Source organism: Rhineura floridana, chromosome 11 (genome assembly GCF_030035675.1).
Source record: "Rhineura floridana isolate rRhiFlo1 chromosome 11, rRhiFlo1.hap2, whole genome shotgun sequence".
Taxonomy (NCBI): Eukaryota; Metazoa; Chordata; class Lepidosauria; order Squamata; family Rhineuridae; genus Rhineura; species Rhineura floridana.
Window position 1 is genome coordinate 32,696,532 of NC_084490.1, and position 72,089 is coordinate 32,768,620.

General features: G+C 41.7%; 5 protein-coding genes across 5 annotated transcripts; all 5 read right to left on the reverse strand.

Annotated features, from left to right (window-relative positions):
* Positions 1 to 14,271: 14,271 nt before the first annotated feature.
* Positions 14,272 to 15,207, reverse strand: LOC133367810 (olfactory receptor 14A16-like). The gene has a single exon (XM_061591913.1). It carries the CDS (start codon positions 15,205 to 15,207, stop codon positions 14,272 to 14,274), a length of 936 nt encoding a protein of 311 aa, XP_061447897.1.
* An 18,845-nt stretch (positions 15,208 to 34,052) lies between these two features.
* Positions 34,053 to 34,988, reverse strand: LOC133367811 (olfactory receptor 14A16-like). The gene has a single exon (XM_061591915.1). The coding sequence runs from the start codon at positions 34,986 to 34,988 to the stop codon at positions 34,053 to 34,055; it is 936 nt and encodes a 311-aa protein (XP_061447899.1).
* A 5,702-nt stretch (positions 34,989 to 40,690) lies between these two features.
* LOC133367812 (olfactory receptor 14C36-like) lies at positions 40,691 to 41,626 on the reverse strand. Its single transcript, XM_061591916.1, has one exon. The coding sequence runs from the start codon at positions 41,624 to 41,626 to the stop codon at positions 40,691 to 40,693; it is 936 nt and encodes a 311-aa protein (XP_061447900.1).
* A 9,536-nt stretch (positions 41,627 to 51,162) lies between these two features.
* LOC133367813 (olfactory receptor 14I1-like) lies at positions 51,163 to 52,098 on the reverse strand. The gene has a single exon (XM_061591917.1). It carries the CDS (start codon positions 52,096 to 52,098, stop codon positions 51,163 to 51,165), a length of 936 nt encoding a protein of 311 aa, XP_061447901.1.
* An 8,386-nt stretch (positions 52,099 to 60,484) lies between these two features.
* Positions 60,485 to 62,429, reverse strand: LOC133367814 (olfactory receptor 14A16-like). The gene is made up of 2 exons (XM_061591918.1): positions 62,350 to 62,429; positions 60,485 to 61,439 (listed from the first exon to the last, which is right to left on the reverse strand). The coding sequence occupies exons 1-2, from the start codon at positions 62,427 to 62,429 to the stop codon at positions 60,485 to 60,487; spliced, it is 1,035 nt and encodes a 344-aa protein (XP_061447902.1).
* Between the last annotated feature and the right edge of the window lie 9,660 nt (positions 62,430 to 72,089).

A 72,089-nucleotide genomic window follows, 5' to 3' on the forward strand; every position in this document is an offset into this window, starting at 1 on the left:
AAAATATACATTTTGAATACGTTTTGGTATGCTGTTTGAGACATGAATTGTATCACATAATTCAAAGAAGTTAGAAATCCCAAGGATATGTTCAGATCTCTCTATTAGTCTGGGTGGTGCAAATTAGGTCAGTGCTTAAAAATGTGCCCCAAATGAAAATCTCCACCCCTACCAGAACCAATGGCTAGTGGCCAATGCTTTTATTGTAAAAAATGAGGTGTTGGTACTCAGTTATTACATGTATGGACAAGGGAGGGCTTTTGATTTATTTATTTTATTTATTAATTAAATTTATATCCTGCCCTTCCTCCCAGAAAATCTATTATATACAGCATAGAAGAAAGGGACAGTTACATTTGCTCACAACACTTTATTGGGGAATAACAAAATAAAATATTAAAAAAAAGATAGACTGACAAAAGACACAACCATAACACTCTACACAATGTCTCAGAGCCAGAAAAAAAATTACCTTCAAGCTAAATCCAAGCAGATGGCCAATAGCTCAAAAGGGATATATCTAAATTAGGTGAATGGGCAAAATGGACAATAAGATCCAATGTGAGCAAATGTAAAATCATTCAAAATCTAAAAAAACTAGCATACATAATAAAGGGAATCTCACAATGGTGCCTAATTAGTCTTGCAGCCATGATAGAAAGAACAATGAATGTGTCCACAAAGCACAAGAGCATAACATATTCCATCTTAGAGATTGCTAGGCAAAAAAGCATTATCTTAATCGTTTCATAAATCTAGGGTATTGCTCCATTTAGAACACATGTTTGGTAAACCTTTCCTTAAGATCAACAATAAATATGAAGAGTTTGGTGCCTCTTAAGACAGAAAATAATAAAAAATACATCTAATGCGGAGGCAGTAATGTTTTTTATGCTTCTTTTTATAATACTAACACTCAGGGTAAAAGTGATTGGCACTTTGATAGTCAGTGGCTTAGATGACTTTAACAGGGGATTAGACCAATTGCTATCAGTCATAATGATTAAATGGAACCTCTATACCACTGAACAGCAGCTGGTGGGGAGCACATTGATGGGGGAGGGAGGTTGCCTTCATGCTCTGCCTGTTGCCTTACAATTTTTTTAAAATGAAAGTTAGATGCCATGTCAACCATTAATATTTCTGCACTCACCCCAGCATCCCCCTCTCTCCAGCCTCTCTGTATCCAAATCCCCCCATCTGCTGCTCTTGATATTTCCAAGGACACACTCCTTGTTTCCCGCTAGCTGATGCATGCAAATCACACTACTCTCCTAACTCCATGGGGCACCAGGGCCCTCATGTGCCTTATTGGGTCTCTGCACGATCACTTCCCACCAACCTGACAATCCTCTACTCACCATCACAAGCCATTTGTGCCCCTGCTAATCGCCTCCTTTCCTGCACCGCAGCTTTGCAACCTACACTGCTTTCTACACACACACACACACACACAGAGAGAGAGAGAGAGAGAGAGAGAGAGATTGCATTCTGCCTCAGTTCTCCTCCTCTATCTTTTTGCCTTGGTCCAGCCTTGCTTCATTACTATTCTGGCAGAGCCCCACACTGCCTGGGGTCTTAGGTTAGGGGGGGCACTGGACATCCTAGAAATGAGGAAGTGATAGGGGGAGGAACAGCAGGGGGAACCCTGTGGGGGGACCTGTCATGGCACTGTTCTCGTGGCAGCAGTGCTGCTGCTGTTGTTGCTGCCACCGCTCCTTACTCTTTGCCTACTTCTCACCTGGCATTTCTCAGAAACCACTGCTACCAGGTGCAGAAGCAGAAGGGCCACCTCCACTTCAGCCCACAGCACTGACATATTATCTAAGAGCAACGAAGCATCAGTTTGCTTGCATCATGTTCCAGGGCTGAAGACCAATTACCTAAATTCTGAAACACAACTCAACAACCTACAGAAGATTTTTGGGGAAATGAACATTGGCTCCCCCCCCCTTTACAAACACAACCCAGGGAAATACCTAAGAAAGTCTATACTTCTTCATATGGAGAGAAAATCAGTATTAGCACCTGCTCTGTTGTTTTAAGCAAATTATGCCAGACTCCCTTTAAATTATATTGGATAGCATGAATAGATTCTATTCTAGTGACTGTATTACCACATATTATTATTTATTCCATTTTATGTTCAAAATAACCTAGACAAATCCCTCCTAAATTACTTTGTACCATATGCAAACTGAAGACTCAAACATGAAAACTTCCATTATCTGAAAAGATGTGACTATTGAAGAATGCCAGAGTCTCTCCCTACCATCATTGTTACTGTGAACAAGAGGGAGTTGCTTTCAACTATCAAAGAACAAACTGTCTTGGAAAGTGAATGTGGATTGCTCATATTCTTGCATGGAAGTATATATCTGCACAGTATTTTTAGCATTGTATTGCTTTCTCCTATTTAAAAAGTAAATAGATTTTTAAAAAGCAAAAAGGGTCCATTTTTATCATAGTTTTCTAACTTCCACATTAAACCTATTCCTGCATTATACATTTCACAGTCATTTCAGAACTGGAATCCTGAGCATCTTCGGATTCCTGGGCTTTCTTGAAGATGAATTAGGAGGATTCTACTCACCTCAGTCTCTCTCAGAAGATGAGAGTGCCATTGTGCTTGAGTGTGATCTTTATTGGAAGGTACATGTGCTTCAAGGAGGAAGAGTAGGTTGAGTCATCCTTGTTTTCTGCACTATTTCAGGGAGTCACTCCCTAGAGAACATTGCAGTCCCAAGATATTATTCAAAACAAATGACAGCTTTGCCCACTTTCACCACCAGTTCATTTCCTTATAACTCAGAAACCTAGGAAGCTGCCTTTTAATGAGTCAGACCATTGCTCCAGCCTGGCCAGTATTGTTGAGGAGTGATTTCCAACCTAGCCAGACTAATTCTTCCCCAATTGCTCCTCAATGATTGTGGAAAGGGAGACCAGCAGGAAAAAGGTGAGTTTCCATCAAAGGTCTCTCCCCATCACCACCACCAAATACTCACAGAAAAAAAAATGAGTCCAACTCTGAATTTGTGGGCTTGTTGTTGCAGAGTAGCAAAAAACACCTGAGTGATCTTTGTGAGTTTGAATCCTTGCTAAATATTACACCTTTCCTGGAATTAGTCACACTGAGATTTCAAATTTCAAAATAAGAAAGAACTACTTTATTCTGGAAGTACATACTTGATAGGAAGGAGTTCTACATCTAGCTAACTAGCTAAATTGGAGATGCAAACACTAAGCCTAGTGTTCGCCCTCATGTAGTGAGGAGAAATATGTCCTCTCTCTCTGAAGAGAATGAAGAAGGAGCAGGAAGATGTGATCAGCATCCTAAAAATAAGAATTTACACAGGAAGGAGGAGTTAGCAAGGGAGCAACGGATAGGTATAGCCTAGGAATCAGGAGATCTTTTCTCTATCTATCCTTCTTAACCCCATGAAGACCCAACTCACCAGTTTGAGATAAACCACCTATTCCAACAATTATATGGTGTGAATATTTTGTTTGGTTTTGGACTTTTAATAAGCTAAGGTAGTCTCTTCCATTCACTTTTACACCAAACATTACACCTTGTTTCCAGAAAAAAAAGTGGTACTATGTAATAAATCAACAATAAAAATTCAAAACACACACACCAAGAAAATATCAGCACCATACTTTTTTAAATTTAGGGATTTGATTTTTCTTAGATACAAAATCAAAGAGCCTATTGCAAGGTCTCCTGAAAATCTTTGCTATAGGGAAGCTTGTGTTATTTCCCATGGGTTTTGTGATGAAATCACAAACAATAGATATGCCATTTGAATTTAATTAATGCTTAATCGAGGGTGCCTAGTGCAATACAATGTCTTACACCAGGAATTCATTGGCTCTTTTCAGTGGATTTTGTAAACTACAGCTAATAAAGCAGCTGGAGCTAAAATAATTGATTTGTGATCCAAACCTAAATTGGCTTCTACTGTCTTGTATGCAGTTTTTTTCTTTTGTTTTCTTGTAGTGCATATCTAAATATTCTATCACATCTATTTTTACTTTTTCTTTCCCAATCACTTGCTTGCATCACAGCAAGTTCTCTCTGATCATGGATTTCTATGTTCAGCTATAATAAGCCTTCACTGTATTCTTTTTGACACTTGCTAAAAACTTTCTTTGTTTAGGCAAGCCTATCCAGTCTGGGAATGGAGTAGTGTATTTGGTCATTATGACTGTAATTGTTTATGTTTTTAATATATTGTTCTGCCAGTGATTATTTAGGACTGCTTGGAAAACACATTGAGGCATGCCCGTTGTGGGTTCTTCTTCTTCCTGTTCTTTCTTCTTGTTCTAGAATATTCCGTAAAGAAAAAGCTGACAGCAGAAAACTCTACTCTGACTCCTGTGTCTTTTTGGGTAAAGGACAGCAGGAGGACTTAACAGTGACAACTAGGATTAAAAAAAAATTAAAGCTCTAGGCCTAACTTCATCTCTGGAGAGAGGGCGAGAATGAGACTTGGTCACAGTGAGTAAAGAAAAAAAAGCAAGGGCACAATGGGATGGCTAGCTGTATTAGAAAAATTGATTTCTTTGATTGTACAATGGATTATTGGACACTATACACAGAGAGGACTGAACAGTATTTTGAAACAAATGAGATTGCTGCTGGGAAAAAAATGCCAGTTTTACTGAGTGTCATGGGAGGCAAAGCATACAGTTTACCGAGAAGTTTGACTGCTCCACAAAAATGTTCATTGTTCAGATTTGCAGAATTAGTGAAAATAATGCAGGAGCATTTGGCACCAAAACCATTACTGATTGCAGAGCATTTCAGATTCCACAAATAAAACCAGAAAGTGGGAGAGTCCATTGTAATATATTCTTATGAGTTTGTGGGGTTGAGATGGATAATTCCTATGAGTCCCCTTCCAGCCTCTGATTTGGAGACTTGCACCTGGGAGGAGAGAAACTCACTCTGCTGGTCAGATGAGTTTCTTTTGTTAATCTAATAGGGTGGCCATGTGGGTTAATGGGTCTATCAGGTGCCCAGCAACTGGTGAATGGGCCAGGGAGATCCTTTCGTCATTGATACTCTTCAGGAGAGCCTCCCTCCTACTCCTGACACCTAGGAGAGGCTTGTGTTTTAAGTTGTGTCAGAGTATGACTGGGAACTGGAGGCAGGCAGACAGACTGGCTCTCTGTACCATGGCTTTGGGGTGCCTCCTATACCCTGATGGAAAAGCTGGATATTGGACTGCTGGTGCCTTGAACCCCTCCATCCTAAGCTCAGGTTGGAATGTGTGTAAATAAACAAACCATATTTCATAAAGACACCACAGTCTCTGCTGACCTTCTTCCCAAGGAAACCAAACCCAGGGCAAGCACAGGGACCCCTGGAAATCTCACAGCACTGAGATTGGAGTGGTGCGCAACAATATGTAGCTGAACTTAAAAGATTATCTGAGTATTGCCAATTTGGTGAGGGGCTAAATGATGCATCGAGAGACCAGCTGGTCTGTGGAATTCTGAAAGAAAACATTCAGAAAAAGACTCTTAACAGAGACATAATTAACATTTAAGAGAACAATTGAAATTGCTATATCTCTGGAAACTGCTGCCAAAGATACAATACAGTTGAAGTCAGGAGTGAAAGCAAACGTGAACAAACTTGCACTAATGTGTAAACAAAGGACAGCAGGTTCAAATGAACTGTGCTGTTGTTGTGGCAAGGGTTCATACATACCAGCTCAATGCAGATTTAGAAGTGAAATGTGCAGAAAATGCAATAAAATGGGACATATTCACAGAGTTTGTCACTCAGGTAAAAGGCAACCATTTGCTAATGACAGAGACAAAGATAATAATCGATTGAGCCACCACTTTAAAAAAGGTGCAGAAGTGCATGTTGTAGAGAAAGAACCTGATAATGGAGGTGAAACAGGACTAGCAACCCTACTTTACTGTCACCTTGGCCCAACACCAGGTGAGGGCCCTCACAGCCAGCTCCAAGACAGAGTGGACAGCAGTCTGTTGGGAATGCTTTGATTTGGATTCCTGCATTGAGCAGGGGGTTGGACTCCATGGCCTTATAGGCCCCTTTCAACTCTACTCTACTATTCTATGATTCTATGGTTTCCTGGTGACAGAGATGGAAATTCAGACCACATCAACCCCTCCCCCTTTCCTGCAGCCTGTGCTGGTGTTTCACTGTGCATCCAGGTGGGCCAAGCTGGGTCAGATCATCTCCTCCCAGCTCACTCACCCAGGTCTCGGTAATGCACACCAAACTGGCACCTTCATCCACAATCAAATCATGGATGAGTGCGGTCTTATTGTGTACTGATCTGGTGTTGAACAACAGCATACACAGGCCAGTGAGCATAGCAGATGACCAATGAAGAACCCATCCATGAGAGGAGTGGGAGTGAGGAACAAGGTATAGACAGTAATTCTATCGTAATTCACTACCTCCCCATGGCTATACCTCCCTCTACCCATGATCACTGAAACTGGGATGGTATTACTCAAGTTCCTCCTTACTAAGGCTCCTCCTAAACATCTGATTAGACTTCAAACTGGGCTAAATAAAATAAATACATAAAATTAACTTGAATGGATGGAATTTATGTGCCTTCAAGTCAACCTCGACTTATGGCAACCCTATGAAACAGCAACCTCCAAGAGGATCTGTCGAGAACCACCCTGTTCAGATCTTGTAAGTTCAGGTCTGTGGCTTCCTTATGGAATCAATCCATCTCTTGTTTGGCCTTCCTCTTTTTCTACTCCCTTCTGTTTTCCCCAGCATTATTGCCTTTTCTAATGAATCATGTCTTCTCATTATGTGTCCAAAGTATAACCTCAGTTTCATCATTTTAGCTTCTAATGACTGTTCTGGTTTAATTTGTTCTAACACCCAACTATTGGACTTTTTCGCAGTCCATGGTATGCACAAAGCTCTCCTCCAACACCACATTTCAAATGTTGATTTTTCTCTTATCTGCTTTTTTCACTGTCTAACTTTCACATCCATACATAGAGATCGGGAATACTATGGTCTGAATGATCCTGACTTTAGTGTTCAGTGATACAACTTTGCATTTGAGGACCTTTTCTAATTCTCTCATAGCTGCCCTCCCCAGGCCTAGCCTTCTTCTGATTTCTTGACTATTGTCTCCATTTTGGTTAATGACTGTGCCAAGGTATTGATATTCCTTGACAAGTTCAACGTCCTCATTGTCAACTGTAAAGTTACATAAATCTTCTGTTGTCATTAGTCTCCTTGACATTCAGCTGTACTCCTGCTTTTGTGCTTTCCTCTTTAATTTTCATCAGCATTTGTTTCAAATCATTAGTGGTTTCTGCTAGTAGTATGGTATTGTCTGCATATCTTAAATTATTGATATTTCTCCCTCCAGTTTTCACACCTCCTTCATGTTGGTGCAATCCTGCTTTCCGTATGATACGTTCTGTGTATAGATTAAACAAATAGGGTGATAAAATACACCCGTCTCACACCCTTTCCGATGGGGAATCAATCGGTTTCTCCATATTCTGTCCTTACAGTAGCCTCTTGTCCAGAGTATAGGTTGCGCATCAGGACAATCAGATGCTGTGGCACCCCAATTTCTTTTAAAGCATTCCATAGTTTTTCATGATCTACACAAAGGCTTTGCTGTAATCTATAAAGCACATTGATTTTCTTCTGAAATTCCTTGGTCTGTTCCATTCTCCAACGTATGTTTGCGATATGATCTCTGGTAGCTCTTCCCTTTCTAAATCCAGCTTGGACATCTGCCATATCTCGCTCCATATATGGTAAGAGCCTTTGTTGTAGAATCTTGAGCATTACTTTACTTGCATGGGATATTATGGCAATAGTTTGATAATTACTGCATTCCCTGGGATCCCCTTTCTTTGGAATTGGGATGTACAGGCAGGCCCCGCTTATATGGCAGGCTCCGTTCTGGACCCCCGCCGTAAAGCGGAAATCGCTGTAAAGCAGAACCCCATTGAGTATAATGGGGCGCGTCACGAGAAAATGCCGCAAAAGCGGCTTTAAAATGGGGAATGAAAGCCACTGCATTAGCGGAATGCCAGGAAGTGAAGCGCCGGGAAGCGGGGCCCTACTATATATTGAACGCTTCCAATCTGTGGGCCATTGTTTAGTTTTCCATATTTCTTGACAAATTTTTGTCAAAATTTGGACTGATTCAGTCTCAGTAGCTGGTAGCAACTCTATTGGTATGCCATCTGTTCCTGGTGATTTGTTTCTTCCAAGTATTTTAAGAGCAGCTTTCACCTCACATTCTAAAATTTCTGGTTCTTCATCATACGGTTCCTCCATGAATGAATCTGATTTCCTGGCATCTGTTCTATAGAGTTCTACAGTGTATTGCATCCATCTTCCTTTTATTTCATCTAGGTCAGTCAGTGTATTTCCCTGTTGATTATTCAACATCCCTACTCTTGGTTTAAATTTCCCTTTTATTTCTCTAATCTTTTGGAATAGGGCTCTTTTTGTTGTCCTATTTCTATACAATAACTATTGTAATAGTTCTCTTTGTCCCTGCGTACAAGTCACTGTATTGTTGCATTTAGGGTTCTGACCATGTTTCTATCTCCTTTTGCTTTTGCTTTCCTTCTCTCTTTAACCATTTTAAGAGTTTCTTCAGTCATCCATTGAGGTCTTTCTCTCTTTTTACCTAGAGGTATTGTCTTTTTGCATTCTTCCCTGATAATGTCTCTGACTTCACTCCATAGTTCTTCTGGTTCTCTGTCAACTAAGTTTAAAGCCTCAAACCTGTTCCTTGTTTGATCTTTATATTCTTTTGTGATGTTATTTAAATTGTATTTTGGCATTGTGATTGCTTTGTTGTTCTTCTTTAGCTTTACTCTGATTTTCGATACGACCAGTTCATGATCTGTACCTCAGTCTGCTCCTGGTCTTGTTTTCGCAGAAAGTATGGAGCTTCTCCACCTTCTGCTACCAATTATATAATCAATTTGATTCCTATATTGACCATTTGGTGATGTCCACATGTACAGTCATCTTTTCGGTTGCTCAAAAAATGTGTTTGCAAGACACAAATTATTGTCTTCACAGAATTCAATAAGTCTTTCTCCTGCTTCATTTCTGTCTCCTAAGCCCCATTTCCCCACAATTTCTAGTTCTTCTCTGTTCCTTACTTTTGCATTCCAGACCCACATGATTATCAGCACATCTTGTTTTGGTGTGTGATCAATTTCCTCCTGTACTTCTGCGTAAAATCTCTCAAATTCTTCTTCTGCATTTGCTGTTGGAGCATAGAGTTGGATGATGGTTATGTTCATAGGTTTCCCATTTAATCTCATTGATATCACTTGCTCAGACCTTGCATTGTAGCTCCTAATTGCTTTTTATTAGTTTGCTTAATTTTGATTAATTGCTTTTGATATATTAATTTGAATATGGAAGTATAATATTGTGTAACTTTTTTCTTAATGTAAGATTATTTATTGTCAGTCATTTACCAGAGCAAATATACAAGAGGAACAAACATATATTTCAGCCCTTCACAGCTACAAAATCAGCAAGAATCTCTTCAAGAAGAGTTAGTTGCAGTTGACGGGTGAAATAATACGCAGACAACAGCAGCTATGGTTGAATAAAGGGCCAGTTTATTAAATAACAAACAAGAACATTTAAAGCGACCTGCAGAGGTGAAACCTAAGTGCGGGAACTAACTATAGGCAAGCAGCTTGCCCTACAGCTCTCGGGCGACCAGCCCCTGCTGGGGCAAAGGGCAAGCCCCTTTTGCTTACCCCTTGCCCCGGCCACACCTTACAGGTGAGTAGGGAGGCCTTCCCACGTTACCACCCCCTGGGGCCATAGAACCCTCAGGTGGATGAGGTAAGTTGGCCCCAAAAGCAGCCCATATCCTGCCCTCGGGCCGTAAAACCCTGAGAGACAGGCCTGTGGAACCACCAATCACCTTGAAAGGTGCCTAAGGGGGCCACCTAGCTGTCGTTACCTATTTCCCCTCCCGCACTTTACCGCCACAAAAAGGGGACAAATCTCTATTTAGTCCCCCTTTTCCCCACTGCATAGAAGAACTTCCAGCAGACTCCTCTGCAGGTCTTGCAAGAATATGTCATTCCCTGTATCCAACAGGTGAACGCCATCGGCCCTATAGAGTTCAACCCCAGAAGGCTCACCCGGCCCCACCAAGGCCACCATATAATGTAATAATAGAATTAATTACCTCAACCTAACATATTCCTGGGCCTAGCAAGAAGTCGGAAGCTTAACCAAGAGCTCCGTATCCCCCAACAGCCACCATGTAATAAATTAATAGAATAAAGTACCTGCAACCTAATATAGGCCCGGGTCTAGGAAAAAAACTGTAAGCCTAATCAAAGAGCCCCACACAATTGCCAATAGAGGCTGCCAGGGCCTCACCCACATCCCTCACTGTGTTGCGCCCCCTACCTAGGCTGAACTCACACCCAGCCTTGGCAATCAAAGGGGGAAATAGGGCCTGTGCTGGTAGGCTCGAAAAGCCTGTGCAGCCTCCTCCCATAATTTGCTCTGAGCCTGCAGTAACTGGCCCAAGGTCACCCATTGTGCCTCACAGCTGTTGGGGAGACTCGAACCCTGGTCTCGCGGGTCGCAGTCCAATGCCCTAACCACTACACTAAACCACCTTTTCTCCCACAACCTGCCCTGGGCTAAGGGTGTGTGTGTGGTTTTAAATGCCCAAAGGCCTAGGCAGCAAGGGGTTGCCAAATATATATATAGCAAGTTTGTTAGCTTGATATGTTTATTGTATTTTACTTTATTTTATGAATGTGTTTCTTTCTTTTACCATTATCAACCCAGACGCTTCCCGCCCACTAGGCCCTTTTAACAAGGCCTGCTGGCTAGGCACATGCCCCTTTTGGCCCAACTTTCCCCTTCTTAGGAGGCATTGGGCTCATATCTGTTTATCATTAATTATTTAATATTGAATGTAAATGTTCAATATATCTAAGTGGTACTCTTATATTACCTTCACCCCCTTCCCCTTTTATGGGGGGGGGGGAGAAATCAGCAACCCACAGGGATGTGTCTGTCTGTCTGTCTATCTATCTATCTATCCATCCCTTTAACTGCCTAAATATACTTGCGTAATATTTAAATGTATGTGGTTGTAATCCTTGTTTAACATCCACTCCCTCCTCCCTGTATAGGGGGTAGGATGTTTGTGTAATCTTGCTTAACTTGGCCAGGCCTCACCACCAGGCCACCTGCAGCCACACAGCTAGGGTTGCCATATTGCCCGGTTAGCCGGGTTTTACCCGGATTCTATGCATGCCACCTGGCGCCCGGCTAGCCCTTTAGGTGGCCCGGATTCTCAGCTTTAATTTAAAAAAAAAAAGTTTCTAGGTGGTCCGGTTCTCGAGATATACATAAAAACGTCAGCCGCCCCCCCACACTGTTAAATCTTTCTTTAAACAGTACTGTATTGCACTTCGTAGCTTTAACCCCGCCCGTTCAGGATTGCAGCCAATCAGGGATTGTGTTTCAGTTTCATTGACCTGAGGCAGTGTCTAGAAAACAAAATGGTGGTTTCACCCCCTGTTTATCTGAAAATCTCATAAATTGGGTAAGTATATACATTTCAGTTTTTTTTCCTCTTGTGTGCAGGAGTCAGATCTTGGGCAGTGTTTTGAAAACCTTCCCAATACTTGCTTTTTGTAAAAGCAATGCTAATCCCATATGCCCAGAGTAAATCCCATTGAATTCAATAGGACTTACTTTTGAGTAGACATGGTTATGAATGTGCTGAAAATCAATGGGACTTTGGAGTGAATGTAAAAAAGAATTGTGTTTGTGCCCTCCAGTCCTATTTTAAAGCAAGTAGGCAGGGCTTACTTAGGTATTACAGTTTTTATTCTGTAGGAAAGTAATACTGATTTTTTTAAAACTAATACTGATTTTTCTGCAATGACCAACTGGTTTGACAATAAACTATTATATGGGGTGTCTGTATTTATACATCTGCAGTGTGTGTGTGTGTGTGTATGGAGTCTTTCCAACACCCCTGTGAGGTAGGGTTGGAAACCAAGGCAGCTCACAACAAGAAATAAAGCCATTTAAAATCCAATAACCATAAAAACAAGTATAAACAGTTGCAAAACAGCGTAAAGTGGCATGAATCGGAATCTTGGGTTGTGTGAATGAAGTTGCTTATCACCTGAAGTTGCATTTCTGTCCCTGTTTGAGTAAGCCCCACTGAATATGCTGGGACTTGCTTCTGAATAAATAAACCTAGGATTGCACTATAAATATCTTTACAGTTTGTGTAAATAATAAATATATTTGATAGTCATGCTTTTATATAAATATTTCTTCATTTATCATATTTTTGGTTTTTGGTTAGGAATCCTGACTGGTTGTGAGATACTTAGTTTTCTGCCTTACTCATAGGAATCTTGTTGTGGTTGGTATGGTATCACATTTAGGAAAGTGTTACTGCCTTTTGTGTTGTTTTTTTCCTATTTGCATTTCACTTATCTTTAACCTCACTCCGTTACAGCCATAGAAGCAACAGCAGCATATGCAAGATAATTAACTGCAAAAGGGCAGGATATAAATACTCTTAATCAATCAATAAATACTCCATAGTGTTGGAAACTAGAGTCTAGGCATTTAAGGCTAAAAATGTTGCTTTTAAAAAAAAGATTTCTCACATCTTTCCCCAGTTTTTGGTGGTAATTCCTAGGCAGAAAAACAAAACAACTGGACAATCCAAATATTAATATGCAAATATTTGCATAATATGCAAATAATATGCATAATATGCAAATACTTTACATAATATGCAAATTAACCTGCCCGGATTTGTGGAACTGGAATATGGCTACCCTACACACAGCAGCATTAACAGTTGTTGCCCTCGTGGCTGCAACCTTAAATGGGCTGATCAGGCCCAAGCATCGACCATGCGGCCAGAAAATGGCCACTGCTCTCTGTCCCTCGCTGTTCAGTAGCTCCGTCTTGTCCCACGCCGTCATTCTTCCTCTCTTTGTCATCACAAGCCAAGAGGAAGTCGGAGGTGGTGGCGTGGGCTTAAATAGCCCCTTAGCTCCGCCTCCTCCATGCAGAATGTCGCGCGTCATCTCAAGGCGACGCACGACGTTCCCTTCCTTAAAATGGCTTCTGCGGCTTCACCCTCGGCCGCAACTATGCTCTGCTCCCCAGAGCTTCGTGCAGGTAAGCGAAGCTGCACTTCTGGTCAACATTCAAATGAGAAGATAGCTTATCACATCAAAAAGTAACAGAGATTTTTTTAAAAAATCAGACCAGATTAGTTTATTTGTATGCAATCATTAGATTACCACAAAACTATGTGAACATAAAATTAACAATAGTTAAGCCAGTACTATCTACACATAGAAAAATAAAATAGTTTAAAATCTCATTATCAAACTACAGCTTCTGAGTCTTCCTGGCCAGATACAACATTTCTCTTCTTTTCAAATTAAATATGTAACTCACAGATATGTACTGAATGTACCTAATTTAGGGTGATAGTAGACTAACATGCCACTAAACCAAAGAATGAGGAAATTTCAGACTACTCTATTCAGAAATTAGGATTCTCCCCAGACAATGTTGCCAGGTTGAAATCTGTCACTGAACTCTGATAGTGTCTCTTGTTTGCCTGGATGGAGTATGTATACATGATTATGTATACATGTATGTATGTGTCTAAGTCTCTGACTTTTGCATGCCTGGGATACAGAAAGATAAGAGTAGTCTCTACTGTTCCATCCACAATTGTGTCACACCATGCCCACAAGTTACTTTTTTGAACTACAACTCCCATCAGCCCCAGCCAGCATGGCCACTAGATTGGGCTGATGGGAGTTGTAGTTCAAAAAAGTAACTTTTCCAAGCTCTGGTGTGGCTTCACCCACTAAGGCATGTGGTCTTGAGCAGGCTGCCGATGAGGAAATGTGGTCCCAAGACAGGAAAAAAAAACTTTCTCCACAGCTGCTGTAAATCAATGAGGAGTCTGAGTAACTGGAGGCAGAGGGTTGGATCAAAATGCTGAGCAAAAACCAGACTACTCATGCACAGATTTCCCTTTTCCCCTTTCCCACTTGATTCCCAGTCCCTGAACAATAATGCAGTAGGCTGCTGTGAGGTCTGTATGAATGGAATGGGATGTGGTTGTAAGGGGGATGCAGGAGACAGGGAAGAATCAGTCAAAAATGGGCATAGGAAAGAAAAAGCAGAATTGTGATTTGCCTGAGATGCAGCCTAAGCAATTATCTGAGGAGACTTTTAATTTTTTTTTGTATTTTCCACACCGCCTCTTGGATGTCCTTGTTCCTGAAGCTATAAATAATGGGGTTAAGAACTGGTGGCAAAACTGTATACAGTACAGCAGAAATCAGGTCCACAGTGGGAGAGGAAAGTGCTTTAGGCCTCATGTATGAAAAAAGAGCTGAGGACATGAATAAAGAAAAGACAGTCAGGTGGGGAGTGCAGGTAGAGAAAGCTTTATATCTACCTTGAACTGATGGGAACCTCAGCACAGCAGAGAAGATGTAGCCATAGGAAACAAAGATGAACCCAACAAAAAATGAATTCACTGTAATCCCAAAGAAAAAAATCAGAATCTGGTTAACTTTTGTATCAGTGCAAGATATCTTCATCAACTGAGGGACATCACAGAAATACTGCCCAATAATATTGGACCCACAGAAGTACATCCTGAAAGTGACACTGGTCTGTAACAATGCATAGATCAGGGCAGTTATCCAGAAAGCAACTGCCATTTGGGTGCATGCATCCCAGTTCATGATTAGTCGGTACTGTAGAGGATGGCAGATTGCAACATAGCGGTCATAAGCCATGATAGTGAGCAAGGCAAGCTCAGAACCTGCAAGGCTGATCAATAAGAAAACCTGGGCAACACAGCCGGCAAAAGAAATCAGTCTGTTGTCTGTCCAAGAAGCAACCATGGTTTTGGGGATAGTAGTTGTGATGTAACCTATATCTGTCAGTGACAGGTTGACCAAAAAGAAGTACATTGGAGTATGTAGTTGGTGGTTTAGAACTATTACAGTGATAATGAGACAATTCCCTACTAAAGCTATTAAGTAAATGCAGAGAAACATCACAAAATACAAAATCTGCTCATCTTGGTTACTAGAAAATCCCATCAGATGGAACTCTGTTACCGTAGATTGGTTGGCCATTTTATCTCTTTGAAATGTTCTGTAGAAATGATTTCCAAGTGGGTAGCTGTGCTGGCCTGTTGTAGAAAAATAAACAGAGAGACCTATCTCACCTTATAGTATAAGGAGTTAACGACAGTGAATTGGGAGATGGTAGGGATGGGGAAGAAATGTGATTCCATTTAAAGACACATCTATCAAACCCATACGTTCCAAAACAATGTGAGAACTGAACATAGCCATCCTTTGAAATTCACATTTATTTGAATTTTGCAATGCAATTCTACAACTAAACCATTTTTACTAAAATGCGTACATTAGAGAAAATGTGTTGCAGAAATGTAGAGTCCTGAATGTCCGACTGGAAAAATGAGACACTGAGAGAGCTAAAATTGACAGATCTTTCCATCTCTAGTTGAGAGATTATTGGGGGCAATATTATTGCTTTGCAAATATCCATTAACTTCCAAACTGTCAATGCACTTGATATATTTTTTTTTTTAAAATGTGGCAAGTTTTCAGCCAACTCTGTTGCCCTACAAGGGTGTTATAACTTCTGTATCCTTCACACCCATTTCCTGATGCTATGTGTTCTTTTCCCGTCATGCACAATTATAGCATAAACCTCAGTAGGGAGGGAAATCTTCATGGATATAGTTATACACACAAAGGTTGCCATGGCATATAAGTGATTGGTCTTCCATATCCATTAGCAGTCTTTCTATGTATAACTATATACTCTCTATGTACTGTATAACTATATGCTATATGTTCATCCTCATACAGATGTCCAGGATGTGTGGACAGATGTCAATGGAGGGCCCCTATGGGGGTGACGGATGTCAGGCAAGGTTGCTCCTCTTTCCTACAGATTACTGAGGTGTATGAACAGGTGTTATTGGAAGGCCCAGATGTGAGCATGCAATGGGGGGAGCTACTCAGAACTGCCCCACTTCCACTCCTTCGTCCTTTGTTGATGAACATGGGGGCCATAACATCTATATGGGACTTGTGTGTCTCTTGTTTCTTCCTTCACTTCCCCACTGCACACACAAATCCACAAACTAGATCCCAAGGCTAATTATTTGAGGAATACATACTTATCTCTGGTTTGTCCAAATGAAACAAAACTCGTCAGCAATTCACAATTACGTTCTTTGTATGCAAAAGGAGCTCCTTGTTCTACTCTAACTATCTCAGTTGTTAGCAGTTGCTAGTGCTAAAGTTTGTTAGGGAAATTACTAGTTCAAGGAACTCACCTTGTCTCTTGGTATTCCTCCCTCAGGTCACATTGCTTTTATGAAGCACACCAGAATATTGGGTTCATCCATACACTGTCTGAAAGAGGAATCCTGTATGAACATTGGAATTGGTGATGGCAGTACTAGACATGTGTGACATACATTCAAATGACACAATTAATCCTTCTCAAAAAGTGAGTGGAAAGTTTACAGATCAGGTGCATGAATGTTTTAACCTTTTATATTAGATGTGGCAACATATTCATGATGGAATTTGTGCAGAGATTTACACGCCAATAAAAATAGTGTATGCTTCCAAGGTATTGAATGAAACAGGGCAAAAAAAAGATTATAATTTGGAGGAAGTTGAAGGTGGCTTGGAGAAACAAACTAATATTTACAACCAGTAAGTTATATGAAAAGTTTACAGTTTAACTGGGGAAAAAATATCAACAAACATAAATACTTCAGTAGATCCATCCCAATTGTATGTTAAATCAACATTAGAAAACAATTAGATTCTTGAGATAGCTCAGCAGAATAAAGAGAAAATATATAACATTTGAACCGTACTATTAGATATAAACAAATAAACAAAACCTCCATGGAATCTGGTGACATCAAGGATCTTCTCTAGTATTATGCCAGGTGTGGGAAACTATTGGCCCTCCAGATGTTGCTGAACTACAGCTCCCATCATGACTGGCCATGCATGCTGGTGCTGATGGGAGTTGTAGTTCAACAGCCTCTGGAGTGCCAAAAGTCCCGCATACCTGTATAATTTCTTTATGAGTCATGACATTAACTATTTTTCATATTAATTCCATACCACTTTATAAGAACCTAGCTATTCTTGGTATTTGCAGTAGAAATAAGAGATAATAAGCTCAGGAATGTTTTGTTTTTGAGAAGCATAATCACTAACAAATCTTGCTAGATTCAAATATCAGAGTTTGAGACAAATCACTAAAATTCTGAAACACAACATTATTGTTTCCTATAAAAAATAGTATTTTCTTTCATGATATAACTGAAATCCTATTAGAACTGAAATCCTAAGCACTTTTGGAGCCCTGGTCCCTGCTGCTGTTCAGGCATGAGGATTCTACTCACCTCCATTCTTTGCTTGGAAGAGCGGAGTGCCCACGTGCTTAACTATGGTCTTTATTAGAAGATGATTATTAAGTAGAGATTAAGTCATCCTTTTTGTCTGTGGTGTTTCAGGGATTCACTCCATAGAGAACCATAGAGGTCCCATGACAATGTGCAAGAATTAACTTAATAAACAAGAGATGTATTGTCTGTCTTTCCAGCCCTTCCTTTTTCTTCTGTCTTCAAAACCTTCACCCTGACTATGGATAGGGGAAAATATTGAGTTTAATTCACAATTGAATGCAAGCCTACCTAACTCACATTTTCCAAAACAATATGCAAACCAAAGTGCAACTATTCAACAAAATCCACACATCTTTAAAATGTTGCAACTCATTTCTCCAAACAAATAATGTGTACAAAAATGCATGTATTAAGGGAAATGTGCATCAAAATGTATATTGTTGCACGCCTCCCCCAATCTCTGAGCGGTGAGATTTCAGGGGGTCCCTGCGCCCATCCAGGGTTTGGTTTCCTTTGGGAAGAAGGCCAGCGGAGACTGTGGTGTCTTTATGAAATATGGTTTATTTATGTACACACATTCCAACCTGAGCTTAGGATGGAGGGGTTCAAGGCATCAGCAGTCTAATATCCAGCTTTTCCATCTAGGTGCAGGGGCATCCTATCGCCACGATGCAGGGAGCCAGCCTCTGCGCATGCCTGCCGCCCTAGATCTCCAGTACACCCACTTCCAACCCCAAACACACTTCTCCCCGCCCAGGAGTGGGGGGGAGGCTCTCCTCCAGTAGAGTTTAAAATGACAAAAGGATCTTCCCAGCCCCTTTCACCAGTTACCGGGCAACTAAATAGGACCATTAACTACCTAGCCACTCTATTTGATTAACAAAGGAGATTCATCTGGCTAGCAGAGCCAGCCTCCCAGGCATAGGATTCCAAATCAGAGGCTGGAAAGGTGACCCACAGAAATCATCCATTCCAGCCCCCCCCATGCTCATAACACTACACCCTTCTTTGAAAGAGGTCTGTCCCAGACCTGCAAAAAACAACAGAATAACAACTTTTCCTACAAAGAAATAACAGATACAGGTTAGGAAGACATTGCAATATACATCATTACAACATAGTCATTCTACAGTCTCATTTCCGTACAAGTACAAAAACAGTCCATTCCCTTACAACACCTTTTTCCATTAATTACTCTCTCTTTGGGCTTCCTCTTCTTTCTTGGAGCTCCCAGTCACAGTTCTGCATCCAACAGCTTACCCAGTCCTCATAACTTGGCAGTTGCCTGAGTTCCTGACATGTTTAAGCATGCCCTCAACCACATGTACATTTACTCCTTGCTCCCCCAAACACTTGTACATACACCCACAATCCAAGTCACAGAATAACAAATCCTAAACAATAAAATCTTATTACCAAAAAAACCCCTATCAGCATGATTCCTAAAAAACCATTAAACAGCTCATATCCCCACCAGCATGCAGAAGGGCACAAATCAACAGCATTACACAGTCCCATAAGCACAACCCCCACCCCGAAGCCATGCGGTTGCCAACATGGCCCTTTGTCTTGGGGCTTCATGGCGTTCCCAGTCCAAGCTGATCCCTGCTGCTGCCTGCAGGGGGTTGGGACTCCTTTTCAGGAACAGATTTGTTTCCTCCCCAGCACATGGCAGGCTGTAGCCATGTTCTTGCCACTCTCTGCTCTGGGAAAAGTCTTCAAGCCAGTCCACTTGGTCTCCTGCCCCAAACACCAAATCAAAGTTCTGCCACAAGTCTTTATCCGGGGGGATCTTCTTAAAGATTAGCTGGCCTAGTCCACCCAGGCTGGCAGAAAGAAATCTTCTCTGTCCTCCCTCACAATCTCCAGTATGAAACATGGGCCCAAACAGAGGCAGGAAACCCTCCCAGTGTCTCTTACCATCCAAACTCACTGAGTACTGGGTGCCTCTCACTGCTGGAATTCGCCCAAGGACTGCACCCATCATAGGAGCTGCATCCCACCCCACAAGACCATTATGGGGCACCCAAGGGACAAAGTCACTTGGGGATTTTATCTCACCCATCTCTCCAGGCGCTGGGAGCTTCTCTTGAACTTGAACTCCCTTCTCAGGTTTCTCCTGCTGCACCTTTTCTTTCACAGCCATTTCTCCAGGCGCTGGCAGCTCCTCTCCAGCCTCTAGTTCACCTTTGTCTGAAGCTTTTTCTTCCTCCTGCACTTTCTCTTCCACAGCTGGCACACAGGGAGCAGAGAAATCTATCAGCAGCATCTCTTCTCCAGCCTCTATTTTACTTTCTTCGAAGGCATCTTCCTCTTCTTTTTCCAGCCTGTCCTCCTTCAAATCTTGGGGTTTCACTTCCAGCTCTCTGCTGTTTCCCCCCCCTGGCAGGCTCCTGGACAATCAAAACTTCTTCTTCCTCCACTACTGACTGCAACTCCTTACAGCCCACTCCCTCCAGCTGCCCATCCACTTTCTGGATCTCTTTAGCCACCTCCATCTGGGTGCTCTGCAGCTGGACTCCTGGGTCACACTCGACCCCTTGTAGTGGCTGATCAGGCAGGGCTCTCACCTCCTCACATGGGGTCTCCTTTTTCTCTCCAAAGATGCTTTCATATATCTCTCCCATTCGTTTCCAATGCTCCTGCCGCTCCTGTTGCTTTTGCTGCTGGTCCTCCTGGCGTTCTTTCTGCCTTTGCTGCTGGTCCAGCTGGAACATCAATTTCATCTGTTCCAGGAGAAATGCTGTTCTCCCCTCCATCTTGACTCAGGCACACCTTGCTCCCAAGGCTTCATCTAGGAAACTCAATCCCACTTCTAACACCAGTGTTGCGCGCCTCCCCCAATCTCCGAGCGGTGAGATTTCAGGGGGTCCCTGCGCCCATCCAGGGTTTGGTTTCCTTTGGGAAGAAGGCCAGCGGAGACTGTGGTGTCTTTATGAAATATGGTTTATTTATGTACACACATTCCAACCTGAGCTTAGGATGGAGGGGTTCAAGGCGTCAGCAGTCTAATATCCAACTTTTCCATCTAGGTGCAGGGGCATCCTATCGCCACGATGCAGGGAGCCAGCCTCTGCGCATGCCTGCCGCCCTAGTTCTCCAGTACACCCACTTCCAACCCCAAACACACTTCTCCCCGCCCAGGAGTGGGGGGGAGACTCTCCTCCAGTAGAGTTTAAAATGACAAAAGGATCTTCCCAGCCCCTTTCACCAGTTACCGGGCAACTAAATAGGACCATTAACTACCTAGCTACTCTATTTGATTAACAAAGGAGATTCATCTGGCTAGCAGAGCCAGTCTCCCAGGCATAGGATTCCAAATCAGAGGCTGGAAAGGTGACCCACAGAAATCATCCATTCCAGCCCCCCCCCCCCCATGCTCATAACACTATGTATTAGTGAAGACAAAAATGTGGTAGGGAAAATTGCTTGCAAAAATATTATATAAGACCAAATTACATGCAAAACATGGATGTTGCATATAAATCTTCTGAATATTCAATTCTCTATATAAAACTGTTCCTACTAAGTCAGATACATTCTGGTGTAATTAATAATTAACTGGTTGTAGATTTTGTCAGAAGGCTTGGGAAGAGCTGTTCGAAAAGTGAGAACCATGGGTGATGCTGCCCTAGTTTCAGTGGCCAAGGGTAAGGGGAGATAGAGAAGGGAGAAGCCATCATGGAAGGTGAGGCTGAGTCTCTTTATTGCTGTTTTGCCCTGCCTACCACTCCCATTGCCGGAGTCCTGGTCGCTCAGCTGATGTGCTGCTGTTTAATGCCAAATCAGTATATAATTTGACCTCACATCCATGATTTGATCATGGATGAGGGTGTTCATCTGGCATGTATTGCTGAGACCTGGGTGGGTGAGCTAGGAGGAGTTGATCTGACCCATCTATGCACATCCAGATACTTGGTGCAGAATTAGCACAGACTACAGTGATGTGGAAGGAGTGGCTGTAGTTCACAAGTTTCCCATCATCACCAGAAAGTCCTGGTGTCTTGGAGCTGGCTGTGAGGGTCTGCATCTGGTGAACTAGGATTGCTGCTTTTGTGCCATCCATCATGTTGCCAAACAACTTCTCTGAACGAGCAGGCAAAGATGTTCTTGGCTGTGTTGTTGAATTTTAACTTCAGTGGTAAAACTGCCTTTAGTGTTGCAGCTGAGAATATTATACCCTCAATGATGAAAATGGGGCTGTCTCATGCTGTCATCAATCTGACACACAGGACATGGCATACTGTCAATTTGGACTTTGTTCCTGATGGAGGAAATGGTGGTCTGGAAATAGGAGCTGTGAATATCACCCTATTGTCATGATTGGAACCCTTCCTTGTGAAGTTTAGACTCATGGCTTCAGTTATCCCAGCAGGGGTGCAATTGGATGGACCACCTATTTGGTTGTTCATCCCTGAAGACTAATGGAATCAAATGGATTCCTAGAAGCTCTAGGTGTTCTTTTCCAGTGGATAGAGTAGACAAACCTTCTGAACCCCTTCCTTTGCTATGGAAGAGTGAGACATATTGGGCTCTTGACACCATTGACCTCAAGTGCTCCCTCTGGCACTGCAGAGAACATTCAATGCTTGGTTGTATCAGATTCCTAAGAACAATTAAACAGAATAGATGATGGCTCGAGTTGCAACCTTGGTCTCCTTCTGGGAGGAAGGGCAGAAAATAAATTATTTTAATTAATAATGTGCTGCAGAAGTTGCCTACTGCATGCTGGTGAGGGTGACAAATAAGGGCAACTTCTCTGCTTTATCCTCAACATCCAGTAGAGTTTTTTTTATTTTGTCTAGGGCTTGTTAACATCTACTTCAGGAAATGGAAATTTAGACCCTTCAGAAACCCATGCTGAGTTATTTCGAAGTCACTTTGGGGGTAAAGTCAGTAGCAATTTTGATGCCATATTTACTGTAGTGTCCAGTGAGATCTGTAGCAAAACGTCATGGGATCAGTGTCAGTTAATGAGGCCTAATCACCTAGACAAGGCACTTGCAATGATGTGCCCAAATATGTTTTTCCTAAAACCTTGCCCATCTTAGCATCTTAAAACATGCTGAAGGGGTATGGCTTCCCACAGCAACAGTTGGACAAAGAAATTTGCACACACAGGAAGTGGTGCTGGCCCACTTCAATGTCTTTCAAAGAGGATTAAACAAATTCATGGAGGATAAAACTATCAATGGCTTTTAGCCATGACGGCTGTGTTCTGCCTCCACCATTGCATACAGTTTGTTTCTGAATATGCTTCTGAAACCACAGGAGGGAAGAGTGCTCTTGTTCTGAATCCACATTGTTGGGAGAGGGAGTGCTCCTGCCAGTCTGGAAAGAGGTGATGATCTGAGCACTCCTCAAAACACCCACACTGGACCCACTGGCCTGTGACCCCCCTCCCCCCGGTAAATCAACCTTTGGGGGAAAATGATTGAGGGGTTGTGAGTAGACAGTTGCAAGCACACTTGGATAAAAGTGATTATCTTGACATATTTCAGTCTGGGTTCAGGCCTTGTTATGGGATGAAATTAAACTTGGTTATCCTGCTGGATGGCCTTCATTGGGAGAACAGTGGGAGTGTGACCCTGTTATTCTTATGTGATCTCTTAGTCATTTTTGTACCATTGACCATAATATCTTCTTGAGCCGACTCAATGAGATGGATATTGGAGACACTGATTTACCATGGTCCAGGGGCCGTTCGACAGAATATCATTAGGTGACTGTCTGCTTGTCACCTGGCAGTTGTCCTGTGATGTTCTGCAGAATACCATATTGCCCCAATGCTATTTAACAACTATATTCACTAATAGGCAAAAAACCTTGTGCTTGAAGAATGTACCTATAGCCCACAGATATTTCTATCAAACTTTAAAAAGCAGGGAAATTGCACAGCTATAGTGAATGCACCAGGGGAGCAGGAGACCTGACCTCTCTGAGATATTGTACTGCCGTACAAACTTGTCAAAATGCAAACACAATTTGGGTTGGTCTTTCACAGTCCAATCCACTTGCTGTGTAGCTTGGAAGAATTTGGTTTTTTGCCTATTAGTGAATTTCCCTGCTTTTTAATCCGGGAAGTAAGAAATGGGATCCTGTGCAAGCTTGCTGAGAATGGATTGATCATGCTTATTGAGTTCAGTGGGATTTACTCCCCTGCAATCATGCTTAGGATAGGTGAAACTGACCACAGGGGATGGGGAGGGCAGGAGGAGGAAGAGGAAGAGGAAGAAGGAGGGGAGGAAAGGCAGAGGGGAGGACTGGGATAGGAGCAGGCAGGAGGGGGAGGGGAGGAGGACAGGTTTGATCATTTGCATGTTTATTGAGTTCAGTGTGATTTACTCCCATGCAATCATGCTTAGGATAGGTAAAACTGACCTGGGGGAGGGAGGGAGGACTGAAGGGGGAAGGGGAGGAGGAAGAAGGAAGAGGGGGGAGGAGGAAGAGAGAGGAGAGGGGAAGGAGGGGGAAAGCAGGTCTGATCATCTGCATGCTTATTGAGTTCAATGGGATTTAAAAAGGTAAAGGTGTCCCCACACTTGTAGTGCAAGTCATTTCCGACTCTTAAGGTGACGTCTTCTGACGTTTACTAGGCAGACCATATATATGGGGTGGGATTGCCAGTTCCTTCCCTGGCCTTTCATTACCCCCCAGCATATGCCGAGTACTCATTTTACCGACCACGGATGGATGGAAGGCTGAGTGGACCTCGACCCCTTTTACCGGAGATTCACCTTCCTCCTTCCGTTGGAATCGAACTCCGGCCATGAGCAGAGCTTTCGGCTGTGTTACCACCGCTTACCACTCTGCGCCACGGAGGATTTACTCCTATGCAATCATGGTTAGAATTAGAAAAACTGACCATGGGGGAGGGGGGGAGGGAAGGAGCAAATTGGAGGGGGGCAAATGAAGGGGGAGGGGAAGTTTGATCATTTGCATGCTTATAGATTTCAATGGTATTGATGCACGTCTCCCCCAATCTCCGAGCGGTGAGATTTCCGGTGTCCCTGTGATCCTCCAGGGTTTGGTTTCCTTTGGGAAAGAAGGTCAGCAGAGACTGCAGTGTCTTTATGAAATATGGTTTATTTATTTACATACATTCCAACCTGAGATTCAGAATGGAGGGGTTCAAGGCATCAGCAGTCCAATATCCAGCTTTTCCATCTGGGTTGCAAGAGGCACCCGAAAGGCCATGGTGCAGAGAGCCAGTCTCTCTGCCTGACTTCCAGTTCCCAGCAATTCTCTAGACACAACTCAAAACTACAAGCCTCTGCTGGGCTCCAGGAAGTGGGGGGATGCTCTCCTGAAGAGTTTGAATGACAAAAGGGTCTTCCTGGCCCATTCACCGTTGCTAGGCAACTGATAGGCCCATTATCTTACCTGGCCAATCTATTTGATTAACAAAGGAGAGACTCATCTGACCAGCAGAGTGAGTTTCTGTCCCCAAGGCATAGGATTCCAAATCAGAGGTTGGAATGGGACCCACAGGAATCATCCATCCCAACCTCCATTCTCATAACAGTATTTACTTGTGTGCAATCATGCTTAAGATAGGTAAAACTGACCATGGGGAGGAGGAAGGGGAGGAGGAGGAGGAGGAAGGGGAAGGAGGGAATTTGAAGGTGATGGGGAGGGAGGGGCAAAGGAAGGGGGAAGGAAGGGTCAAGAGGGAGGGGATAGGAGGGAGAAGGGAGGGTGTGTTTAATCTAGGGTTGCCAGGCTCCGGGCCTGAGAATGATTTTATATCTTTAAGAGAAGAGAAAATCCAGCCAAGTGCAGGTTTTCTTGCAACACTGTAATGGGAAAAACCACAAGGTGAAATTCTCACTTCCCCTGCACAACTTTTAAAACTATAGAAGACCTCTTGGAGGCTGGGCCTGGCAACCCTAGTTTCATCATTTGCATACTTTTTGAGTTCAATGGGATTTATTTCTGTGCAATCATGTTTAAAAATGGAAATGGATTGCCTTCAACCGAACTTATGGCGACCCTTTGAATAGGGTTTTCATGGTAAATGGTATTCGGAGGTGGTTTTACCATTGCCTTCCTCTGAGGCTGAGAGGCAGTGACTGGCCCAAGGCCACCCAGTGAGCTTCATGGCTGTGTGGGGATTTGAACCCTGGTCTCCCAGGTCCTAGTCCAACACTGACCCAGGGAAGGGGCAGGGAGTGGGAGGGGAGGAGATTGGGTGGGTGGGCACTGGGCACAAGGGAAGCCCCTTTCCTTTCCAAAAGGAAAACATTGTAAACAGAATCATTCTTTTTCAGGCTTTCCCCCACTGTTTTATTCTACAGCATGCACCTGTAGCCTCCCACCAACATTTAAACCAAAGCTGTCCCAGGCCACATCCACATCAGACCTTTATTTCACTTTGGACAGTCAAGGCTTCTCTCAAAGAATCCTGGGAAGTGTAGTTAGTGAAGGGTGCTGAGAGTTGCTAGGAGATGCCCTGTTCCCCTCACAGACCTTCAATCACAGTGGCTGACTGTTAAACCAGTCTGGCCACTGGAGCTCTGTCAGTGGAATAGGAGTCTCCTCTCAACACCCTTCACAAACTACACTTCCCAGGATTCTCTGAGGGAAGCCATGACTGTCTCACATGAAATCAATGTCTGGTGTGGGTGTGGTCTTCCTGATTAACCAAGCCCAGCAGCTATGAGGCTTTTAGAACACTGACAGTTGGTTCTTACTGAGCATGCCCACCCTTATCATTGGCTTTGAGCCAAAATTTATTAACTTAATTAAAAATCAGCCAGACATTTTTAAAACTTTTAAACTGCAGAAGATGGTCAGAGTATGGGGCAAGGTCAGTATTAGGATTACAGGTACTCTGTGAACATGGCTGATTTTTAATGAATTTCAACAGATTATGAGAACTCTCAGAAAAAAGTCCAAAAGGGTGCTGAGGTTTTTCCCTCTCTTTTTAGACTTTGAACTCTCTGTTCTGTCTGACTGACCACTGTCATTCATGTGCTTGTAACCTTTGGATTGGATTACTGCAATGCACTCAAGATGGGGCTTTTTTTGAGGATGGCACGGAAGCCACAGTGAGTACAAAATGCAGTGGCTCAACTGCTCACTGGAGCATCATGTTACACCACTGCAGAAAGAGTCACACTGCCTACCAATTAGTTATTGAACTAAGATCAACATGCTGGTACTGGTGTATATATGCAGCTTGAGACTAGGATACCTAAAAGAAATGCCCCATTCATTATATACCCAGTCAATCACTACACTCTGCAAGAGAGGGCCTCCTGCAGATACCATCCTATCAGGAACTCCATTCCATATAATATGTCATGGCACCTACCATTCGGAATTCGCTCCCATTATGAACCAGGCAAGGCCTGCCTCTTCTTTTTGGCGCCTATTGCAGACTTTTGTTTTTCAACAAGGCAAAATTAAAATACAAATGGTTTGAAGTGTGGACATATATTCTTTAGAAACGCATCCCAGTGGGGAGTTGCCAGAAAAACATTATCAATTATGACCTTCAGAAAGGCTTGGAAAATGTGTTAAGGGTTTTGGTTTTGATGAGGTTACAGGTTTTGATGAGAACAAGCTGGCAGAAAATGAAGGTGGGAAACTGCTTATGTTTAACTTAATGGTGTGGCATTATTCAGTGATACTGATGTTTTTAGGTTATTATATGTATTATATAGAAAGGTGGCATAAAGATGGTTTAAATTATCATTCTCATTAATAGCAACCCTGGATGGTTGAGCACCTATTGATTTGGACCAAGATTATGGTGTTGGCTTTTCCATGCAAGAGACACACCTTAGGTATGAAGACTTAAATACATTGTGAATTGTGGTGGAAGTGTTTAAACTTTTGAAACCTCAATATGGACTTTTGAGAAGTCGGGGGGGGGGCACAGAGGAAGAAAACTGGAAATGGGAGGAAGAAATTTATACTGCATATAGCAGAAATCTCCCAGTCTCTCCAAACAGAATGACAAGGATCACAGACTAGATGAAGCACTGGGAATACACTGCAATAGTTTGTGGATGGCCCACTTGTAAATGTAAGCAAATTATGTTGAGTGTAGTACTGAGTAGTTTTACATAAGAAAACATTTTTAAATCCTCATCCTGACTCAGGAAAAAAATCATACTAACAGTTGTTAGAGTATATTTTGACTTAGCAGTTTCATAGAAAAATATCTTTAAGAATGCAGATTACAAGCTTCGTAATTCCAAGAGAGGAGAAGGACCTGTCAGTGAAATGGAGTTTATTTGCTAGTCATAGATTGGATTGGGGTGGGAATCTCAGGCTTCTTCTGTGAGAAATGCAGCTCTCACAAGGCCACATTCCCTCTCCCCAGACCACAACACTTGCTTGCCCTGCTCCACATGCCAAGTGTTTTTGCATGGCTGGAATGTGTCCTCTGCAATGTCTCTTGGTTTTTTGGATAGATATTAGAGAGGGGTGGGTGAGTGTGTGTAGAAACTATCCCGCTGTACAACAGTAAAACTGAAATTACTTGTTCCATTCACTTTGTCCTCTGGCCCCTATAACACTGACATTTAGACCTCAGAAGGGTGCCCATAAGATAATGTAACCCTGAGGCCCAAAAGGGTTCCCCGCCCCTGGAATACATTAATGCTTCAAACAAAGTTAAATTAGCCCTTTATGTATATAAACTGCTTAGAGATTTTGAATAGTGTCAGGTACAGCTGACAAACATCCTGGACAGGGATAGCCTGACGACTGTAGTCCATGTGTTGGTAGCCTTGCTGATGGATTACTACATTACTCTGTATGGGGGGGCTGCTCTTCAGCCTGTTTGGAAGTTCCAGCTGGTGCAAAATGCAGTGGCCAGATTGGTGATGGGGGCACATGGCCAACAATGTAGGTCCAGGACACCTTAGGGATCACCTGAACCCTTGTATCCCAGCTCGATTATTAGATCATGTGCGAGAGTGGCTCACTGTCTTGAGTTGACATTGTTAAATAATTGGGCCTTCAGTGCTCTGGGCCTGGTTCTCTGTAATGCTCTGCCAACAGGGATTCAGCAGGCACTTTCTGTGTTAACCATTAAAATATATGTAGGCAGTTAAGAAGGTGTCTCTTTGCAATAGTTGACCTTGTTTTTACTGCAATTTAATGGTTTTTATTATAATCTTTATTTGTTGTAAATGGTTGTGATATAGAATCATAGAATAGTAGAGTTGGAAGGGGCCTATAAGGCCATCAAGTCCAACCCCCCAATCTTTTGAAATGAAATAGTCATATACAAATGCTTGTAAATAATAAAATAAAACATAAATCCTATTAAGTTAAAAAATAAATATATAAAAATAATTTGAATATAAAATAAAATAATTTGAATGTAACTTGAATATAGAAATATAATCTTGTGTAACTTTTTTCTTTATATAAGTTTATTATCATTCATTTACCAGAGCAAATATACAAGGACAGCTACCATAAAATAAACTACATGCATGTAAAAGTAACAATAATTAAATGAATAATATATGCACTGATCAAAATAAAATTATGTACAATCTCATAAATGAATTACAAGTTCAGCGTCTGGCTGGTAAGATACATCATTTCTTTCAAATGAAATGTATAACTCATGGATATGCTGTATATGTACCTAATTTAGAGTGATAGTAGGCAAACATGCCTCTAAACCCAAGAATGGAGAAATTCCAGGCCACTCGATTGAGTCCTTAGGACTCCCCTCAGACAGTGACCCACTCCACAGGCCATAGCCTTCACCAACTGTACTCCATGCACACCTTCCTTGAGTGCTGTTGCCTGGCTGAAATGTGTCATTGAACTCTAATAGTGTCCTTTGCTTGCCTGGATAGAGTGCACATTAGTGTGTATATGTATGTGTTGAATCATCTGAGATTTACATGCCTGGGATACACAAAGAAAATAGTCACCTCTATTGTTCCATCCACCTTTGTATCTCGCCATGTCCACTATTGTCTCTGTCCTTACCCACTAAGGCATGTGCTCCCCAGATGGTTGCCGATTACAAATGTGGTCCCTGAGCTAGGAAAAAAAACCTTATGCAGGACTGCTGCAAATCAATGAGGATTCTGAGTAACTGGAGGCAAAGGATTGGATCCAAATGATGTACAGAGAGCAGGCACTTTTTGAGGATGACTCAGAATCACAGTGAGTGTAAAATGCAGTATCTTGAGTGCTCCCTGGAGCAGGCTATTGGCACCAAGTTACACCACTGCAGAAACAGTCACACTGGCTATCAATTAGATAAGTTCAAGGTGCTGGTACATGTATGCAGTTTGGGACCAAGATTACTAAAATAATCTCTCACCCATTATATACCCAGTCAACCACTGCACTCTGCAAGAGAGGGACTCCTGAAGAGTCCATCCTATCAAGAGGTCCATTCTACATGATGTGTCATGGAATCTACCCTTTGGAATTCCCTCCAGTTACAAAGCAGACGGTTCCTGGTTTTTTTTTGTTTTTTTTGGTGTGTATTGAAAACTTTTCTTTTTCAACAAGGCAAAATAAAAATAAAAATGGATTGACATATGGAAATATATTCTTGCACAACTTAATTATTATATACTAATTGCTGTATTGCATAGGAACACAACAGCAAGAATACAGAATCGTGATGTGTGTGAAATGCAGCATCAGCAGTCATGTTCGAAAACTTTGGTATTTCCCGCACTGCCTCTTGAACGTCCTTGTTCCTGAAGCTATAAAGAATAAGATTCATTCATTGTTGGTGAGGTAGGCAGCAGCAGAAAAGCAGGATGGTTGCTGAGAAGCTGCCATGGCCTGCCATGTTTGTTCCTCTGTGGCTCCCCTGGGTCACCTGCTTCCTTCATCTGCTGCCCTCCTGCACATCAGCAATTTCTTGGCAGCTCTCAGCAAGCTGTTTTCACACTGTAGTTTGCAGTGCTATCTGTCGATGGCCATGCTTACTGTGACAACAGCCTTCAGAGAGCTGCTGGGTGACAGGGAAACCCACATCCTTGTATGCCAATGTCTCAAGTGTCAACCACGGGCTAAGAGAGTCAAAGGCCAATTTTCCTATAGTGCCTTGCCTTGCCTTCCATCTTTGTGAAAGGTAACATAAGTGATTTTGAAAAGCAGGACTTTGGAAACACATCCCTGTGGAGAATTGCCAGAAGAACATATCAGTGATGACATTTGGAAAGTCTTAGAAAAGCTAAAGAAAGATTTTGATGAGAAGAAGCTGGCAGAAACAGAAGATGGGTATCTGCTCATTCTGAAATTTATGGTGTGGCATTATGTAGTGATATTGATGATTTTAAGTTATTACATGTATTATATAGAAAGGTGGCATAAATATGGTTTAAATTATCATTCTCATTAATATCAATTGATATTGTTGAGCATCTATCAGTTTGGAGCAAGATTAACATGTTGACTTTGCAATATGAGAGAGACACCTTTGGTATGAAGGAATAAACCACTTAAACACAGTCGTGTAGTCATCCAGGTTCTCAGAGGGGTCTTAGACCCCTTACCTTTTGGAGGGAAGGGTCCCAGCAGTGTCCCTATGTCTCCAGCATCCTATGAGCCAATCAGAATGAAAGGGGAGTGTCTTAGCCACTGAGAAGGGTCCTCTAACATGCTTCCTTGTCCTTTCCTGCTGATTGGAGCCATTCAGAGTGAAATGAGGTGAGTCAGCCACCAAGAAGATTATTTTAAGTAGCTAACATTCTCCACTTTTGTGCTTACTGGCTTCTATGGACGTCTGTTGTTGAAGGAGAAGGCATTAACAAGAATCTTATTCTCAACCCGGCAGCATAAAAAGAATATTGGGCGTTGCTGTGACTATCATGAAGAGACCCTGCACTTATGATAAATGTTGACCAAATGTCCGCAAACCTCACAGAGTACCTGAAGCCTTGGGAATATACTGTAATAGTTTGTGGATGGCCCCACTTTTAATTAAATACGAGTAAGTAAATTATGTCGAGCATAGTACTGGATAGTTTTATATAATAATTTTTTTAAAAAATCCTCATCCTGACTCGGGGGAAAAAAATCACACTAACAGTTGTCAAGGTATATTTTGACTTAGCTGTTTCACAGTCAAATATATTTTAAAATGCAGATAACAAATTCTGTAATTCCAAGAGGGAAGAAGGATCTGTCTGTGAAAGGGACTTCAGCTGCTAGCCATAGAGTAGATTGGGGTTGAAATCTCAGGCTTGGAGTGTGGGAAACGCAGCCCTCTCAAGCTCTCCCAAGGCCACAGTCCCTTTCCCCAGGTCACAACCCTCACTGGCCTTGCTCCAGCCTCCAAGTGTTTTTGCCTGGCTGAAATGTGTCCTTGAACTCTCAGTCTCTCTTGGTCTTCTGGACAGACGATTGAAAGTGGTGTGTGAGCGCATGTAGAAGCTATCCTACTGTACAAAGGTAAAATTAAAATTACTTGTTCCATCCACTTTTGTTTCTGGTCTCAAATAACACTGACATATAGACCTCAGAAGGTTGTTCACAAGAAAATGCAGTCCTAAGGCCCAAAAGGGTTCCCCATCCTTGGAAAACATTAATGCTTTAAACAAAGTTATTGTAATCCTTTATTTACATAAACCACTTAGAGGTCATGGATGATTAAAGGTTTGTCAGCTACAGCTGGGAAGCATGCTTTACTGGAATAGCTTGATCATTGTAGTCCATGTGTTGGTAACCTTGCTCATGGATTACTGCAATGCACTCTATGTGGGGCTGACCTTGGGCCTGTTTGGAAGATCCAGCTGGTGCAAAATGCTGTGGGCAGATTACTGATGGGAGCACATGGCTGACAAGATGTGACACCACTGTTAATTTTTTTTCCATTCACCCCCTTCTACTATGGAGCAAAGTACAAAGTCCTTTATATTAATTTACAAAGCCCAGAACAACTTAGGTCTAGGGTACCTTAGGGATCAACTGAACCCTTATATCCCAGCTCGACCACTGAGATCATCTGCAGGAGCGATGCACTGGTTATCTCCTGAGTTGGCGAGGCTTATTTAACATTGAATAAAAATTGGGCTTTCAGTGTTATCAGCCTAGTTTTCTGGAATGCTCTGCCAACAGAGATTCAGCAAACTCCTTCTGTTTTAACCTTTAAACATCTGCTGAAAAATGTTCTGTTCCACCAGGCTTATGTAGGCAGTTAACAAGATGGCTCTTTGCAATAGCTGACCTTGTTTTTCCTGTATTTTCCTGTATTTTTTCTGTATTTTAATGGTTTTTATGATATAGTTGTTGTTTTAATTGTTTTTTTTTAAAAAAATGAAATAGCGGTATACAAATATGTTTATAAATAAACTATAAATCATGGTAACTTCAAAAAACTTCAATCTGGGCTACATAAAATAAATATATAAAATAATTTGAATATAGAAGTATAATTTTATGTAACTTTTCTTTATTATATACGATTATAGTCATTCATTTACCAGAGCATGTATACAAGTGCAACAAACATATATTTCAGCCTTTCACAGCTACAAAGTCAGTAAGAATCTCTCGAGCAAGAGTTAGTTCTGGTCAATATTCAAATGAGAAGATAGTTTGTCACATCAAAAAGTAACAAAGAACTTCTTTAAAAAACAAATTCAGTGCACGTTAGTTTATGTGTATCTATCAGACCACCACAAAATAAACTACATGCATATATAATTAATAATGATTAAATACATAATATCTAGACAGATTAAAATAAAATCATTTAAAAACTGATAATTAAGTTACAAGTTCTGAGTCTCCCTGGCCAGATACATCATTTCTTTTCTCTTTACTTAAATTAATAACTCACGGATATGTAAGTACCCAATTGAGTGATACTAAGCAAACATGCCTCTATATCCAAGGATTGGGAAATTCCAGACCACTCTATCCATTACTTAGGACACTCCCTGGGCAATGACTAATTCCACAGGCCAGCCCGCACCACCTATTCACTGTGCACACCTTCTTTGAGTGCTGTTGCCTGGCTAAAATGTGTCCTTGAACTCCGATATTGTCTCTTGCTTGCCTGGATAGAGTGTACATGAGTATGTATACATGTATGTATGTGTCTAATCCTCTGACTTTTGCATGCCTGGGATAGAGAAAGGTAAGAGTAGTCTCTACTTTTCCATCCACATTTGTGTCTCACCATGCCCACATTTGTCTCTGGCTTCACCCACTAAGGCATGTGGTCTTGAGCAAGTTGCTGATGAGGAAATGTGGTCCCTAGGCTGGAGGGGAAAAAAACACCTCCACATCTGCTGTAAATCAATGAAGAGTCTGAGTAACTGGAGGCGGAGGGTTAGATCAAAATGCTGAGCAAAGACCAGACTACTCATGCACATATTTCCCCTTTCCCACTTGATTCCCAGTCCCTGAACAATAATGCAGTAGGCTGCTGTGAAGTCCATATGAATGGAATGGGATGTGGTTGTAAGGGGGATGCAGGGGACAGGGAAGAATCAGACAAAAATGATCATAAGAAAGAAAAAGAAGAATTGTGATATGCCTGAGATGCAGCCTAAGGAATTATCGGAGGAGACTTTTAATTTTCTTTGGTATTTTCCACACCGCCTCTTGGATGTCCTTGTTCCTGAAGCTATAAATAATGGGGTTAAGAACTGGTGGCAAAACTGTATACAGTACAGCAGAAATCAGGTCTACTGTGGGGGAGGAAAGGCTTTTAGGTCTCATGTATGAAAAAAGAGCTGTGGTCATGAATAAAGAAAAGACAGTTAGGTGGGGAGTGCAGGTAGAGAAAGCTTTATATCTACCTTGAACTGATGGGATCCTCAGCACAGCAGAGAAGATGTTGCCATAGGAAGCAAAGATCAACCCAACACAAAATGTATCCAATGGGATAGCAGTGACAAACAACAGAATCTGGTTAACTTTTGTATTAGAGCAAGATATCTTTTGTAACTGAGGGATATCACAGAAATACTGCCCAATAATATTAGTCCCACAGAAATCGAGCTTGAAAGTGGCACTGGTCTGTACTGATGAATAGATCAGGGTGCTAATCCAGGAAGCAGCTGCCATTTGGGTGCAGGCATCCCAGTTCATTATTAGCCTGTACTGTAGAGGACGACAGATTGCAACATAACGGTCATAAGCCATGACAGTGAGCAAGGCAATCTCGGAACCTGCAAAGCTGATAATTAAGAAAACCTGGGCAGCACAGCCGGCAAAAGAAATCAGTCTGTTGTCTGTCAAAGAAGCAACCATGGATTTGGGGATAGTAGTTGTGATGTAACCAATGTCTGTCAGTGACAGGTTAACTAAAAAGAAGTACATTGGGGCATGTAGTTGGTGGTTTAGAGCAATGGCAGCGATAATGAGAAAATTCCCTACTAAGGCTATCAAATAAATGCAGAGAAACATCACAAAATACAAAATCTGCTCATCTTGGTTTTTGGAAAATCCCATCAGAAGGAATTCTGTTACCGTTGACTGGTTGACCATATTACCACTTCAAACTGTTCTGCAGAAAAGATTTCCAAGTGGATAGCTGGATAGAGAGAAATAAATAAAGAGGCTTGTCTCACCTTAAAGTATAAGGGAATTATGATAGTGAATTAGGTGAGGGTGGGGATGGGAAAGAGATTTGATTCAGTTTGCATTTGTCACCAAATCTGTCAGATTCACACTTGCCAAACCAATGTGAGAACTGATATACAACCATCTTTCAAGTTTTTCACTTATCTGAATTTTACAATGCAATTCTCCAACCTAACAGATTTTACAAAAATGCATACATTAAGGAAAATGTATATGAAATGACTATATTCATACAAATATGCATTCTGTTTGGAGCAATTGCTTGCAATAATATGTGCATTTTTAAAAATTGCATGCATAAATATGTATAATTGGAGAAATTCACATATAAATGCTGAAGAAATTTCCTCAGGAATTTTTTTTTAAAAAAAATGTGTACATATACATGTGTGGGCACACACACACAGTGCTGCAGAAATGTGAAGTACTGAATTTCCAACTGGAAAAATGAGAAATGGAGAGAACCAACACCAACACAGATTTTTTCATTCCTAGTTGTGGGATTACTGGGGACAATATGATTGGTTTGCAAAAATCCATTCATTGCCAAACTGTCAATGGATCAGATATTTTTTTGAAAAGAACAATGTGGGGGAAGTTTTCAGCCAACTCTTTTGCCCTGCAAGGGTGATATAGCTTCTGTGTTATTCACATTGAGTACCCACATCCCTTATGATGTATGTTCCTTTCCTGACATCCACAAGCACATCACAAACATCAGTAGGGAGGGAATCTTCATAGATAGGGTTACACACAAATGTTACCATGGCATATAAGTGATTGGTCTTTCAGATCCCATGGCACTCTTTCTATTACAGAGTAAAAGCTGAAAGATTACCCCCACAGAGATGTTTAGGATTCATGGACAGATGTCAGTGAAGGACTCCTATGGGAATGTTTTACATCAGGCAAGGCTGCTCCTCTGGTCCCACTCCCTGCTCCCATTTTGATGAAGAGTGCCTAAGTTCATCAACAAAGGAGGAAGTGGCAGGCTGTGCTGAGTAGTTCCATTCCTGACCCAAAATGCTCCGCCAGTGTCCTCATGTCTAGTTTATAAATCTATGGGAAAGGGAACTTTATGCATATAATTATATACACCAAGGCTTCCAAGGCATTTTAAACACTAAATTAATGGGGTTCCAGATTGTGTGGGAGCTTTTCTTCATTTAATTATACATGTGAAGACTCCTCTCTGACAGTCTATTGAGGTGTATGAGTGGATGTTACTGGAGGGCTCAGCTGGGAGCATACAACATTGTGGGAGGCGAGGAGACGTTCAGAATTGCCCCACTGATTGGTCCTTAGTTGATGAACATGAGCGGCATAACATACACATACGACACGTATATCTCTAGTTTCTTCCCTCACCTTCCACCTGCAGGCACAAATCCACAAACTAACTCCCAACCCCAATTATTTGAGGGATGCATAATTTGTGGAAACATCCTTCATGATTGACATGTCAAAAAGAAACAAAGCCCTTGACTAGGGCACCATTATACATCCTGAGAACAACAGTATTGAATGAAACAGGATGAAAGAAGATTATAATTTTGAGGAAATTGAAGGTGGTTTGAAAAATAAACTAATATCTACAACCAGTCAGGTATGTGAAAAATTTACAGCTTAAATGGATGTAAGCAAATCAAAGTTTATTGGATGTAAACAAATAAACAAACCTCTATGGAATCTGGTTTCAAAAAGAATGTTCTCTAGTACTGTCAGGTGTGGGAAACCTTTGACCCTCCAGATGTTGCTGAACTACAGCTCCCATCACCTCTGACCATTGAACATGGTTCCTGGGGCTGATTGGAGTTGTTCAACTTCTGGAGGGTCAAAGCACCCTCACTCCTGTATTATTTCATTATGACATTAACTTTTTTCTAATGTTAATTCCATACCACTTTATAAGAGCCCAGCTATTCTTGGTATTTGTACTGGAAATAAAGGATAATAAACTCAGGTTTTGGTTTTGGTTTGCAAAACATAATCTCAGCTAACAGATCTTGCTTAACTCAAATATCTCAGTTTGAGACCAGTCACCAGTATTCTGAAACCCAACAATGCTATTGCCTCCTATATAAAAAATGGTATCTTCTTTCATGATATTATACTAACCTCTGCATTAGTCATATTTCAATGTCATCATCTTTTTAGAACTGAAATCCTGAGCATAGTAGGAGCCCTGGTCTCTGCTGCTGCTGATGAGAGATGAGGATTCTACATACCTTCATTCTTTGCTAGGAAGAGCAGAGTGCCCAAGTGCTTAAGTATGGTATTTATTAGAAGATGATTATTCTGTGAACAGGAAGCAGAGCTTAAATCATCCTTGTTGCCTGTGGTGGTGTTTCAGGGATTCACTCCATAGAGAACCCTTGAGGTCCCATCAGGGTGTGCAAGAACTAACTTACAAAACATGAGATGTAATTGTCTGTCTTTCCAACCCTTTCTTTTTCTTGCCTATCTTCATAGCCCTGACCCTTAACTAAGGATAGATGGGAAAATGAGTTGAATTCTCATTTGACTGCAAGCTGCCTACCTAACTCACATTATTTTGAAACAATATGAAAACCAAAATGCGAGAAAATCCACACATCTTCAAATGTTGCAGTCCAGTTCTCCAAACAAATAATGTGTATAAAAATGTAAATAATAAGGAAAAGTATGCATCAAAATGTATATATTAGTGAAGAGAAAAACTCATTGTGATAGGGAAAACTGCTTGCAAAAATATTATATAAGGCCTAATTGCATGTAAAAAAGTGTATGTTGCATATGAAACTTTTGAATATTCAGTTCTCTAGCCAGTGTGGTGTAGTGGTTAAGGTGTTGGACTACAACCTGGGAGACCAGGGTTCAAATCCCCATTTAGCCATGAAGCTCACTGGGTGACCTTGGGCCAGTCACTGCCTATCAGACTCATGAAAACTCTATTCACAGGGTCTCCATAAGTTGGAATCAACTTGAAGGCAGTACATACATATACATGCATACTATATAAAACTGTTCCTACTCAATCAGATACATTCTGGTATAACTGATAATTAACTGGTTGGATATTTTGTCAATAGGCTTTGGAGGAGCTCTTTGGAGCCATGGGCGATACTGCCCAGTTTCAGTGATCATTGATAAAGGGAGATGGAGAGATGAGAAGCCATCATGGAAAGTGAGAGTGAAGCTGTGTACGGCTGGTTTTCCCTTCCTACCACTCCCATGGCCAGAGACTTTGTTGCTCATCTGATGTGCAGTTGTGTAATGCCAAATCAATATATAATATGATCTCACTCATCATTGAATCAAAATTGGGCTTTCAGCGTTATGAGCCTAGTTGCAGTTGAGGGGCGAAATAAGACACAGAGACATCGGTTTGGGTTGAACAAGGGCCACTTTATTAAATTACAGCAAATAAAACCCAATTTAAAGTGACCTGCAGAAAGAAACCCAGGTGCCACACAGCTCTCGGGTGACCAGCCCCTGCTGTGGCAAGAGCAAACCCATCTTCTTACTCTTTACCCCAGCCACACCTTGTAGGTGAGTAGGGGGGCCTTCCCACGTCATCCCCACCCGGGGCCGTATAACCCCTGGGTAGATGAGGATAAGTTGGCCCCAGAAGCAGCCCATATCCTGCCCTCGAGCCATAAAGCCCTGACAGACAGGCCTCCGGAACCGCCAATCACCTCCAAAGGTGCCTAAGGGGGCCACCTAGCTGTCCTTACCTATTTCCCTTCCCGCACCTTCCCGCACCAGTGCAAGATGCATAGCCCGGTAGGGCATTGACCTGTCAAATACATTCAAGTTAGCCAAATAAGCCAAAACAGCCTATTAATCACAACGCCCCGTAACCCAATTCCGTCCCACTCCCATGGTGTGGAGCAGGCAAAAAACCTGCCTGCCAACGAGGGTGGGCAGGATAAAAATTCCTACTCGGCCCCGAAGCAACCCCTAGGCACACCATAAAAGAGGGAGGGCAGAGTGGGCGTCGCGCTGGCAAAGAGGAAGGTAGGAGGGGTGGCTGGACTTAAATAAGCCCAGAAGCCCCCCCCCATGCTGCACATCACATGCACACAATAGGCATGACGTTGCCCCAAACAAAGATGGAGGCGGCAGCTTCGCCACCAACTGCAACTAGAGCCTGCTTGTCAGCTGCACGGCAAGCGGGGCGTCATTTCTCTGGAATGCTCTGTCAACAGAGATTCAGCAAACACCTTCTGTTTTAACCTTTAAACATCTGCTGAAAAATGTTCTGTTCCACCAGGCTTCTGTAGGCAGTTAACAAGATGGCTCTTTGCAATAGCTGACCTTGTTTTTCCTGTATTTTTCTGTATTTTAATGGTTTTTATGATATAGTTGTTGTTTTAATTGTTTTTTTTTAAAAAAATAAAATAGCGGTATACAAATATGTTTATAAATAAACTATAAATCATGGTAACTTCAAAAAACTTCAGTCTGGGCTACATAAAATAAATATATAAAATAATTTGAATATAGAAGTATAATTTTATGTAACTTTTCTTTATTATATACGATTATAGTCATTCATTTACCAGAGCATGTATACAAGTGCAACAAACATATATTTCAGCCTTTCACAGCTACAAAGTCAGTAAGAATCTCTTGAGGAAGAGTTAGTTCTGGTCAATATTCAAATGAGAAGATAGTTTGTCACATCAAAAAGTAACAGAGAACTTCTTTAAAAAACAAATTCAGTGCACGTTAGTTTATGTGTATCAAATTATCAGACCACCACAAAATAAACTAAATGATATCTACACAGATTAAAATAAAATTATTTAAAAACTGATAATTAAGTTACAAGTTCTGAGTCTCCCTGGCCAGATTCATCATTTCTTTTCTCTTTAATGAAATGAATAACCCATGGATATGTAGGTACCCAACTGAGTGATACTAAGCAAACATGCCTCTATATCCAAGGATTGGGAAATTCCAGACCACTCTATCCATTCCTTAGGACACTCCCTGGGCAATGACTAACTCCACAGGCCAGCCCTCACCACCAGTTCACCGTGTACACCTTCTTTGAGTGCTGTTGCCTGGCTAAAATGTGTCCTTGAACTCCGATATTGTCTCTTGCTTGCCTGGATAGAGTGTACATGAGTATGTATACATGTATGTATGTGTCTAATCCTCTGACGTTTGCATGCCTGGGATACAGGAATGTAAGAGTAGTCTCTACTTTTCCATCCACATTTGTGTCTCACCATGCCCACATTTGTCTCTGGCTTCACCCACTAAGGCATGTGGTCTTGAGCAGGTTGCCGATGAGGAAATGTGGTCCCAAGGCAGGGGAAAAAAAAACTTTCTCCACATCTGCTGTAAATCAATGAAGAGTCTGAGTAACTGGAGGCAGAGGGTTGGATCGAAATGCTGAGCAAAAACCAGACTACTCATGCACAGATTTTCCCTTTCCCCTTTCCCACTTGATTCCCAGTCCCTGAACAATAATGCAGTAGGCTGCTGTGAAGTCCATATGAATGGAATGGGATATGGTTGTAAGGGGGATGCAGGAGACAGGGAAGAATCAGACAAAAATGGGCATAGGAAAGAAAAAGCAGAATTGTGATATGCCTGAGATGCAGCCTAAGGAATTATCGGAGGAGACTTTTAATTTTTTTTTGTATTTTCCACACCGCCTCTTGGATGTCCTTGTTCCTGAAGCTATAAATAATGGGGTTAAGAACTGGTGGCAAAACTGTATACAGTACAGCAGAAATCAGGTCCACAGTGGGGGTGGAAAGGCTTTTAGGTCTCATGTATGAAAAAGAAGCTGTGGTCATGAATAAAGAAAAGACAGTTAGGTGGGGAGTGCAGGTAGAGAAAGCTTTATATCTACCTTGAACTGATGGGATCCTCAGCACAGCAGAGAAGATGTTGCCATAGGAAGCAAAGATCAACCCAACACAAAATGTATCCAATGGGATAGCAGTGACAAACAACAGAATCTGGTTAACTTTTGTATTAGAGCAAGATATCTTTTGTAACTGAGGGATATCACAGAAATACTGCCCAATAATATTAGTCCCACAGAAATCGAGCTTGAAATTGGCACTGGTCTGTACTGATGAATAGATCAGGGTGCTAATCCAGGAAGCAGCTGCCATTTGGGTGCAGGCATCCCAGTTCATTATTAGCCTGTACTGTAGAGGACGACAGATTGCAATATAACGGTCATAAGCCATGACAGTGAGCAAGGCAATCTCGGAACCTGCAAAGCTGATAATTAAGAAAACCTGGGCAGCACAGCCGGCAAAAGAAATCAGTCTGTTGTCTGTCAAAGAAGCAACCATGGATTTGGGGATAGTAGTTGTGATGTAACCAATGTCTGTCAGTGACAGGTTAACTAAAAAGAAGTACATTGGGGCATGTAGTTGGTGGTTTAGAGCAATGGCAGCGATAATGAGAAAATTCCCTACTAAGGCTATCAAATAAATGCAGAGAAACATCACAAAATACAAAATCTGCTCATCTTGGTTTTTGGAAAATCCCATCAGAAGGAATTCTGTTACCGTTGACTGGTTGACCATATTACCACTTCAAACTGTTCTGCAGAAAAGATTTCCAAGTGGATAGCTGGATAGAGAGAAATAAATAAAGAGGCTTGTCTCACCTTAAAGTATAAGGGAATTATGATAGTGAATTAGGTGAGGGTGGGGATGGGAAAGAGATTTGATTCAGTTTGCATTTGTCACCAAATCTGTCAGATTCACACTTGCCAAACCAATGTGAGAACTGATATACAACCATCTTTCAAGTTTTTCACTTATCTGAATTTTACAATGCAATTCTCCAACCTAACAGATTTTACAAAAATGCATACATTAAGGAAAATGTACATGAAATGACTATATTCATTCTTAGGAGTAATTGCTTGCAATAAATATGTGCATTATTTAAAGAGTTGTAAGTGGCGGTAATGCAGTTAAAGCTCTGCTCATGGCCGGAGTTTGATTCCAATGGAAGGAGGAAGTCAAATCTCTGGTAAAAGGGGTCGAGGTCCACTCAGCCTTCCATCCATCTGTGGTCGGTAAAATGAGTACCCGGCATACGCTGGGGGGTAAAGAAAGGCCGGGGAAGGAACTGGCAATCCCACCCCATATATAAGGTCTGCCTAGTAACCGTTGCAAGACGTCACCCTAAGAGTCGGAACCGACTCGCACAATAAGTGCGAGGACACCTTTACCTTTTTTATGTATATTTGGAGAAATTCACACATAAACGCTGAAGAAATTTCCTCAGGATATTTTTTAAAAAATAGATGTGTACACACACACACACACACACACACACAGTGCTGCAGAAATGTGAAGTACTGAATTTCCAACTGGAAAAATGAGAAATTGAGAGAACCAACACCAACACAAATCTTTTCGCTCCTAGTTGTGGGATTACTGGGGACAATATGATTGGTTTGCAATCATAGCCATGAAGCTCACTGGGTGATCTTGGGCCAGTCACTGCCTATCAGACTCATGAAAACCCTATTCATAGGGTTGCCATAAGTCGGAATTGACTTGAAGGCAGTACATACATACACATTCATACTATATAAAACTGTTCCTACTCAGATACATTCTGGTATAATTGATAATTAACTGGTTGTAGATTTTGTCAATAGGCTTTGGAGGAGCTCTTTGGAGCCATGGGTGATACTGCCCAGTTTCAGTGATCATTGATAAAGGGAGATGGAGAGATGAGAAGCCATCATGGAAAGTGAGGGTGAAGCTGTGTGTCAGGCTTAGGTGGGCAACACAGCCATTTCCAGACAGGACAGTAGGAGTTAAGGGAAGAGTGAAGCCGTTAATTAACAGCACTTGGCAGAAACGCCCAAGGTCAGGCTGCGGCTGTGATGGATAAGAGAAGCAGCAATAAAAAGGCTTCAATGAGCACACAGAGGTGTGGGGGTAATAGGATTGTATTGAGACGGAGCACAGTGTGTTAAACTGCCTATTGCAACAGTAAAAACGCTCTTACTGAAATCTTGGCTGGTGGTCTATTCTTTCGGTTGGCGGCAAGCACTAATAGGCAAGTTAACGAGCTACTGGACTACTGGTTATGCTGGTTAATAGGTGCTGCACTCTACAAAGGGTTATGGGCCCAGCTCCACACCAGTAACAACCAGTTTGCTACCAGTAAAGAAAGCTTGTGCTACGCTGGACAACCAAAGGAAGCTGAGCCGGAGAGCTGGTGAGCTGTGGGAGAGCGGCAAAGCAGCGGCAGAGGATTGTGTTGCCAGGAAACCAAAGTGATAAGGAAGTCTGCGAGAATGGCTGGAGTATCTTTGGCTGGCATTCCACTGGAACGTCTCTCGGAACGTAATTACTCATGCTGGCGGCTGCAGATGCAAGCCTATCTAAACAGAGAGGATTTATGGAAAGTAATTGACCAACAACCCCCCTCCGTTCCACCACCTGCAGAATGGCTACGCTGGGACGAAAGAGCGAAGTCATTAATAATCTTGGCTGTAGGAGACTCGCAACTATTACATCTAAGAGGTAAAAATACTGCTAAGGAAATGTGGACTGCTTTAAAAGACTATTATGTTCAAGCAACAGCTAGCAGTAGAATAAATCTTGCGAGGAAACTATACAGAATGCAGCTAACAGACGAAGTGACAATGTCAGAACACTTAATAAACATTGCAAGCCTGTTTGCAGAATTATAGGAAAGGGGTGTGGAACACACGGAAACACAACAAATTTATATCACTCTTTCAACACTCAATGACTCTTGGAATCCTGTCATCAGCGCACTTGAAGCGATGCCCGATTCTGGACTTTCGGTTCGATATGTAACAGACAAACTCAAACAAGAGTGGGAGAGAAGAAAAGAAACAAAACAAAGGCAAGAGGAACAGAACGAAAGGAGTGAAAGAAAAGAAAAGACAGAGATAAAGGCTTTTGGGACTAAAGCATGTTACAACTGCGGCTCCTTGCATCATTTAAGGCGGGACTGTGACTTACTGAGAAGGAGGAGGGACGGAAGAAAACCCTCACACGCGCAGTTGGTGAGTGCAAAGACAAAGAATGAAAAAGACATTGTAAACAGAGACAATAGTATGTGGGTCTTGGACTCAGGTTCCACCCGTTCACTCATAAATGATAAAAGTTTATTTAAAACAATGGTGCCAGCTGATGAAGAAGTGAGTTTAGCTGATGGTACTAAACAAAGGGTGATGGGTAAGGGTACTGTACAGATATGTGCTTTACAAACAATAATGACAAATGTTTTATTTGTGCCTAATTTAACTCAAAACATTCTGTCAGTTTCAAAACTATTAGAAATGGATTATAGCGTGTTATTCAGTAACAGGAAATGTGAAATAATGAAGAAGGGAAAGGTGTGCCTAAAGGGATATTGTAAAGAATCCATGTTCTATGTAAATGTAAACTCTACAGCACAGGCCTCATTAGTGGCGCATAAGAAAACCCATGATAAATGTATCCATGAATGGCACCGAAGGCTGGGGCATGTAAATTATGAGACTGTGAAAAAGGCAGCTCAATTCAGTGCTGATGTACAACTAAAAGACTGCAAACAATACATGCAGTGTGAAGTATGTCAGCAAACAAAGGCCACTGTAGCTCCAATTAACAAAATAGCAGAAAGAAATACTGATAAACCTTATCAGACTATACATGTTGATTTAGCGGGACCATTTCCCAAAACGCAAGGTGGTGCTAAATATTTTCTTGTGATTGTTGACGATTATTCAAGATATTGTCATGTAAGTTTACTAAAAACAAAAGATGAGGCTGCAGAGAAGTTAAAACGTTTTCTGACCAGAGTAGAAGTACAGCATGGCACACAGGTGCAACAGATTAGATCTGACCAGGGCGGGGAGTTCACAGGAAAGTCCCTGGAACAATATTTTGAAAAGAAAGGAATAAACCATGCTGTAACCGCCCCGTTTTCTGCACATCAGAATGGGACAGCGGAAAGGAAAAACAAAACATTGCAGGATGCAATGAGAGCAATGTTAAAGGATTCAGGCCTTGCTCACACTTTCTGGGGGGGGAGTTTAATGTATGCTACATATATTCAAAATAGAGTACTGCATAGAACCATTGCCATGTCACCATATGAAATGTTGTACAAAAGAAAGCCCAGATTGCAACACATACTGCGATTTGGTTCACCATGCTGGGTGCATGTTCCCAAGGGAAAGAGAAAGGGAAAATTGGCTCCCAGAGCGAAAAAGGGATATGTGTTGGGGTTTCAACATGTGAATTACCGTGTGTGGGTTCCACAGGATGGTAGTGTAACACTCAGCAGGAGTGTTAGAACACAAGAACAAGACTCAGAGAACCACAAAACATATGTAAATCTAGATTGCAGTGACACAAATGGCATAAATGCAACAGAGCCTGCTCAACAGATAAAACAGGAAAGGGAAGAAACAAAACAGGAGATAGAGACAAGCAGCTCTGATTCCAGTAGCAGTGCATCAAACACAGATACAGAAACAGAACAGGAACAAGAAACAGAAATATTAAGGAGGTCAACAAGACAAAACATAGGGAAACCGCCAGAACGTTTCCAAATATCAGCCGTACAGGGTGAGACAAACAATGAGGAAAACAAACAGTGCAAAGTAATAACAGACAGTGATACCCTGTTCATAAATAGCATAAGAGAACGAATGGCAAAGTATGCTCAAGAAGGTGACAGTGACTGTGCATATATGTGTTAAATGTGTTTCATCCTAAAAAGAAGACTGTAAAATGTAAAGCAATGTAACTTTGTAACCAAAGAACTGTATACTTATACTGTAAGAGTGTAACTTGCAATGTCTGTCTGGAAGGCGGGGGCTGTCAGGCTTAGGTGGGCAACACAGCCATTTCCAGACAGGACAGTAGGAGTTAAGGGAAGAGTGAAGCCGTTAATTAACAGCACTTGGCAGAAACGCCCAAGGTCAGGCTGCGGCTGTGAGGGATAAGAGAAGCAGCAATAAAAAGGCTTCAATGAGCACACAGAGGTGTGGGGGTAATAGGATTGTATTGAGACGGAACACGGTGTGTTAAACTGCCTTTTGCAACAGTAAAAACGCTCTTACTGAAATCTTGGCTGGTGGTCTATTCTTTCGGTTGGCGGCAAGCACTAATAGGCAAGTTAACGAGCTACTGGACTATTGGTTATGCTGGTTAATAGGTGCTGCACTCTACACTGTGTACGGCTGGTTTTCCCTTCCTACCACTCCCATGGCCAGAGTCTTTGTTGCTCATCTGATGTGCTGTTGTGTAATGCCAAATCAATATATAATATGATCTCACTCATCATCGAGTTGATGGATGAGGGTGCCCATCTGGCGTGTATTGCTGAGACCTGGGTGGGTGAGCTAGGAGGAGTTGATCTGACCTAACTGTGCACATCCAGATACTTGGTGCAGCATCAACACAGGCTACAGTGATGTGGGGGGAGTGGTTGTGGTTCACAGGTCTCCCATCATCACCAGAAAGCCTTGCTGTCTTGGAGCTGGCTGTGAGGGTTTGTACTTGGTGACAAACCAAGGAAAAGTAAATAGGTGTCAGTCTTTGCAGGCTGCACCAAGGTGATTAAGAGAGCTGTAAAATAATAAGCTGGCAGCTGGCCAGGCAGGGGCTGGGTTGTAACTAAGGCAATGCTTGAGGATAATGAGGGTAAGCAAGAAGAGGTCTAGAGTTTTGAGTGCAACATACCACTTTGTCTCCAAAAACAAGGTCAGTAGGAAGGGTTCAGTATTCTAATAAAACAATCCAGTTTTCAAGAGTAGACAGGGTCTGGCACAGCTGGCTAAGATCTGATGCTGGCATCTGATGTTGCTTCCAGTGGAGGGCAAAAAGTATCTCACTGCCTTTTAAACTCCCTTCCCTGGTTCAGGTGATAGCAATCAGCCCTCCAACTCTAGGGAACTTGTAGTGGTAAACGGTGGGAATGCCTGCATTGGTCTGCTATCTAAAGGCGTCAGTTCATTCTCTGAACCTGACTGAGGGTCTCCAGCTGTGTCCCAAACAACTTCCAGTGGCAGGAGGGCTGGATATGCATCTGGGGTGATTCTGCTTGTTCCCTCTCCTGAGTCTGCTGTGCCAATTCACTCCTCATCCTTCTCTGAGGACTCCTCTGAAGGAGGCATGACACTAGGATTGCTGTTTTTGTACCATCCATCATGTTGCCTAGCAGCTTCTCTGACAAAGCAGGCAGAGGTGGTCTTGGGTGTGGTATTGAATTGTACCATCAGTGCTGAGGCTGCTTCTAATGTTGCAGCTCAGACCTTCATACCCTCAGTGATGAAAAAGGGGCTATCTCATGCTGTCATCAGTCTAACACACAGAGCATGGCATACCCTCAATTTTGTCTTCATTCCAGCTGGAGTAAGGGGTGGCCTGGAGATAGGGGTTGTAATATATAACCCTGTTGTCAATGCCAAAATCCTTCGTTGATAAGTTTAAATGCATGACTTCAATTCCCCTTACAGACATGAAATTGGATGGACCACCTATTTGGATGGTTTATCCCTGAAGACTAATGGAATCAAATGGATTCCTAGACACCCTAGGAATTATTTTCCAGTGGATAGAGTAGGCAACCCTGTTGAACTCCCTGTCTTCCTGTGAAAGAGTGATACATATTGGGTTCTTGACATCATTGACCTCAAGTGCTCCCTCTGGCAGTGCAGAGCACATTCAATGTTTGGTTGTATCAGTTTCCTAAGGGCTATTAAACAGAATAGAAGATGGCTAGAGTTGCAACCCTGGTCTCCTTCTGGGAGGAAGGGCAGAATATAGGTTAGATTTAGATAGATTAGATAGACGATAGACGATAGACAATAGACAATAGACAATAGACAGACAGACAGATAGATAAAATGTTGAAAGATGTGCTGCAGAGGTTTATTGAGCATGAGAGAAATAATGTAATGGTGCCTATGGCATGCAGGTGAGAGTGGCAAAAAGGCAAACATCTCTACCTTCATCGTGAAGCAGCCATCCAGTGGAGTTTTTCAGTGGAGTGGCTTGTTAACATCTTCTCCAGGAAATAGAATTGTAGACCCTTCAGAAATTCATGGTGAGTTATTTGGAAGTCAGTCTGAGGGTAAAGTCAGTAGAAATCTTGATGCCATATTTACGGCAGTTTCCAGTGAGATCTGTAGCACAACGTCATGGGATCCGTATCAGTCGATGAGGCCTAATGACCTAGACAAGGCACTTGTAATGATGTGCCCAAACATGTTTTCCCCACAACCCTGGCCCCTCTTAAAACATGGAAAGTGGTGATGATCTGAGCACTCCTCAAAAAACCCACACTGGACCCACTAGCCTGTGACCCCCCCCCCTTTGGTAAATCAACCTCTGCGGGAAAATGATTGAGGGGTTGTGAGTGGACAGGTGCAAGCACACTTGGATAAAAATGATTATCTTGACATATTTCAATCTGGGTTCAGGCCTTGTTATGGGATGGAATCAGCCTTGGTTACCCTTGGTTACCCTGATGGATGGCATTCATTGGGAAAAGAGGAGGAGTGTGACCCTGTTATTCTTACTAGAGCTTCGACTCATTTTTATACCATTGACCATAATATCTTCTTGAGCCAACTCAATGAGATCGATATTGGAGACACTGATTTTCACTGGTTCCAATCTTATAACCTGGCAGTTGTCCTGTGGTGTGCTGCAGAATACCATATTGTCTCTAATGCTATTTAACAACTATAGGAAGCAGCTGAGAGTGATCATTAGAATATATGGAGTGATGTGTCATCAGTATACTGATGGTTCAGCTCTATTACTATGTAACATATGAATCAGAAAGGCTGTGCAAGCCCTGGTCTGGTGCATGGACACAGTGGAGGACCAGTAAAAGGACCCTGAATGCTGGTAAGTCAGGGGCCCTGTGCATATACAGTTACCAAATCTGGATAATTAGCCAATTCACTGCTTTGGATTGATCCATACTCCCCATAAAGGACCAGATTTTCTGGGCCGGGATAGGCTGCCCACTGTCATTCATGTACTGGTAACCTTTGGGTTGGATTACTGCAATGTACTAAAGGTGGGGCTCTTTTGAGGATGGCTCTGAAGCCACAGTGAGTGCAAAATGCAGTCGCTCAACTGCTCACTGGAGCAGACTATTGGCACCAAGTTACACCACTGCTGAAAGAGTCACACTACCTACCAATTAGTTATTGAATTAAGTTCAACATGCTGGTACTGGTGTATATATGCAGCTTGGGACCAGGATACCTAAAAGATTGCCTCATCTATTATGTACCCAGTCAATCACTACACTCTTCAAGAGAGGGCTTCCTTCAGATACCATCCTATCAGGAAGTCCATTCCATAAAATATGTCATGGCTCTTTACCTTAGGAATTCCCTCCCATTACAAACCAGACAGGGGCTGCCTCTTCTGTCTTGTTGGTGCCTATTGTAGACTTCTGGTGTGGGAAATGCAGCCCTCCCAAGCTCTTCCAAGGCCATAGTCCTCACTGGCCTTGTTCCACCTCACAACTGCTTTTGCCTGGCTGGAATGTGTCCTTGAACTCTGGCAATGCCTCTTGGTTGTCTGGACAGACAATAGAGAGGGGTGTGTGAGTGTGTGTAGAAACTATCCCACCGAACAAAGGTAAAATTGAAACCACTTGTTGCATTCACTTGGTCTCTGGCCTCAGTAACACTGAAGTATAGAACTCAGAAGGTTGCCCATAATATAATGCAATCCTGAGGTCAAAAATGGTTCCCGATCCCTAGAAAGGAGTAATGCTTCCAACAAAGTTATAGTAGCCCTTGATTTATATAAACTGCTTAGAGGTTTTAGATGATTAATGGTTTGCCATCCCACAAATATGCTGGACAGGAATAGCCTGACCACTGTAGTCCATTCGTTGGGAACCTTGCTGATGGATTGCTACAATGTAATATATGTAGGGCTGCTATTGGGCCTGCTTGGAAGTTCCAGCTGCAGCAAAATGCAGTGGGCAGGGGGCATTTCATTTTTTTGAAATGAAATAGTGGTATACAAATGTTTTTAAATATATATATGTATAAATCCTGTTTAAAAAAGACTTCAATGTGAGCTAGATAACATAAATATATAAAATAGTTTGAATACAGAAGGATAATCTTGTGTAACCTTTTTCTTTATATAAGGTTATTGTCATTCATCTACTACAGCAAATACCCAAATGCAACAAACATTCACATGAGAAGATACCTTATCACATCAAAATGTAACAGATCAGATCAGTATATTTATATCACATCTTCAGCCTACCACAAAATAAACTATATGCTTATAAAATTAACATTAGTTAAATCAATAATATCTACACAAGTCAAAATAAAAATATATAAAATCACACAATCAAATTACAAGTTCATAGTCTTACTGACCAGATGCATCATTTCTTTTCTTTCAAATGAAATGTATAACTCATAAATATGTATGCACCTAATTTAGAGTGATAGTAGGCAAACATGCCTCTAAACCCAAGGATGGAGAAATTCCAGGCCACTCTGTCCAGTCCTTAGGACTCTCACTAGACAGTGACCCACTCCACAGGCCACACCCCTCACCAACTGTACTGCATGCATACCTTCTTTGAGTGTTGTTGCCTGGCTGAAGTGTGTCATTGAACTCTGATAGTGTCCTTTGATTGCCTGGATGGAGTGCACTTCAGTGTGCATATCTATGTGTCTAAACCTCTGATGTTTGTATGTCTGGGATACACAAAGATAAGAGTCACGTCTATTGTTCCTTCCACATTTGTCTCTCACCATGCCCACTTTTGTCTCTGGCCATACCCACTAAGGTATGTAGTTCCCAGAAGCTAGCCGATCAGGGAATATGGCCCTAGGCTGGGGGAAAAAAAACACCTCTTGCACACCTGCTGTTTGTCAGTGAGGATTCTGAGTAACTGGAGGCAGAGGGTTGGATCCAAATGTTGACCACAGCAGGCTGCTTGTACAAATACTTTCTCCTTCACTTCTCCCACTTGCTGAGTCCTTCAAAAAAATACTCCAGTAGGATGTGAGATCCATCTGAATGGAAATCAGAATTGTGATGTGCCTGATATGCAGCCTGAGGAATTATCTGAGGAGACTTCTAATTTTTTTTGGTATTTTCCACACTGCCCCTTGGATGTCCTTGTTCCTGAAGCTATAAATAATGGGATTAAGAACTGGTGGCAAAACTGTATACAGTACAGCAGAAATCAGGTCCACTGTGGGAGAGGAAAGAGTTTTAGGTCTCATGTATGAAAATATAGCTGTGGTGTAGAATAAAGAAAAGACAGTCAGGTGGGGAGTGCAGGTAGAAAAAGCTTTATATCTTCCTTGAACAGATGGGATCCTCAGCACAGCAGAGAAGATGTAGCCATAGGAAGCAAAGATGAACACAGCACAAAATAAATCCACTGGGATTGCAGTGACAAAAGTAAGAATTTGATTAACTTTTGTATCAGTGCAAGATATTTTTTGTAACTGAGGGATATCACAAAAATACTGCCCAATAATATTAGTCCCACAGAAATCGAGCTTGAAAGTGGCACTGGCCTGTATCGATGAATAGATCAGGGTGCTTATCCAGGAAGCAGCTGCCATTTGTGCACAGGCATCCCAGTTCATGATTAGTCTGTACTGTAGAGGATGGCAGATTGCAACATAGCGGTCATAAGCCATGATGGTGAGCAAGGCAAGCTCAGAACCTGCAAAGCTCATCAGTAAGTAAACCTGGGCAACGCAGCCGGCAAAAGAAATCAGTCTGTTGTCTGTCAAAGAAGCAACCATGGATTTGGGGATAGTAGTTGTGATGTAGCCAATGTCTGTCAGTGACAGATTAACCAAAAAGAAGTACATTGGGGTATGTAGTTGGTGGTTTAGGGCTATGGTAGCGATAATCAGAAAATTCCCTACTATGGCTATTAAATAAATGCAGAGAAACATCACAAAATACAAAATTTGCTCATCTTGGTCATTGGAAAATATCATCAGAAGGAACTCTGTTACCATAGATTGGTTGTTCATTTTTATCTCTTTGAATTGTTCTGTAGAAATGATTTCGAAGAGGGTAGCTGTGCCAGCCTGCTGTAGAAAAATAATAATAGAGAGGCTATAAGGAGATAATGATAATGAATTAGATGAGGATAGAAATGGAGAAGAAATTAGATTCAGTTTGCATCTATCAAATTCACACTTTCCAAACCAATGTGAGCACTGAAACGCAGTCATCCATTGAATTTTGCACTTATCTGTATTTTGCAATGCATTTCTCAAACCTGACACATTTTCAAAAATGCATACATTATGGAAAATATGCATGAACTAATTATATTAATAATTAGGAGGAGTTGCTTGCAAAAATGTGCGTGTCATTTAACATTATATAAATGAATGTGTTTATTTGGAGAAATTCATACTCAAAAGGTAAAGGCGTCCCCGCACTTATAGTGCGAGTCGTTTCCGACTCTTAAGGTGACATCTTGCAATGTTTACTAGGCAGACCGTATACATGGGGTGGGATTGCCAGTTCCTTCCCCGGCCTTTCTTATTCATATTCATACTCAAATGCTGAAGTATTTTCACAAGGATTTTTTAAAAAGCTCACAGGAACACGCACATGGACACATGCACACATACACTCACAAACATAAATTTTGCAGCCAAAATGTGAAGTACTGAATTTCCAACTGGAAAAATGAGAATGGAGAGAACCAACACAAACATATATCTTCATCCCTAGTTCAGGGATTATTGAGGACAGTATTATTGGTTTGCAAAAATCCACTAACTGCCAAACTGTCAATGGATCTGATATTTTTAAAAATAAGTATGTGGCAAGTTTTCAGCCAACTCTGTTGCCTTTCAAGAGTGTTCTAGCCTCCGTGTTCTTGAAGCCGAGTACCCTTATGTACATTCCCTTATGAGGCATGTTCGTTTCCAGACATCCACAAATACAGCACAAACATCAGTAAGGAGAGGAATCTTCATGGATATAGTTATACACACAAACATTACCATGGCATATAAGTGATTGGTCTTCCACATTCCATGGCAGTCTTTCTATTTATAAATAAATGCTAATAGATTGTCGCCATACTGATGTTCTGGGTGGATGGACACATGTCAGTGGAGGGTCCTTATGGATATGTGTTGTGTCAGGCAAGGCTACACCCATGGTTCCACTCCTTGCTCCCATTTTGATGAAGAGTTTCTGTGTCCATCAACAAAGGAGCAAGTGGCAGGCTGTGCTGAGTAGTCCCATTCCAGACATAAAACATTCCTTCCTCAATGCCCACAGGTCTAGTTTATAAGTCTATGGCAAAGGGAAATTTATGCATATAGTTATATACACCAAGGCTTCCAAGGGATTTGAAACTCCAAAAAAGTGGGGTTCCAGGTCCTGTGGGAGCTTTTGTTTATTTCACTATACATGTGAAGAGCCCTTTCTGACAGACTACTGAGGTGTATGAATGGAAGTTACTGGCCAGATCTGAGCATGCAACATTGGAGACGGAAGCTCATAACTGCCCCACTCCCACTGTGTGGTGCTTTGCTGATGAACATGGGGGCCATAACATCCACACAGGACATATGTGTCTTTGGTTTCTTCACTCAATTTCCAACTGCAGGCACAAATTCACAAACAGGATCCCAACTCTAATTATTTGAGGAATGCATAAATTGTGAAAACATTCTTTATCCCTGGCATGTCCAGATGGAAAAAAAGCCTTCAAAAAGACACCATTATAGACCCTGAGCACAAAATTAATGAATTAAAACATGATGAAAGAAAGATAATAATTCTGAAGAAGTTGAAGGTGGTTTGAAAAACAAACTAATATTTACAACCAGTCAGGTATATGAAAAGTTTACAGTTTAACTTGGAAAAAAATATCAATAAACATAAATACCCAATAGACCCCTCTAGATTCTTGAGATAGTTAAGCAGAATGAACAGAAAATATATACCTTTTGAACTGCATTATTAGATGCAAACAAATGAACAAAACCTTCATGGAGTCTGGTTACAAAAAGGATGTCCTATAGTACTATGTCAGGTGTGGGAAACTTTTTGCCCTCCATATTTTGCTGAACTACAGTTCTCATCACCCCTGACTATTGACCATGCTTCCTGGGGTTGATGGGAGTTGTAGTTCATCAACTTCTGGAGGTTCAAATCCCACTCACTCCTGTATTATTACATTAAGAATTACGGCATTAACTTTTCTGATGTTAAATCCATACCATTTTATAAGAGCCTAGGTAATCTTGATATTTGCACTAGAAAAAAGTGATAATAAACTCAGGTTTTTGTTTGCAAAACATAATCTCAACCAACAGATTATTTTAGTGGTTTTTAGTGGTTTCGTTTGCCGCCCTGGGCTCCTGCTGGGAGGAAGGGTGGGATATAAATCAAATTATAAATAAATAAATCACAAATCTTACTTAACTCAAATATCTGGATTTGAGAAAAATCTCCAGAATTCTGAAACAGTGCTCTTGTCTCCTATACAGTATATAGTTAGTATCTTCTTTCATAACGTAATGCTAATCCCTGCATTAATCATACTCTGATATCAACATCCTTTTACATCAGAAATCCTGAGCACCTTTGAAGCCCTGGTGTCTGATGCTGCTGTTGAGGCATGAGGATTCTACTCATCTCCATTCTTTGCCTGGAAGAGAGGAGTGCCCAAATGCTTAAGTATGGTCTTCATTAGAAGATGATTAGTCTGTGAAGAGGAAGAAGAAATTAAGTAATCTTTGTTGTCTGTGGTGTTTCAGGAATTCACTCCTTAGAGAACCCTTGAGGTCCCATCAGAATGTGCAAGAAGTAACTTACAAAACAAGGGATATAATTGTGTATCTTTCCAACACTTCCTTTTTCTTCTATCTTCAAAACCCTGACCCTTAACCAGAGCTTGGAAAAGTTACTATTTTGAACTACAACTCCCATCAGCCCCAGCCAGCATGGCCACTGGATTGGGCTGATGGGAGTTGTAGTTCAAAAAAGTAACTTTTCCAAGCTCTGCCATTAACTAGGGATGGGGGTGGGATGAGTTTAATTCACATTTGAATGCAAGACTACCAAACTTTTTCCAAAACCATATGCAAACCAAAATGCAACAATCCTATATAACCCATGTATATCCAAATGTTGCAACCCAGGTCTCCAATCAAATGAAGTGTACAAAAATGCATCTATTAAAGAAAAATATGCATCAAAATGTATATATTAGTTAAGAGGAAAATGTACTGTGGTAGGGAAATTGCTTGCAAAAACATTATATATGGCCAAATTGCATGCAAAAAAATTGTATAAATTGCATAGGAAACTTTTGAATATTCAGTTTATATACAACTGTTCCTACTCGATCAGATACATTCTGGTATAATGGATAGTTAACTGGTTGTGGATTTTGTCAGTAGGCTTGGGAGGAGCTGTTTGGAAAGTGAGAGCCATGGGTGATGCTGCCCCAGTTTAAGTGATCATGGGTAAGTGGAGATGGAGAGCTGAGAAGTCATCAGGGAAGGTGAGACTGAAACTGTTTATGGGTGGTTTCTCCTTGCCACTCCCTTTGACAGAGTTCTGGTTGCTCATCTGCTGTGTTGTTGCATAATGCCAAATCAATTTAAACTCACTCATCCATGAGTTGATCATGGATGAGGGTGCCCATCTGGCATGTAATGCTGAGACCTGGATGGGTGAGCTGGGAGGAGTTGATCTAAAACATCTATGCACATCCAGATACTCGGTGTAGCATCAACACAGGTTACAGTGGTGTGGGGGGAGTGGCTGTGTTTTACAGATCTCTCATCATCACCAGAAAGCCCTGCTGTCTTGGAGAGCCTGCACCTGGTGACAGACCAAGGGAACAGAAAATTAAGGTTGCTTATTTTGTTCCGTCCACCATGATGCTCAGCAGCTTCTCTGACTGATCAGGCAAACGTGCTCTCGGGTGTGATGGTGGATTTTAACATCAGTACTGAAACTGCATCTAGTCCTGCAGCTCAGAATTTCATAGACTCAGTGATGAAAATGGGACTGTCTTGTGTTGTCATCAGTCTGACACACAGGATATGGCATGCTCTCAATTTTGTCTTTGTTCCAGATGGAGAACAGGGTGGCCTGGAGACTGGGGTTATGGATATCATCCTGTTGTCATGGTTGGACCCCTTCCTTGCGAAGTTTAGACTCCTGGCTTCAACTCTCCCTGTGGAGGTGAAATTGGATGGACCACCTATTCACATGGTTCATCTCTGAAGACTAATGCAATCAAATGAATTCCTAGAAGCCGTAGGTGTTCTTTTCCAGTAGATAGAATAGGCAACCATGTTTAACCCCATTTCTTGCTGTGTAAGAGTAAAACATATTACTTTCTTAACACCACTGACCTCAGGAGCCCCTCCAGCAGTGCAGAGCAAGTTCAACACTTGGGTGTATCAGATTCCTAAGGTCAATTAAACAATTAAACTGATTCCTAAGGGCAATTAAACAGAATAGATGATGGCTAGAGTTGCCGGCTTGGGCTCCTTCCAATAGGAAGGGTAGGATATAAATTTAATAAACAAAGAAAACAAATAAAATATATAAATGTTTACAGATGTGCTGCAGCATTTTATTGAGTGTGAGAGAAACAATGTAATTCCCACACTGGACCCATTGTTTTATGAAACTATTCCCTCCAGTGTAAAAAAAACCCCAACCCTATGCTGGTAAGGTGATTGAGGGTTTGTTGGGAGGAGAATTGCAAGCACAGTTGGATAAAGGAAATTATTTTGTAATATTTCAATCGGAGTTGGGCCTTGCTGTGGGATGGAATCAGCCTTGGTTACCCTGGCCTTCACTGGGAGAACAGTGAGAGAGTTACCCTGTTATTCTTACTAGATCTTTGACTCATTTTTATAGCATTGACTATAATATCTTCTTGAGGTGACTCAATGAGATGGGTATTGGAGACTGTGATGCCCCTGTATTTTGTTAAAGTGAATATGATAAGTGCGGGTTTGTTAAAGTAAAGATGGTAAGTGTGGGTTTGTTAAGGTATATATGGTATGTAGATTTAGTGAGAGGGGGAGTACTTGGGTTAGAATGTTGGATGGTGATTGGCTGAGTATTTGAATGGCTGAAGGTATAAATGAGAGGATGACAGTTGAGATGGGGGGTTGGTGAGAGTGGAGTGGAGAGTTATTTGTAGGAGTTGGTTGGCAGAGTTCTGAGGGAGGCTTGGATTGTATTTGGCTGAGATTTAGGCAAATTATATATTACCAGAAACATAAAGAGTACCACAATATATGAAACCATATGCTTGTTAGACATACTTTACATAATCTTGTTCTTTCCTGATGTTTATAAATAAATATTTTATTGGTTTACCAAAAGCTTGATCCTTGGCTGGGGCTTTCACAGACCAGAGGGGTGGGCAGGGTATTTACCAAGGTGGAGAAACAGTATCAAATGGTGGCAGCGGTGAAGAGATAGTGTATCATCAGGTATCCAGAGCAACCCAGGGCTGTATGCTTTATTAGTACAAAGATACAGGGGGGTTGTGGCCTGCAAGTACACCCAGACACAAAGTAACAATAAACCAGAAGGAGACTAAGGCAAAGTCTCAAGTCAATATTGTGAAACAAGGAGTGGCTGGTGGTGCTGCCTAGCAGTAGAATCTTGTGAGATCTGTGCTAGGGTGAGCTAAAAGAAAAAGAAAAACTAATGTTCTGACTGCTGGTAGCCACGGGTGGGAGCCTGACAAGTGGTGCCAGTGTGAGCAGCATTACAGAGACACTGGTTTACAGTTGTTCCAATCTTATATACAGTTTCCGTTGGACAGGATAGCTCTGGCTGACTGTCTGCTTCCACTTGACAGTTGTCCTGTGGTGTGCTGAAAAATGCCATATTGTCCCAATGGTATTTAACAACTACATGAAGTAGTTGGGAGTGATCATTACAATATATGAGTTGAGGAGTCATCAGTATGCTATTTCTATGTAACGAGATTGTGCAAGTGCTGGACTGATTCCTGGAGATGGTGGAGAGCTAATTAACTTACTAGGAATCCTGGTAAGACAGAGGCCCTGTAGATAAATGCTTCCCGGGCCTGGATAATTGGTCAGTTGGCTGCTTTGCAGGGGTGTGTACCTCCATAAAGGAGAGGGTTAGGAGTCTGAGTATATTCCTGGATCCATCTCTGTCACTAGCAGCCAAGATGACCTCAGTGAATGGAAGTGCCTTTTACCAGCTTCCACTGGTAAGGTAGCTATGACCATTTCTTGCTTAAGATAGGCTGACCATTGTCATCTCTGTGCTGGTGATCTCTGGGTTGGATTACTGCAATGCATTTCAGATGTGGTTGCTTTTGGTGATGGTTCAGAAGCTGCAGTGAGTGCAAAATGCAGTGTATTGAGTGCTTGTTGAGCCTCCGCTTCCTCATGAGGGCCAGGGAGGGGGAAAACATGAGTTCCAGGTTTCCCAGCTGTCACAAGGCGCGGAAGACCCAGGAGTTGTTGATTCTCAGCAAGACCTTGGGAGGGGAAGTGAGGTTGAGTCCGGGCCAGTTCCCACGGATGGTGCGGTCTCCAACAAGGAGAGCGTGCTGCCCCCAGACAGCTCAGAAGAGCCGTTGGAAGATGTTTCAGAGCGCGCATTGACTCCCCATTTACCAAGCGGCTCTTGGGATGCTTCAAGTGCATCACCACCCCCTGACCTCGAGCCTGTTGCTAAGGAGCCGGTTCTTTTGGATGAGCCATTGGAAGCCCACACACCCCGTCACCCTGCTCTTGATGCCACAAGAAATGGACAGGCCAGAGGCAGGACTTGTAAAGGAGTCAGAGATTACAATCTAAAACTTTCCCTACTTAAGAATGCAGCTCTCTGGTTTGAGCTGCTGAGTCAACTTTCTTCATACATTGCAGAGCATGTCTAGAGTGCAGTTAGGGAATTCTAGTGAGCTAGCTTAGGGATTTCTATGAAGCACACTGCTTTTGATGTATCCATTACTTTACTAAAACAAGATTTAATTGCACCTGCACCTCAGCCTCGTGGATTCCACTCTGAATGGGACAGATTGACTCAGCCACAATCCTTTCTCGACTCTGTTCGCATGACAGACGACATGGACCAGAATGGAGCAGCAGGGGGAATACCAATAGCCCTGGATTTAATTGCACCTGCTCCTCAGCCTTGTGGATCCCACTCTGAACGGGACGGTGCTCCCTGGAGCAGATTTATCAGCACCAAGTTACACCACTGCAGAAAGAATCACACTGGCTATGAATTAGGTATCAAACTAAGTTAAAGGTGCTGGCATACTTTTGCAGCTTGGGACCAAGATACCTAAAATATTCTCTCACCTATTATATACACAGGCAATCACTGCACTCTGGAAGACAGCGCCTCCTGAAGATTCCTTCCTATCACTAGGTCCATTCCATATGATGTGTCATGGTGCCTACCCTTTGTAATTTCCTCCCATTAGAAACCAGACAGTTACTGTATTTTTGGTGCATATTGAAGACAAGGTAAAATTAAAATAAAATGGATTGAAATACGGAAGTATCTTCTTGTGCTTAATTATTGTATACAATTATTTCTGTATTGCACAGGAACACAAAAGAAGGAATACAGAATTGTGAATTGTGTGAAATACAGTGTCAGCAATCGTGTTAGTAGATGTTGCTATTTTCCACACTGCTTCTTGAACGTCCTTGTTCCTGAAGCTATAAATAATGGGATTCATTCATTGTTGGTGAGGTGGGCATCAACAGCAAAACAGGATGTTTGCCAAGAAGGTACCATGGCCTGTCATGATTGTTCCTCCGTGGCTCCCTTGGGGTGCCTCCCTCCCCCCTGTGCTGCCTTCCTGCACATCAGCAAAGTCCTGGCAGCTCTCAGAAGGCTGTTTTCACACTGTGGTTTGCAGCACTATCTGTTGATGGCCATGCATACTGTGACAACAGCCTTCTGGGAGCTGCTGGGTGACAGGGTAAACCTACATCCTTGTATTCCATTGCCTCAGGTGTCAACCACAGGTGAAGACAGTCAAAGGCCAAGTTTCATATAGTGCCTATAGTGTGGTCCCTGAGCTGGGGGAGAAAACCCCTTCTGCATCACTGCTGTAAATCAATGAGAATTTTGAGTGAATGGAGGCAGAGGGTTGGATCCAAATGTTTTATTTATATTTATTTATTTATTGCATTTAGCTGAAGCTCTCTGGGTGGTTTACAACAATTAAAAACATTAAAAACAAGTATACAAATGGTGAGCAGAGGGCAGGCTGCTTGTGCAAAGAATTTCCCTTTCTCACTTGCTGACACTCCCCCCCCCCCAACAAAATAATCCAGTAGGCTGTGAGATCGATCTGAATGGAAAGAAAAAGCAGAATTATGATGTCCTGAGATGCATCCTAAGCAATTATCTGAGGAGCATTTTAAGTTTTTTTGGTATTTGCCACACCGCCTCTTGGATGTCCTTGTTCCTTAAACTATAAATAATGGGATTTAGAACTGGTGGCAAAACTGTATATAGTATTGCAGAAATGAGGTCCACGGTGGGAGTAGAAAGTGTTTTAGGCCTCATGTGTGAAAAAAGAGCTGTGGTGATGAATAAAGAAAAGACAGTCAGGTGAGGAGTGCAGGTAGAGAAAGCTTTATATCTGCCTTTCACAGATGGGATCCTCAGCGCAGCAGAGAAGATGTAGCCATAGGAAACAAAGATGAACCCACCACAACATGATCCAAATGCGATTGCAAAGAAAGAAGTCAGAATTTGGTTAACTTTTGTATCAGTACAAGAAATCTTCATCAACTGAGGGATATCACAGAAATACTGCCCAATAATATTGGACCCACAGAAGTACATCCTGAAAGTGACACTGGTCTGTAACAATGCATAGATCAGGGCAGTTATCCAGGAAGCAGCTGCCATTTGGGTGCATGCATCCCAGTTCATGATTAGTCGGTACTGTAGAGGATGGCAGATTGCAACATAACGGTCATAAGCCATGATAGTGAGCAAGGCAAGCTCGGAACCTCCAAAGCTGATAATTAAGAAAACCTGGGCAACACAGCCGGCAAAAGAAATCAGTCTGTTGTCTGTCCAAGAAGCAACCATGGATTTGGGGATAGTAGTTGTGATGTAGCCAATGTCTGTCAGTGACAGGCTGACCAAAAAGAAGTACATTGGAGTGTGTAGGTGATGGTTCATGGCTATGGCAAGGATAATGAGAAAATTCCCTACTAAGACTACTAAATAAATACAGAGAAACAAAACAAAATACAAAATTTGCTCATCTTGGTCATTGGAAAATCCCATTAGAAAGAACTCTGTCACTGTCGATAGGTTGGTAATTTTATCTCTTTGAAATGCTCTGTAGAAATGATTTTGAAGAGGGTAGCTGTGCTACTCAGCTGTAGAAAAAAAATAGAAAGGCTTATCTCAACTTAAAGTATACAGCAATAATGATCATGAATTAGATGAAGGTAGGGATAGAGAGTCAGTGTGGTGTAGTGGTTAGAGTATTGGACTACGACCTGGGAGACCAGGGTTCGAAAATCCACATAGCGATGAAGCTCACTGGGTGACCTTGGGCCAGTCATTGCCTCTCAGCCGCAGAGGGAGGCAATAGTAAACCCCCTCTGAATACTGCTTGCCATGAAAACCCTATTCATAGGGTCGCCATAAGTCGGAATTGACTTGAAGGCAGTCCATATCCAGTTATTCAGGGATTGGGAAGAAACTGGAATCAGTTTGCATTTAAAGCCAAATCCATCAAATTCACACTTTCCAAACCAATGTAAGAATCGAAACACATCCATCCTTTGAATTTCACGTTTATCTCAATTGCGCAATGCAATAATCCAACCAAATATTTTTTTACAAAAAAATGCATACTTTAGGGAAAATGTTCATGAAATAGCTATGTTACTACAAAAATCCATTCCATTAGGACTTGCTTGCAAAAATGTGTACATTATTTAAAATTGCATCCATGAATATGTCTTATTTGGTGAAATTCACACTCAATGCCTGAATGATTTTCATGAGGATATTTTTTTTCAAACGCACACAAACATTGCTGCAGAAATGTGAAGTACTGAATTTCAAAGTGGAACAATGAGAAACAGAGGAAACAAAAACTGATTTATCTTTCCATGCTAGTTGAGGGATTATTGGGGACAATATTAGCGGTTTGCAAAAATCCATTCACTACCAAACTGTCAATGGATTCATTATTTTAAAAAATGAATACATGGCAAGTTTTCAGCCAACTCTGTTACCCTATCACGGTGTTATAGCCTCTGAGTTCTTCAAAATGAGTGCCCCCATTTACTGATGTAATGTGTTCCTTTCCTGACATCCACGAATACACCACAAATATGAGTAGTGAGGGGAATCTTCATGGATATAGTTATACACACAAAAGTTACAACAGCATACAAGTGATTGGTCTTCCAGATGGCATGGCAGTCTTTCTATGAATAGAAAAATCTCAAAGATTGCCCCCTTACAGATGTTCTGGTTGGGTGGACACATGTCTGTGGAGGATCTCTATGGGTATGTCTTACGTCAGGCAAGGCTACACCCATGGTCCCACTCCTTGCTCCCATTTTGATGCAGAGTGCCTGTGATCAACAACAAAGGAGGAAGGGTGAGGCTGTGCTGAGTAGTCCCATTCCTGACATAAAATGCTCCTCTCCCAATGCCAACATGTTTACTTATAGTATAAAGTATAACTTATAGTATATAGTAAGGGGACCTTTTTACACGAAGGCTTCCAAGGGATTTGAAATACCAGATAATTTGGGTTCCAGATCCTGTGGGAGCTTTTGCTCATTTAAATACATATGTGAAACTGCTTTTAAATTTTTTAAATTGCTTTTTAGAAATGTGTTTTTAAATTTGTATATTTGTTTTTAATGTTTTTAATTGTTGTAAACCGCCCAGAGAGCTTTGGCTATGGGGTGGTATACAAATGCAACAAACAAATAAATAAATAAAATGTGAAGACAACTTCCTCACAGACTACTGAGATGTATGAGGAATGCATAATTTCAGGAAACATTCTTATCCCTGGAACAAAAGCCTCCAGAAAGACACAATTATAGACCCTGAGAACAACAGTATTGAATGAAAAAGGGTTAAAGAAAGATGATAATTTTTAGAAAGTTGAAAGTGGTTTGAAAAAGAATAGAATATTTACAACCAGTCAGGTATATGAAAAGTTTATATTTTGACTGGGAAAATGTATCACGGAACATAAATATTCAATAGACCCATTTAGATTCTTGAGATAGTTAAACACAATAAACAATAATCATATACCTTTTGAACCTCATTATTAGATGTAAACAAACAAAACCTTCATGGTATCTGGTTACATAAAGGATGTTATCTACTACTATGTCAGGTGTGGGGAACTTTTGGCCCTCCAGATATTGCTGAACTACAGCTCCCATTACCCTTGACCATTGACCAGGCTTCCTGGGGCTGATGGAAGTTGTAGTTCAACAACTTCTGGAGGGTCAAAGCCCCTTTACTCCGGTATTATTTTATTATGAGTCATGACATTATTTTTTTCTGATGTTAGTTCCATACCACTTTATAAGAGCCCATCTATTCTTCGTATTTGTATTTGCACTAGAAAAAAGGGATAATAAGCTCAGGTTTTTGCTTTTGTTCTTGTTTGCCAAACATAAGCTCAGCTAACAAATCTTGCTTAACTCAAATATCCGGGTTTAAGAAAAATCACCAGAATTCTGAAACACAACAAGGTTATTGTCTGCTATATAAAAATAGTAACTTCTTTCATGATAGACTACTAGTATCTGCATCAAACATACTCCAGTGTCAACATCTTTTTAGAATTAAAATCCTGAGCACCTTTGGAGTCCTGGTCTATCCTGCTGCTGTTGAAGCATGATGATTCCACTGCCTTCCATTCTTTGCTTGCAAGAGTGGAGTACCAATGTGCTTAAGTATGATCTTTATTAGAAGATGATTAATCTGTGAAGAGGGAGAAGAGATTACGTCATCCTTGTTGTCTGTGGCATTTGAGGGATTCACTCCATAGAGAACCCTAGAGGTCCCATGATGATGTGCAAGAACTAACTTACAAAACAAGAGATGTCATTAACTATTGTTCCATCCCTTTCTTCTTCTATCTTCAAAACCCTGACCCTTAACTATGGATAGAAGGAAAAAAGAGTTTAATTCAGATCTGAATGCAAGATTACCTAACTCTTATGTTCTGAAACAATACATAAACTAAAATTCAACTATCTGACAAAATCCAAATGTTGCAATCCAGTTCTGCAAATAAATATTGTGTACAACATTTGATATGTTAAGGGAAAGTGTGCATCAAAATATATATATTAGTGAAGACAAAAATGTATTGTGGTAGGGAAAATTGCTTATAAAATATGATATAAGGCCATATTACATGCAAAAATGTGGATATTGCATATGAAACTTTCAAATATTTAATTCTCTCTATAAAGGTTTTCCTCCTAGGTCAGATACATTCTGGTATAATTGATTGTAAGTTGTAAACTGGTTGTAAATTTTGTCATTAGGTTTGGGAGGAGATGTTTGGAAAGTGAGAGCCATGGATGGTGCTGTCCCAGTTTCATTGATCATAAGTAAAAGGAGATGGAGACATGAAAAGCCATGATGGAAGGTAAGGGTGATTCCATTTATGGCTGGTTCTCCTTCCTACCACTTCCATGGCCAGAGTCCTGGTTGCCCATCTGCTGTGTTCACCAACCTGTGTGTGCTGTTGTTTAATGCCAAATCAGTATATATAATATGCCCTCACTCATGATCATGGATGAGGATGCCCATCTGGCATGTATTGCTGAGACCTGGGTGTGTGTGCTGGAGAGTTGATCTGATCCATCTGTGCACATCCAGATGTTGCTGCAGCATCAGCACAGCCTGCAGTGATTGGGGAGTGGGGTGGGCAGTTGTTGTGATTCACAGGTCTCCCATCATCACCATAAAGCCCTGCTGTCTTGGAGCTGGCTGTGAGGGCCTGCACCTGATGACAGACCAAGGGAACAGTAAATTAGGGTTGCTGATTTTGCTGCATCCACTATGCTGCTCAGGAGCTACTCTGACTCAATAGGCAGAGGTGGTCTTGAGTGTGGCTTCAGATTTTAACATTAGTGCTGCCTCTAATATTGCCTCTCAGATCTTCCTATATTCACTGATGAAAATGCGGCTGTCTCATGGTATCATCAGTCTGAAACACAAGGCATGGCATAACCTCACTTTGGTCTTTGTTCCAGATGAAGTATGGGGTGGTCTGGAGATAGGGGTTGAGGATATTGCTCTGTTGTCATGGTTGGACCCCTTCCTTGTAAAGTTTAGACTCATGGCTTCAGTTCTCCCTGCAGAGGTGAAATTGGATGGACCACCTATTCAGATGGTTCAACCTTGAAGACTAATTGAATCAAATGAATTCCTAGAAGCCCTAGGTTTTCTTTTCCAGTGGACAGAGTAGGCAACTGTGTTGAACCCCTTGTCATATTGTGGAAGAGTGAGACATATTGCGTTCTGACACCATTGATCTCATGTACTCCCACCAGCACTGCAGACCATGTTCAACACTTGGCCATATCAGACTCCTAAGGACACTTAAACAGAATAGATGATGGCCTTTATTGGGAAAACAGGGGGAATGTGACCATGTTATTTTTACTTGATTTCTCACTCATTTTTATACCATTGACTATAATATCTTCTTGAGCTGTCTCAATGTGGCGGGTATTGGAGGCACTGGTTTACAGTGGTCATGGATCCATTTGACAGAATAGCACTGGCTGACTGTCTGCTTGCTACCTGACAATACTCCTGTGGCTTGCTGCAGAATGCCATATTGTCCCCAATGCTATTTAACAACTAAATGGAGCAGTTGAGAGTGATCATTAGAATATATGAGGTGAGGTGTCATCAGTATACTGATGATGCCCAACTCTATTTCTATGAAACAAATGAATCAGGAGAGGTCACACCAATCCTGGACTGGTGCCTGGACATGGTGGAGAGCCAATGAACTTACTCTGAATCCTGGTAGAACAGAGGCCCTGTGGATATATGGTTCCCAAGCCTGGATAATTAGTCAATTGCCTGCTTTGTATGGGGTCATACCTGCATAAAGGATAGGTTAGGAGTCTGGGTATATTTCTGGATCTATCTCTGTCACTAGCGGCCCAGGTGACTTCAGGGGATAAAAGTGCTTTTCACCAGGTTCTAATGGTAAGGGAGCTATGGCCATTTCTGCCTTGGGATAGGATGACCACTGTCATCCCTGTGTTGGTAATCTCTAGGTTGCATTACTGCAATGAATTCCACATGGGGCTCCTATTGAGGATAGTTCAGAAACCGCAGTGAGTGCAAAATGCAGTGCTTGTGTGCTCCCTGGAGAAGACTATAGGCATCAAGTTACACCACTGCAGCAAGAGTCACACTGGCAATAAATTAGCTATTGAATTAAGTTCAAGGTGCTGGTATATATATGCAGCTTGGGACAAGATACCGAAAATATTATCTCACCCATTATATATCCAGCCAATCATCGCACTCTGCAAAGTCCATTTCATATGACGTGTCATGGCTCCTACCCTTTGGAATACTTTCCCATTGAAAATCAAACAGTTTCCGTCTTTTTGGTACATATTGAAGACGTTTCTTTTTCAACAAGGCAAAACTAAAATAAAAATGGATTGAAATATGGAGGTATCTTCTTGTGCAACTTAATTATAATATACAATTATTGCTTTATTGCAAAAGAACTCAAGAGCAGGAATATAGTAGTGTGAACTGTATGAAATGAAGCATTAGCACTGATGCTACAATATTTTAATGTTTTCCACAGTGCCTGTTGAACGTCCTTGTTCCTGAAGCTATAAATAATAGGATTCATTCATTGTTGATGAGGTGTACAGCAACAGCAAAGCAGGATGGTTGCTGAGAATATGCCATGGTTTGTCTTCATTGTTCCTCTGTGACTCTCCTGGGCCACCTCCCTCCCTTCTCCTCTGCTCTCCTGCACATCAGCAAAGTCCTGGCAGCTCTTAGAACACTATTATCACACTGTAGTTTGCAGGGCTATCTGTCGGTGGCCAAGCAACGTGTTATAAAAGCCTTCTGTGAGCTGTTGGGTGACAGGGTAAGCCCACATCCTTAGGCCACAGTCTAAGGGGGTCAAAGGCCAAGTTTCCTATATTGCCTTTTGTTGCATCTTTCTGTAAGGTAACGTAAGTGACTTTGAAAAGCAGGACTTCGAAAACAGATCCCAGTGGGGGGAAGAAAGAAGAATATATTAATGATGACATTTGGAAAGGCTTGGAAAAGCTAAATAAAGGTTTTGATGAGAAGAAGCTGGCAGAAAATAAAGGTGGGAATATTCTCATGGTGAAATATATGGTGTGGCATTATTTAGTGATGTTGATGATTTTAGGTTATTACAAGTATTATATAGAAAGGTGGCTTAAACATTGTTTAAATCATCATTTTCATTAATATCATCCCTTGATGGTTTGACCACTTATCAATTTGGATCCAGATTAAGGTGTTGAGTTTGCCATACCAGAGAGACACATTTGGTATGAAGACTTATATACATTTGTGCATTAAAACCAGAGAATTGTGGAGGAGGGGAATGTTTAACTGCCTAAACCACAACATGGATTTTTCAGATGTTGGATGGGTGGGGGAGAAAGCTGGAAATCAAGACAAGAAAATGATATACTTTATAGCATGGTTGTTATGCATTGAATAATTATAAATGTTGACCAGTTCTCCATATGTCACCAAACCTAAAGACAAGGATCACAGACTACCTAAAGCCCTGGGAATACACTGCAACAGTTTGTGGATGGCCCAACTTGTAAATAAATGAGTGTAGGCAAATTACGTCGAGTATAGTACTGGATAGTGTTAAATAAGAAAACTTTTAAAATCCTCATCCTGACTTGGGAAAAAAATCACACTAACAGTTTTTGGGGTATATTTTGACCTAGATTTTTCATAATAAAACATTTTTTTTAAACTCTATAATTCCAAGAGCCCACTTCTTGAAATGAACTTAGCTGCTAGTCATTGAATAGATTGGGGTGGGAATCTTAGGCTTGGAATGTGAGAAATGCAGCCTCCCAAAGTGATATCCTCTCTCCCTAAGCCACAACACTCATTGGCCCTGCTCCACACTCCAACAGTTTTTGCCTGGCTAGAATGTGTCCTTGAACTCTGACAATGTCTCTCGGTTGTCTGGATAGATAATAGAGAGGGGTCTGAGAGTTTGTGTAGAAAGTACACGACTGCACAAAGGTAAAATTGAAAATAATTGTTCCATTGACTTTTGTCTCTGTTCTCTATGACACTGACGTACTAACCTCAGAAGTTTGCCCACAAGAGAATGTAATCCTGAGGCCAAAAGGTTCCCCATCCCTGGAAAACATTCATGCTTCAAATAAAGGTACAGTAGCCCTTTTGTTTTAATACAGCCATGAGAGTGGCTGTATAGTATAGCCAGCATGGAATTTTTGCATTCCACAATGTTTAATTGATAATAACCTCATGCCATTCTGCAGCTACCCATAAGTTCATTTCAAAACAAAACCTTACAAAACCTATAGTCCTGAATTCAGAAATGCTTGTGTAACAACCTTCTAAGTTTTCATGGTGATGTACAAAATATTCAGAGAAAATTGAGAGTTCAAAGTGTAAACAAAGAGAAAATTAAGACCCAAGTTGGACTTTTTCTGCCTTTCTCCTCCCCGTTCCCCCCTACTCTCCTTCCCTCTGTCTTCTTCCTCTACCCCATCCCTCATTCACCTCTACTCATTCACCACCTCCTGCCTTCTTCCTCCCCACCCCTCTGCCTTCTTCATCCTTCCCTGCCCACTCCAGCCCTCCTTTCCCCTTCTTCTCCTCCCCCACAGTCAATTTCACCTACCATAAGCATGATTGCATGGGAGTAAGTCCCACTGAACTCAATAATCATATAAATGATCAAACCTACCCTTCCCTCCTCCTCCCTTCTATCCCCTCCCTCTTGTCCCTTCCCTTTCCCTTCCTTTGCCCCTCCCCTCCCACCTCTCCCCTTCCAATCCCCTCCCCTCCTTTCCCCTTCCCCTCCTTCCTGTCTCCTCTCCCTTCCTCCTTCCCTCTGCTCTCCCCTCCCCCACTTCTCCTCTTACTCCTCACTTTTACCTATCCTAAGGATGATTGCAGGTGAGTAACCCCATTGAATTCAATGCGCATGCAAATGATGAGACCTGGGTTTCCCCTCCTGGTCCCCCACTCTCCTCTCCTTCCCTCTCTCTCCTTCCCCTTCCCCACATCTTATTCCCTTCCCCTCATTCCCCTCCTCCCCCTTCTTCCTCCCCTCCCCTCTTCCTTCTTTCTACTCCCTGTCCACACCAGCCCCCCCCCTTCATCCTCTCCCCTTCCCCTTGTGGTCAGTTTCACCTATCCTAACAATGATTGCCCCAGAAAGGTAGATTATTAAACAGCAATGGGTTTTTTTTGCCTATTAGTGAATTAAATACTTTATAGCAGGGCTGTTATGCATTGGAAAATGATAAATGTTGACCAAATCTCCAAATCTCCCCAAATCCAATGAAAAGGATCACAGACTATTTGAAGTCCTGGGAATACACTGCAATAGTTTGTGGATAGCCCAACTTGTAAACAAGAGCAAGCAAATTATGTCGAATATAATGCTGGATCGTTTTTTCAAAATAAAACATTTCTAAATCCTCATCCTGACTTGGGGGAAAAATCACACAAATGGTTTTTGGGGTATATTTTGATCTATCTTTTTCATAGTAATACATTTTTTTAAAACATGCAGATTACAAACTCTGTAATTCCAAGACCTCCAAGAGAATGCAATCCTGCTAGTCACTGAAGAGTTAGTGCAGAAACTATCCTACTGTATAAAAGTAAAATTCAAATTACTTGCTTCATCCACTTTTGTCTCTGGCCTCTGTAACAGTGACAATATAGATCTCAGAAGGTTGCCCACAAGACAATGCAATCCTGAGGCCAAAAAGTGTTTCTCATCCCTGAAAAACATTAATGCTCCCATCAAAGTTATAGTTACCCTTCATTTGAAATGAGAAGAAATGAATCTTTATTCTTCAGTGACATAGGCTACCACAATTGAACACATGTAAAAGGAAAATACGAAAGCACATATTAAAATACAAGTCATATTTCAACAAAACACAGCATCATTATACAATCAAGGAACAACAACAATACATTTCAAATAAAATTTCCTCTCCTTCATTATACAGCCATGAGAGTGGCTGTATACTATAGTCAGCATGGATATTTCACATTGCACACTGTTAAATACCTCCATGCCATTCTGATGCTTCCCATAAGCTCATTTCAAACCAAAACCTAACAAATCTTATAAACAAACAAACAAACATATTTTATTGCTTAAAGCTAGATAGCCGCCACAAGAGCTAGGATTAAAATACATAAAATGCATAAATATATAAAATTTGTAGAAGAGCTGGGTAAAAGGGAATAAGATCTGTCGTCGGCCATAAGAGTAATACATCCTTGAAAATCAAAGCTGGGTAAGGACAATATGGTCTACCGTCAGGACAGGAGGGTTGTTATGTGTATAGAAGGTGAAGGTCTACATAGGAATGAACGTGAGCATAAGGAACCTGCTCCACATAGCCCTATAATTAACAAGCCTGCATTGGTTGTTTAACAAATGTAGACCTGATCTTCTTGGCTGCAAGGGCAAAATTGGCAACATGTGTTGTGACATGCTTGTCCATGCCAACCAAGAGAGTGGCTATTTGTTCCGGGACAGGTCTATCTAACAGTGGGTAAATTAGGGGGAAGATAAATTTAGATCTAGGATCATCATAGAGTGGGCATCTCAGGAGGTAGTGAGCTACATCCTCCAGTTCACCAAATTGGCAGATGCACACTCTAGAGTCAAGGGGAATATTAGCATAGCGGTCGTCTAACATGGCCGTAGGCATAATTTGGAAATGGAGGGAGGTATATGCCGTTCTTAACTGTGGGGAAATCAGGAAGGAAAGGTAGGGTTCCACCCCAAACGACGTCTTGTACCAAGGGTACCATAGGGAAAAAGGAGATTGAAGTGCCGAGTGGAGGGTCCATCTTTGGGTGTATAGTAAAATCCTTTCCTTAAGCAGTCGTCTAGCCCTTGGTGAGGGGTAAGAGGGTAGGAGAGCTATGGCAATCCCATAAGCAGACAGTTTGAGTTTGGCTTGGGAGAACCAAGTAGATTGATGGTATGACTGCATTTGCTCCAAAAGGCACTTTTTGGGTAAGCGGGAGTCATCCATCCCGGATAGACGTAGCCAATAGGAAGCCAAGGCGTCGTGGACCATAGCCTCCAAGGGATGTGAGCCAGTCTCTAACCTCAGCATGGAGGCAGGAGTACCGCACTGGGTTGCCAAGATAAACCTGAGGAAGCCATTCTGGACTACTTCTAGCTGCGAAAAGTTGCTTTAGCCCCAAATTTCAGCTCCATAAAAGAGCTGTGGAATTATTTTCCTGTGAAAGATTTCCAACGCGGGGGAGATCAGTTTGCCACCCCTACTAGAAAAGAAGCGGTATAACTGATGTACAGAGCAAGAGGCCTTCAATTTAGCAGAATCACAGTGAAGTTTCCAGGACAGGTTGGAGGTAAAGTGTACGCCTAGGTAGCAATAACTCCGTTGTTGTTGAACTATTGCATCATTAAGTCTCCAAACATGGTTGGTCCTTTCCCCCCCGAATACAACTACTTTCGTCTTAACATAGTTAAAGCGGAGGTGCTCCCTAGTACAAAAAAGGCCTAATTTATATAGCAACCTCCTCATGCCGATTTGGGTTGTTGAAATAAGGGCCAGATCGTCGGCGTACAGTAGGACAGAGAGTTTGGTGACAATTATAGTTGGGGGGAAAAACGTTGGGCCAGAAAGTTCATGAATGATGTTATTAATAAAAAAGTTGAAAAGAAAGGGGG

What these genes read in the sequence shown, in the direction of transcription:
- LOC133367810 (XM_061591913.1), bottom strand. Translation starts at nt 15,207, where the DNA reads ATGGCCAACCAATCTACGGTAACAGAGTTCCATCTGATGGGATTTTCT.
- LOC133367811 (XM_061591915.1), bottom strand. Translation starts at nt 34,988, where the DNA reads ATGGTCAACCAGTCAACGGTAACAGAATTCCTTCTGATGGGATTTTCC.
- LOC133367812 (XM_061591916.1), bottom strand. Translation starts at nt 41,626, where the DNA reads ATGGTCAACCAGTCAACGGTAACAGAATTCCTTCTGATGGGATTTTCC.
- LOC133367813 (XM_061591917.1), bottom strand. Translation starts at nt 52,098, where the DNA reads ATGAACAACCAATCTATGGTAACAGAGTTCCTTCTGATGATATTTTCC.
- LOC133367814 (XM_061591918.1), bottom strand. Translation starts at nt 62,429, where the DNA reads ATGTCAGGAAAGGAACACATTACATCAGTAAATGGGGGCACTCATTTT. An exon ending in GGCTATAACACCGTGATAGG is followed by an intron (nt 61,440 to 62,349) that starts GTAACAGAGTTG and finishes TCATTTCTACAG; the next exon opens with AGCATTTCAAAGAGATAAAA.